The sequence below is a fragment of the Oryza sativa genome, chromosome 12 (genome assembly GCF_034140825.1).
Source record: "Oryza sativa Japonica Group chromosome 12, ASM3414082v1".
In the NCBI taxonomy this organism is placed as follows: domain Eukaryota; kingdom Viridiplantae; phylum Streptophyta; class Magnoliopsida; order Poales; family Poaceae; genus Oryza; species Oryza sativa.
The window spans coordinates 7,428,339-7,490,782 of NC_089046.1; the positions used below are offsets into that span (position 1 = coordinate 7,428,339).

Here is a 62,444-nt window from a genome sequence, read left to right on the forward strand (position 1 = left end):
CCTTTTGTTGTCCACAGGCCAGAGCATGTATGCTATGGCTGTCCCTAGGATTTATCTGGTCTCCTCTTTCTTACGCCTTGCCTACACTTCACACACGCTCCTTCTGTAGTTCATTGGCTTGCTTTGTCTATTTTTTGAGTAGTCTCTCTGTGATTCGCAGTGCCAGGCGGGATGGTCGCGGTTGGGGTTTCCTTCGTTTCGTTGTTGAACGCGGCCGCTTGCCATTGCCGTCTTCCCTTGGTGTCGTACCTTTGGGAGCTGGATGGCGATGGTGTCTTGCTAGCTGGCGTAGAGCTTGCTCTGCCAGTCGAGGCGCCCAGTTGCGATACAGTGAGCAAGTTTTTTTAGGTGCCTGCAGCAGAGCCTCTTACTGTTTCTCATGAAATGGCTGCTCAGCAAGCTGTTCGTTTCCTACAAGCTAAGTACGATTTTGCAGTGCACGACTACAACTTTAAAATATTGCTCTCCTATAGGAGGATAGCGTCGTCTGCTGTAAACGCGGCTATCACGGCTGCTGCGTGTCTTGCTAGTCTAATCTAAAGTCTTCAAACCAGCCCTGAAATGAAGCTCCCACGGCATTTTGCGCTGGCGTGGACGCTCCCGCGTCGCGACACGTCAGCCCGAGCTGGAAAACGGTGGGATTTCGCGAGCTCTCATGCGTCTGCGTCGGCCCTTGTATTTTTGCAAAAAGGCCCTTTATTTTATTGATAATTTGTTTTAGGTACATGCTCTTTAGTTTGTACTGTGTTCTGCGTTCTTATGTACAGGGCCTCTACAAACTGCAATATTCTATGCAAAGAAGAGAAAAATCGAAAAAGAGGGGCACGCTCTGAATAACATAAAGTGAGGGCCTTTTATGAAAAAAATACAACCCAAAACCCCCCACCCCACCCAAACCCTAGCCGCCACTTCCCACCACCTCCTCTCCTTCCCTCGCTCTGCTATCTCCATGCCCAGGCCCGCCTCGCCTCCTCACGCGAGCCACCGCTGTCGCCGCACCATCATACTGTCGTCGCCATCCTCCTCTCGCTCCGGTCGATGCATCCGCCAACGAGGAGGCCGGGACCGTCGGATCCGGTGACCCCGGCCTCATTGTCGGTGGATCCGGCCGCCCGGAGGCGAGGGGAGACCGGCTATCACCCTCTCTACTCTTCTCCTTCTACGTCCGGCACCGCTACAACGACGGCCGCGCGGATCGCGTGAGGCAACGGGTGGCTGCTCCCTTCTCTTCTCCCTTCTATCTCCACTATTCCTTTGCAGATCGGCGGAGGCCTGCAACAACAACGGCCGCGCGGGCGAGCAATCGAGGAGGCCGGGAATCACCAGATCCGGAAGGACGGCGGCCCGATTCGGAGAGGGAGCAACCCGATCTGTGTCATTGAGGCTCATTGTAAGTGTCGACGGCGGCCGTTCCTTCACAGTGGTGAGTTCCAGGGGGGAAGGCCCTGCTCCCCTGCCCTTTCTTTCTTCACTCTCCCCCTCTCTCTGATCCAAATCTAAAGATGATGGGGAGGTTCCATGTTACAGATCCAGGGTCGTTGGGTCTGTTGAGCTCGGTATCGACGGCAGCAGTAGCTCGGGCAAGATGGAAGAAACGTGTTAGACACGGCCTCCTCCGAGAGCATACACCAGCGACGTGCAGGAGGCCGAGGCCAAAGCCGATCTTCCCCAACCCCATCTGGCATTATAACTTGTAAGTTTTTGTTCTTTTTGGTGTTCTTGGTAGACCAATGAAAATGGTGATGGTCTATCGTGCAAATTGATGAAGGTAGGGATGATATGATGTGTATATTGAGTATGAATGCATATGCACTTTTGCGTGTGTAGATGTAATACATGTTCTTGAGCACTTTACAGGTTTTGTGGTGGTGTTTATTACTGACTGACAAAAATCTGAGATGCATGTTCAGTTATTTACAGTGATACACATGAATGCGGATAGATAGAATGCTATTGTTTTTCTCTTCTATGAGACCTCTTAAGTACTAATCTATTGAATTGTTTGATACTATATCATATTGCATATGTATTCATCTATTTTGATTCAAAGATATACGAGATCCCAACAACGCATCCACTATCGACCAGGTACAAAAGCTTGATTTGTTGAATGCTTGCTTCCAGCAATGTATCATGCTCTCTATTTCCATTGGTGATGTGTAGGGATTGGGAGCAGATTCATTCGCAGGTCAGCAAGCTAGCTGAAAATTAGGTGAGAGGCGACAGTTGGTAGCGAGAAGGTCAGCCTGATGGTGCAGAACTCTGGCTTGAGGAAGACATGCTTCAGTGTTTCTCCATGCACCGACAACACTATCATCCTGCCACCACAACACACAAATCTGGCGATGCTTCCACCTGCATCTGCATGCCCCTGGCTCCCTGCATACAAGTATAGTCCAGCCGCTCTACAAGATTATCTGAGAAAAAATAGAAGAGGTGCTTTTCTTGAGTATCTATTGATACTTGCTATCTGTTGTTGACATTGCAGGAAAAAAGAGTATTCTTTTCCTGTCTCGGTAATGCACTTGGCTAAGAAAGTTGGTGGGCAGTAAGCTGCTCATGCTTCTTGATCACCAAGTTGCTCATGCTCCTTGATCAGAACATAAATGGTTAGTAATATAATTGTATTGTCCCTCCATACATCTATTAGAATTGTTTCCCCCCATTTTCCCATGGCTGTATGGGTTTGGGTTTAGGGTCGCCTCTAAAGCATTGACTGGTGGTGATTGAAACTAATTCCACGTTGCACATTCCTTTAGTTATTTTTTGGATCAAATCACTTTTCTAGAACAAATCATTTTACCTTTGATTATACTCCACCCCACTTCTCACATCTCACCACATTGTATTTCTGTGAGCAAGCATATATAAACCATGTATACAACCATACCTTTGACATGTAGTTTCTTATCTGTAGGTTAATTAAAGATGCACATGAGAAAGGCTCGATTATGCCTGGTGTTATGGTGCTGAATTGCTGATCAAAAAAACCGGTGGTAATGTTGTACCATTTTGGTATTGGTTGATATTTCACAAAGGTTGCAGGCCTCTTGCTATTGACAGGTGAAAACTAGGATCTCGACTCTAAGAAATTGTTAGAAACTAGAAACTTAAATGCCTCATTCAGGTTTTTCTGTGATAAATACTTTTCTATTGGTGCAGATGAGTGAGCAAACATGGATGGTGATGGTATTCTGACATCTCAATGTGAACCAGTCAACCAGGTCGGTATTCTATTGCATCCTTTTTCCCCTTACATTGTCTACTCGATATATTGTCATGGTTGACGATTTTTGATACTTTAGATTGCTGATTTTCAGTACAGAGTTGATCGCTAATCCATGTCATGGACTCTAAAAGCAAATGGTAAGCTTGGTGTGATGCTTGCTTTGGTAGATGGAGCTGAGTTCTTCAGTAATAGATGTGTTCATGGCCTTCAGGTGAAGTATTTCTAGAACTAATTGCACTGCTGCATGTTAATATTACCCTAAATTTCTGAACTACAACTCTCTGTCATTTGAGGAACCGAAATTCAGGCATTGCTATATATTACATGTGATTAACTGAGTCATTTTTTCTGCCATATATGATATATTCATATCAAGAATTTTATAGCCTTAAATTTTCTCTTACCCACGCAATATAGATTCGGTTTAGCCCATGTATGACTATGATTTGAAGACTGCAAATCGAGAAGTGAAGCCTTTGGCCAAATAAGACAGAACTTGACTATTCACTAAACTTTCATTTTGTTTGATTTATTTTGCAGGATTTTATGGCAGGAAAGCTCCCATAAGCTTCTTGGGCGGTGCCTACTTGAATGACTGGGAGAACCATCTAACAACAATATTTCATTAGGTTCACCCTTTTAGTTTGGATAGCATGATCGTTGTGGCATTTTAGCTTAATGTAATAACTATTTGTTCTTCTGTATTCCACCTGCAGGTTAGACTGCAGCAGTAATGAAAGGTGCTGATGATGGATCATTTAGGATATTGTGTGCTTTGCCAGCGTTTCAGGTTTGTTTGTTTACTTTGCAATTTGTGCTGCTGGTTGTGGACTGCACTGTGCAATCTTTGATCAATAGTAAGTGTAGAAAGTATGAACATGGTACTGTAGTAATTATTAGTATCTTCCATGTTTTTTTGGTAGAATTTGAACCAGTCTTTTAGAATAGGGCATACCTACAGGTTGGGTTATTATATGATGGGGGATACATACCAAATATTTTGGATGACCTCATTTGGATGAATGAAGAAAGAGAAATGCTTAAGCGAAATTATCTCATGTTATTTGGGCTCTCTGTCCCTCCAAGTAATGTTATATGCTGTTGATGTTATTTATGTTTGTCCCTTCAACCATATAGGTTTAACAGAACTATATCATTGTTTTTTTGTCAGAATCTGGAAAGTAATTTAGGCTTGAAAGTTACGAAATTCTACTAGAGTCGCCTTGGTCTCAGTCTTTAGTTTGATCAAGTTTCAGTAACTGTTTTGAGCACATTCTTCTTAGATGGATATGCGAGCAATTTAGCTTAACATCTTCAGTAGCTAGCGAAAGTTAGAATTTGTTTCTCCCGACAGTCGGTATTTGTTTGATACATCTGCTATGCTAATTTCCTACTTTCTAAATGTTGCTTTGATTTTGACTTCTCCATCTTAATTGATTTCGAAATGCTTTCACAAGGTCCGGATGCGGCATCCACGTGGGCAGGCCGTTACCATGAAGATCATGCCATCGGATTAGTTGTCCATGTGCATAGATCAAAGAAAAAAAGAAGGTACAGATGGCAAGTATATACTGAAGATCTATATCTGTGGCCTACTACAGCTCAACTGTTGTAAACAATACCTGTGATGCATCGTTCTTCCAAAGTTTCATAGATGGCCTTTGCATTAAATAGTATATCCATATCTTTTTTTAGTGAATAGTACTTGCAATTTTGAGTGTGTGCTTTCCATCTCATAAGGTTTCCATGTTTCATAATGTCCTCTTGAGTTTAATTTGAGTTTTCAACTATTGGAGGAACTATAAATAGCACTAGCTAAATATGTTGCACACGTGATTCATGTATTCAGCTCCTTTACTACCATATATAAGTTTTTGGCACATTGGATCTATGATTTTGCCACAGCAGGGTTAAAATCAAATTGCTCTGAGAGAATTGGACCTTGGATTTGGATATCCATCCAGCCAGGTCAATAGTATGTGACTCTTAGGCTCCAAAAAATAATTGGCGGTGATAGAACTTAGATTATGTCAAAAAATGACGAACTTGTACATTTTTAATTTTTCACTGTAAGTAGTTGAAGGTGTTTTCTATTTTTTTTCTTCGCTTCATCATTCAAAAGGTGTAATTTCTTCAGTATTACCATGTTTTTTTTAGGGTTCGCTATTACCATGTTGACATGAGTACTTTGTAACATGGCAAGTTGAGAGTTGAATTTCACAATTGAGAGTTGCTTACATTTGTAATAGTTTTAGTAATTTTGGAATGAACGTGCAGCTTGGAATGTATAATGTTTTTTGGTTTGAAATGCCAAATATATATGTATATTGGTTTATTAAAAAAACTTCAATTCCATTTGCACACTCTAGATATTTGCGACGCTTCAGTTATGTATAATTTTAGCCTTGCGCGAATCTTTTTGATAGATTGCTGGAGCTAAAGCACAAGCTTTACCCTTTTTTTCGAATAAGCTAGAAATAGCGTAAAAAGGTTAGTGTTAGAGGTTTACATATGTTTTGACTTGTTATTCTTGTAGAATTGATAGTCTTCTACCATAATGCAAATTCTTGTAGTTGCGTGTCTTTTTTCATGATTTAACCTGCTACACGAACGTATCAATGAAAAACTCACATCTTCTGATGCCACTGGCGCGGCGCTCAAAGCACGCGTTCACCTCTAGTTATATATAATTTTGAGATACCGGTCACCACCGACGCCGTCTTCACCACAGGTACTGCTTCATTTCTTCTGCTCCCTCCTTCCTCTTCTCTTTTTTATTCTGAACTTTATACAATCTTTCATGTGGTAGCTAGGTCTTTTATCTATACTTTCCCTGCATCTTATTGTTCTTGTTCTGAACTAATATATCTGGATTGGTGAGAGGTGAATGGTGTCCAGTTGTTTTCAAGGATTTTTTTTTTGAGTCCCACTCCGGTGCTTCTACTTGTAGTAGAGAGTAATCTACACCGTTGATTGTATTTGATTGAATGGTTGAGATTTAGGGCCTGTTTGGTACAACTCCAACTCCTAAATTTAACTCCAGGAGTTGGGTCTGGAGTGGAGTTGTGGAGCTGCCTAAACCCAGCTCCACAACTCTAGTTCATTTTGTGAGAGAGCTCCACCTAGCTCCACTCCCAGTTTTGGTGGAGCTGAAATTGTTTGGCTGAGCTCCAACTCCAGGAGGGGTGGAGCTGGAGCTGTGCCAAACAGGCCCTTACTTCTACTTCAACACACCTAATGGGAGTAAAAATGTGGAGGGATAATTTTGTCCATGAAAAATGTTGTGCGGAGTGGTAAAATGGTAATTTTCCAATTGCTAACCCTAGCAGGGTCGAAATGGATTGGCCTCGCGCCCGTCATCCTCCCTCGTCGCCTCAGCCGCCGCCCCCCTTCTCGCTGCCTCCACCACCCTCCGCCGCCTCCAACGCCTGCCCCGCCCTCCCCGACTCTGCGCCCGTCCCCCTCTCTCGCCGCCTCCGTCGCCTACCTCGTCGCCTCCACGCCCGTCCCCTTCTCTCGCCGTCTCCATGGTCATGCGGGTGTTCCGACCAGAGCCCATCGATGAGACACCGGAGCATGCCCGCGTTCTCACCGCCGCAAACTCGCCCAACAGCATCAGGTACCATCTTCTCGCCCCCATTTTCACTTGTTCATCTGCTACTTCAGTTTAATCACAAAATAAGACTGTTGCAAGACTGTTGCTGTTGCCTGTTGTCGGTCTGGTGGTGCAGAGCTTGATTTTTGGGGGGATGGGGCTCCATGAGCCTGCTATGAGTGAAGCCATCGTCCAATGATCTCTAATGAATTTTCATTAGTATTCCCCACAAAAAATTGAGGTGTTTGTTCCGTCAGTGTCCTACCTAGATAGTGTTTGTTGTTTTCCATACACGCATGGGGATGTGGCTCCGCTATATCAGTTACGCCAGCATGACCTTTTGGTGTGTATGCCTGAACAGTTTGTGGGGCTTCGGATTTGGATCCTAGCTTGCACTTAATTTGCTTTTAAACATTTGACCCCCACCTAAATGTGAGCAGATAGATATCCATAATCGAATGGAAGAGTTAAAATTAGTAAAGAAATTTAGTATTGAAAGTATTCGTTTTTATTTAGCTCTGTGGATGCATCCAATCCATATATATTATGATTGCCGGCAACTGCTTTTTGGCTAGAATATTTCTGTGACTACTTCAATAGCTAACAAACTTCTCCAATTGTAATCAGTCATCACTTGTCCAATAATACTTGATTCATTGCTTGAGATATTACTTGACCCAACTGCAATCAGTCATCACTTGATAAGATATTACTTTATATTGGTTAAAAATGTGGAACCATTAAAGTCCAAATTTTATTATCATATGGCACTTTATATAGCTCACCTAGCATGACAAACTCTATTAATTTCATGGCTGCATATGAATATCTCAGTTGCATAAGTCTACATCTAGCAATACAACAATTTCAGCATTTCAAATAATACACACCTTATGAAATTCTTAGACGCTTTATGAGTATCTGCATATGTACATCATCTTCATTCATGTTCAGTTTTTGAAAATTATTTAGTCAAACAAGGTCAGTAAAAAAATTGCCAGAAAACATCCCAAGTGGCCAGTAACCCCTTGCTCAGAGGAAGTAAATAAATTATGACCAGATTAGCATGTCCAGTCAATGAAGAAAATCTGGTCTTTCTGCACGGACTTTGGGTGTTCAGCCAGCAGGGCGGTGCAGTCTTGCAGAGCTATACCAGGTCTACTTCAGCATGAGGAAGCAGTCAACTAACAACGTCGGCGGCAAGCACATGCTGGGAATGCATGAGACTGTGTTAATCTTATTAAATTAAAAATTTAGTTTAGGGACGGCCTATACATCATGTGACAGATTTTTTAGCCTCCTATTATGCAGATTTTTTACCCTTTAGATCAACATCTAACGGATGACATCAATATACACAAACAAAATACAGAAAACAAACAAACGGGCCACGTGGACAATCTAAAGCTCATGTGGGCTTAAGTAGATTTCGGACTTACATCGTAAATACACTAAAATTACATATGTAGTTTTCAGACTTACATCGTATATATACTAAAATTACATATGTAATTAATATGTAATTATAGTGTAAGTAACTATAAAAACAAGTTAGCTCACTGAAAGGGATGAGTTAAAAATCATGTATTCGAGTCCTGGTACGTGTAAGAGTTTTTTTTTTCCTCATGTCATGCACGGTTCTAGCGTAGCGTAAATCTCAAATACATCCTACGGTTAAAAAAAGTGCAAGATTAAGCCATACAAAATCTGTCAGCAGATGGATAGCTATTCCGTTTAGTTCATGTTATGTCATTTATTTAGTGTAATTATAGTTATATATGTCCTTTGTATGCTTATGCTGCCATCGGCCAATCTATGCCGTTAGGATATGAGTGTAAGAACTCGGAAGCGGTGTATCAATTGAAAATCGGTTGATTTTTTTCGCACAAAACAAGCATATGATAGATAAATAATCTCTGATCTTCTTTTCAGCCTGCCTAATTGTAATATTTGTAAAAATAATAAATGGATACTTGAAAGCTGATGTTTGACGTCGGTTCCGTTGCAAAGGAATTAGAGCAAGTTTAGAAAGAATTTTGTTCAAATTGAAGACTCCAACGTGTTTGGTCAATTGAAAGCAATTTTGACGAATTATCCAACTTTTTACAGCTATATGGATTAATCACATATTTATGAGTGCGTATATTTTTTTAGAGCTATATGGAGTAATGTTTATGAGTAAGTATATTTTTATTAGTATCAAGACTCAATACTCTCCTTCAAATTTGATTCTCACTAGTAGGAGAAAGAAACTGGAGTGAAAACGGAGAAAATGAATCTCGTACGTACGTGAAAATGGAAAATGTATATCGCGTACAAACGGAAAAGAAGAGAGAACATTTTCATCGTGCACGAACGTCTTTATATTGATGAAAAACGGAAAGTCCCAGTTGACATACGGAACAATATGGTTAGTCCGAAAATTGTTTTTAACCAAAACAATATAAGTGGGCTCATATGTGTCGACGTTTGATGTCGCGATTTCAGTATTTGTATAGTATGGGGATCGTTGGGACTAGGATATATGCGAGACTGAGGTAAAAGAGATGGGACGAGGATTTTTATACAGGTTCGGGCTCCTGAATTGTCAGGTAATAACCCTACATCCTGTTGGCCGAAGCCGATATTGCTCTTATTCACCATAATTACACCAGTACAATGTTTGGGGTAGCCTATCTAACTGTTGTCGATATGGCGGTCTGAAGTTCTGACTCGTAGTCGATAACAGGGTAGTCTTCCTCCTCGAGTTTGTTTCAGGCGAGATCAGAGATAGCGCTTTCGTCTCTCCTGACAGTATCCGGAGACACCGTAGGGGACTAGCCGTGCTTATTCCTGAAGTCGATATCCGGCGTCTTTGTCTTGGCGTATGTTGGCTTGTATGTTGTGGCTTCTGTTGTTCCGTATATGTTGATTGTGGGTGTGTCCCCTCTCCTCCTAGGGGGCCTTGTATTTATGCTTATAGGTGTTCCTTTGTCCAAGTAGAATTAGGGAAACCAATATGGATACAATCTGAGTAGTCCTTTTCGTTTTCATGTAGAACTCTGGTTGTCTTTCCTTATCCGGAACTCCCTCTATATCCGAAGTCAGTTCTCGTAAAAGACATGGTATGTGGTAAGTCCTGCCGAAATTTAGTCAACTAATATTAGGTATGTGGTATCCATAACCCTCACAATATGCCAGCTTGTAATTTGGATAAATTCAGTCTAGAAATTAAGTTGGATCGTGCAAGTATGTGGATTAAAAACGGAAGTCCCGGTTTACATCCGGATAAATTCCGACAGTTATTATGGTTGGTCTGAAAGAAATTTAAACCGAACAATAAGTGGGCTAACATGTTTTGTCCTAAAATAATATTTATCTATTTTTATGCGTGCGCAACACTGAAAAACCATTTGTTTTTTTAATCGATCCGGTCTGAATAGACCAGATAGATTCCGGGTGTTGTACCTTTTATCCTAAAATAGTATTTATGTACTGTTACACATGTTTTTTTAATCGACCCGGTCCGAACAGACCGAACGGATTTTTTGTGTCACCAATTTTGTCCTAAAACGGTATTATATGCGCAATTGACCGAAAAACCTTCAGATTTTCTAAAATCGTCCTGATCCAGTTTGTTCCGGACTTTTTTTTCCAAAATAAACCGTTCAGCTTCATTCTATGCGCGGTGGACTGAAAAACCATGATTTTTAAAATCGACCCGGTCGAGACGGTCCTCGACTTAATATTTTTCTGTCCAAAATAAACTGTTCTAGTTTATTCTATGCGCGGTCGACCGAAAAACTATGATACATTAAAATCGACCTGATCCGGATGGTCCCGGACTTAATACTTTTTTTTTCCAAAATAAACCGATTTGCTTCCCGATCCAAACAGTCCCGGACTTAATATTTCTGCTTCATTCTATCCGTGGTCGACCGAAAAACCATGATCTTTTTTAAAATCGACCTGGTGATCCCGAACTTAATTTTTTTTTGTCCAAAATAAGCTTAATTCTATGCGCGGTAGACCGGAAAACCATAATTTTTTAAAATCGACTCGGTCCGAACGGTCCCGGACTTAATATTTTTTTTTTGTCCGAAATAAATTGTTCTACTTTACGATCGATCGAAAAACCTTTTTTAAAATCAACGCGATCTACACGGTCCAGACCGTTCCGGACTTAATTTTTTTTCCAAAACAAACCGTTTTGCTTTATTCTATGCACAATCAACCCAAAAACCATGATTTTTAAAAATCGACCCGGTCTAAACGGTCCCGAACTTAATATTTTTTTATCCAAAATATATGGTTCTGCTTTATTCTATGCGTGGTCGACCGACCTGGTCCAGACGGTCCCGACTTAATATTTTTTTCCAAAATAAACTATTCTACTTTATTCTATGCGCGATCTACCGAAAAACCTTGATTTTTTAAAATTGACCCAATCTAGACGATCATGGACTTAGTTTTTTTTTCTAAAAATAAACTGTTATGCTTTATTCTATGCATGGTCAACCGAAAAACCATAATTTTTTTAAATCTATCCGGTCCGGATAAACCGAACGTGTACCTTTTTTTTATTCGACACGTTCTTTTTTAATCCACATGAAACTACCTTAGTAGATGTTCGACAGTTTTTATTTTTGACCAAAGCATTCGATTTTTTTTAGCCGCATGATCCAACGTCAACGGTGACTGTTAAGTGGCTAACGGGTCCACATCGAAATACGATCTGGGGGAAAAATAGGAAGTTACGGTGAGTTACAGTCCAGTTACAGTTACAGAGTTATAACTTCCATGTAACTGCATATAATTAGTACTCCCTCCGTTTCATTTCAGGTTATAACTGCTTTAAGTTTTACCAAATTTGTAGAAAAAATAAGTAATATTTTTAACCCGAGATAAATTTATTATGAAAATATATTCAATTATTGATTTGATGAAACTAATCTAGTATTATAAATAGGAAAAAGTACGAATTACCCCCTGAACTATTGGGTGAGTACGAATTACCCCACTAAACACGAAAACCGAGCGTTTTTCACCCTTAGTTATCAATACCAGATGAACCCCCCAGGCCCGAACAGCTTTGCAAGCGGTTTTGGTCTACGTGGCAGTTCAGTCAGCAATTATTTTTTTTAAATCAGCGGGCCCCACCTGTAAGTCTCCCACACTCTCTTTTTCCCTCACCTCTCTCTCCAAAATCAACTCTCTTCTCCCTCCCTCACCTCGAAGCTCAGGGCGACAAAGGGGGCCGCGGAGCTTGGGGCGGCGGAGGGACAAGGTCTAGACGACAACGGGTAGGGTGGGCAGCAGGCGGAGCTCATGGCGGTAGAGCTCGGGATGGTGGCGTGAGGAGGGGTAGTGGAGGGGACGGTAGAGCTTGGGGCAACGGAGGGGGTGCTCGCAGCCGCCGGCGCTCGAGACGATAACGGGTGGAGCTTGGGGCCGAGGGAGCAGCGGAGATCGGTGCGGCAGTAGGAGGGGGCGGCGGAGCTCGGGATGGCGGGAGGAGGGGGCGGTGGAGCTCAGGGCGGCGGGAGGAGGGCGCGGAGGAGCTCGCGGCGGTGAGAAGAGGGCGCGGCGGAGCTCGGGGCAGCGGGAGGAGGGCGTGGCTGAGCTCGGGGCGGCAGAGGGGCGCTCGCAGCCGCGCTGACGCGTGGCTCGTCGAGGCAGCGGAGGGAACGCCCACAACCAGCGGTGCTCGGGGAGGTGGAGGGGGCGGCAAAGCGAGCCGAGGATGGCGGCGGGTGGAGCTCGGGCGCCAGAGGAAGCACCTGCAGCCACCGCCGCGCGGCTCGTCGAGGCGACGGAGGGGTCGTCCGCTGCCGTTAGCATTTGAGAGAGATATGGTGTTTGAGAGAGAAAGAGATAGATCTGATAGGTGGGCCCCATTGTTTTTTAATAAAAGAATTGCTAACTGGGCTGCCACGTAGACCAAAACCACTTGCAAAGCTGCGGCGGAGGGGGGGGGGGGTAATTCGTACTCACCCAATAGTTAGGGGGTAATTCGTACTTTTTCCTTATAAATATTACTATATTTTTCTATAAACTTAGTCAAACTTAACGAAAGTCAAAACGTCTTACCTGAAACGGAGGGAGTATACAACTAGTGTAAATTTGCTTTTGATCCTCAAATTTTGTTATAGCTCGGTGGCAACGAAGTCATGCAGGTTACGCGGAGGTTTGAGGGATCGATTCCCCATGCTCGCATTCCGATCCACATAGGTCTCACGTACCCAAAATCCGATCGGCTTTCGCTTCTAAGGCCCTGTTTAATTCATCTTAGGATTATTATAATCTGGATTATTAAGAGTAAGCTGAAACAAATAAGTAGATTATTATAATCTATAAGCTAGATTACTATAATCTAACAATCTCCTCTAGAGGAGCTTTTTCCAGATTATTGAGTGGCTAAAGACCCACTACTCTTAGATGCCTCTAATAATCTAGAGAAACAAACAACATATAGCTTATTTTATGTCAGCTTATTAGATCGATTCCCCATGCTCGCATGTTTTTGCTGCTATTTCGCTTCTAATCCTAAGCACGAATGTTGATGTTAATCCAATGACCCAGAAATCGACAGTTTTTCTCTAAGAAATCTGTCGCAAGTTATTTAGCAATTCCGATCCACATAGGTCTCACGTACCCAAAATCCGATCGGCTTTCGCTTAATCCTAAGCACGATCGGCTTTCGCTTCTAATCCTAAGCACGAATCTTGATGTTAATCTAATGACCCAGAAATTGACAGTTTTTCTTGAAGAAATCTGTCGCAAGTTATTTAGCAATTCCGATCCACATAGGTCTCACGTACCCAAAATCCGATCGGCTTTCGCTTAATCCTAAGCACGATCGGCTTTCGCTTCTAATCCTAAGCACGAATCTTGATGTTAATCTAATGACCCAGAAATTGACAGTTTTTCTCGAAGAAATCTGTCGCAAGTTATTTAGTAATTCCGATCCATATAGGTCTCACGTAACCAAAATCCGATCGGCTTTCGCTTAATCCTAAGCACGATTGGCTTTCGCTTCTAATCCTAAGCACGAATCTTGATGTTAATCTAATGACCTAGAAATTGACAGTTTTTCTCGAAGAAATCTGTCGCAAGTTATTTAGCAATTCCGATCCACATAGGTCTCACGTACCCAAAATCCGATCGGCCTGAGATGCGGTGGCTGCGTCGTCATGATACTACAAAATTACCCTAATCAGCCCCTGCCAAATTTACCCCTAATATGTATTAGGAGATTACTAATCTACCCTTCAAAATAAATGGTCAAGATTAATTCTACTTGTAGTATAATACTCCAAGTAGAAAGCACCGGAGCATTGCCTTTTTTTTTTAATCAGTCCATTTACAATAAATCCATTGCCGCTGTAGCTAGATCTTTTATCTATACTTTCCCTGCTTCTTATTGTTCTTGTTCTGAACTAATATATCTGGATTGGTGAGATCAGGGTGAATGGTATCCAGTTGTTTTTAAGGAAAGTTTTTTTTTGAATCAGTCCATTTACAATAATTATTCATTCTAAGCCTGTTTTACAAAATATATATTTAGGTGCATGGATTAAAAATTCCTCAAAATTCGCAAACTCTATTATCGACTCTGTGGGTCTATACATTGACATCCTTTCAGATTTAACATCTTATTTCTTGGTCATATGTTGGCCTTGACCCTGGTAATGTCTAATATTTATATTTTCAAGTGCCACCTTAATAGTGCTCTGACCCTCTCTATTTTCCACCTGAAGAACTCTATAGTTTGCATAATCATGAAAACATCACCTAACCTTGCAAATACACCTACTGAATTTTTTTGGAGGTAGTGATAAACCTTAGACTGAATATTCAGTCATGTTATTTGGAAATGTCCTGTTGCGCTGTTGGTTACATCCTCGTACGGATGAAATCAGGCATCTCATTCAACGGCAAATTCCTTGAAACACAAGGCCCCATCGGTTGGCTTTTTCCCTAATAAGCCAAAAAATAAAAATGAATTTACAGGTAAAACTTTTATATATGTATTCTTGGTGACTTAAAAGTCAATGCTGAAAAAGGAACTACGTTGAAAATATCTCAAAATCAATCTCAAAATTAAGTTTAAAAATTTAAATTTTGGCTTTTTCTTTGACTGAATAGACCATCCGATGGGGGCCACACATAATGTAAACTTTGCGACGTTCTTTTGCAGTCTCAATCCTTCATTTGTGCCTTATGTTGTACTGGGAGAACATATTTTTTTCGTAAATTTTGCTTTATCCCTTCGCACTGTGAATCATCAGGTTTTTCATTTATAAAGTTAGGGTTACCGTTCTATCTTGTACTCTACAAGATGATAATTATTTGTCATCCTCATTATTTTTTCTATGCTATCTGCACGAAGTCTCAAGGACTTGACTAGGGCAGAATGTCCTAATGACCCTCAATCTGTGTATAATGACAGGGTGAAAGGACAGTTGAAGGTTACTAGAGCGTTTGGTGCAGGCTTTCTAAAGAGAGATTTGCTACCATCCAGCACTTGGTACCCTTAGCACTTGGTACCCTTAGGTACCAATACCACAAGGTAGTAAACCAAATCTGGCCATCCAATATTTAGGGGTAGGATTGGGAATGAGTAAGAAACCTCTTCCAATACTAAATCAATCTTGTTCCTGGGTTCTCGTCAAAAAAGAAAAAAAATCTCATTCTTGGACACCGCCGCATTCTTGTGCTCGTTGTTTCCTCCCTCATCTGCACGTCTTTGCGGTATGCCGCCGACGGTGTATATCTTAGCAGAAACCAGGTCATGCACAACCCAATATCTTTCGTTGATGCTACTGCATTATTCCTTGCCGCCGGCTGCTGGTGCTGGCCCTGGCCCGATGACTCACCACTGCTGCCGTGGTGCCTGATCCGACAACTCGACGGCCACCTCGACGTCATGACCAGCAACGCCCCTAACGCCACCGCCGCCGCATAGCTTGGTGTCCGATCCCTCCACGGCCATCTCGACTGGTGTCATGCCCCGCCACTTGCCATGGCTATGCCGAGACCAGACCTCGCAGAGTCGCGAGCTACACATGCCGTATGTCGCCACGGACTCCGCAGCCCGTGCCGTCGACGCACCTGTTGCCTGCCGTCACCGTCGACGCTGGGATCAAATCTTGCAGCACGTCGCCGTCAAACGTTGGCCTTGCGATGAACCCTGTCGCTCGCCGCCGCCGTCGAAGCCAGGGCCGGACAACGCAGGCCGCACGCCACTCCGAACCCTCGAACCCCGCAGCTCGTTGCTGCCGCTATCAACGCCGGCCCCGAACCTCGCCGTCCGCTGATGCCGCCGTCAACAATGGCCCCACCACACACCCCAGAGGCCAGCGTCTCGCCCTTACATGTGAAAAGTCTATATTACCCTTCCACCTCTCTTTAAAAGACGGTATCACCATATGGGCTAAAATGGTACCACACGGTACCAATAAATCTCAACCGTTTAATCTGTCCCAATTGACGGCTTGGATTTGGTACCGCCTCCCTCTGCTGGATGGGAGTAAATCCCTTCTAAAGAAGGTAACTTTACAGCTTTTTTTTTATGTCCATGGCTGTTGTTCAACTGCTTTTATGACCAATGTAATCAAAACCTCTGTTCATATCTTTTTGAAGTAATATCTTAATTTGTAGATAGCAAATAGTGGTAGGCAAAACAGTAACCACGCTAAGAAAATAACCACCTTTGTATTTTTTTAGGATGATGAAAGAAATTGTCTAAACATCTACAAATAGGAGCATCTAATTTGGTTGAGGATGTACAGCTAAGCTATCTGATTATGAAATCTTTGAGCAGGGTTAGATCTTAATTTTCAAACTATACCCTGACAGTAACAGTGAACCATGTTTCTTCGAATACTATGATTCCACGTCATGTTATCTACCCTATAGTTCAACGGTTTCACTCATCACTCATCTTTCATTCCTCACTCAACGGTTCAGATCATCCTGATAAAAATCCAACGATCCAGATCGATGAGCAGCCTCCCACCTCCACCGAACGCGTCATCTCCCCTAATCCCGCGCGGCCGCGCCGCATCCCCTCCCATCCTCTCTCTGTTTCGTTGTCTCGTATTGCCTACCCCAAACACCGCCACCGTCGCCTCTCCCACCCTCTCCCTTCTTCACTCTCGCGCCTCGCCACCCCACCGCCGTTGCCCCGTCGCCGGCCGCCGCACCCTAAACCCTAAACCGGAGCCGTCCCGCCGCATCCCTCTCCCTTCCTCTCTCTCTCTCACATCGCCTACCCCAGACGCCGCCGCCGTCGCTACCCCAAGACATCGTCGCCTCCCCGCCCTATCATGCCCACCCTCTCCCTTCCTCACTCTCGCGCCTTGCCGCTCCGCCGCCGCACCCTAGACCCTAAACCGGAGCCGCCCTGCCGCCGTCCCACTCCTTTCGTCACTCTCGCACACCGAACTCCGCCGTCGTCGCCTCGCCGGCGCACGCCCTCCCGGATCACGGGCGTCCTTCGACGCCAAAAACCGCACCGCCCTCTTCCCGCGACGCCGGAAACCGCACCCAGCGCCCTTCCCTACTTCGTCGGAAGATGCTTCAGCGACTTCCTCCTCAGCCTCCGCCTCAACTGCCACCACCGCCGCTGCCGCCTCCTCCGACAATATTTGGTAATGCAGTCTATTATTACTTTGTAAGCACATTGAAACATCGCAATTATATGATCTGTTCTTTTGCAAGGTAAAAAATTGCTTAAGCAGCTAATGAAAGTGATATTTAATTTTGTAACCAATCCTTTTTTACTGATACATACTGGTTGCACATACTCCCTTTTTTCTTCCAATGCAAAAAGAGTTTGAAGCTCAGCATATTAATTAGCCATTTTTGTCAGTAGTCAGCATGGTTTATTTTGTCAGTACTCTTTGCATATTTGGGAAAGCACTATATTGATATATATACACTATCACTTGGAGGCTCTTCTTTGCACCCTCATCCGCCTGTGAGTCAATCCATCATGCCGGTGGCCTCATCTTCCCCACATCTATCTGGGTGAATATTTAGGGGATTGAATTTTGGGTTGTTGTTGGATAGGATAGGATAAGCTTCATTTGGTTTATGTTTAGGGATATGACGTACCGGTTGGTCAGATTACACCTTTTTACATTTCAGTACGAAGCTTCATCTTACATTGGGTTTCATTGATTTATAATTTATCATTTAATTTTTCAGCATTTGATTGAATTTCTTACATTGGGTTTCCATCAAGTCGTCGTCTGGTCCCCTTCGCACCTCCTCGCCCCCACGCCGCTAGCCAGGTAAACATCTCTCACTCCCCTTCCCGTTCCTTCCTTAATTGCAAGGTTCCCCCTCCCCCCAGATCACCATATTCTTCTCTCGGGGTGCAGTGTGAGATCAATTAAGAAGAATCAGCGCTGGCTAGGCTAGCATATTATGCTCAGCATGTATGTTCTGTGCATATGTGGAGTTTCCAATACTTTTGACTTTTGAGTGCTGACAGTATCTCTACTACTTAAAAAATACGAAACGTTTCCTTCGTCCGTCACAATAAAAAATAGCGAAAAAAATAAAAAGAAGTCCGATTGCTGTGGTAAAAAAAATAGTGTACAACCGATTCCCCCTAGAAAGGAAAAAAAAGCCTGAGAAAAAATAGCGAAAAAATAACTTTGAAAAAAAGTCCGTAACCTTATATCAGATTCCCCCTGAAATGGTGAGAAAAAAAAGTCTGTTTCCAACAAAAGGCAAAAAACAAAAAAAAAGTGGCGCAGAAAAAAAAAACGCCAAATCTGATTTCCTCAAAAAGGGAAAAAAATCCGACTCATGTAGAAGGCGAAAAACAAATTTAAAAAGGTCCGTCCGATTCCTTAGAAAGTGGCGAAAAAAAAGTCGTAAAAAATAATGGTTTGTATAAAATAAGAAAAATGCAAGAGAAAAAAAATAAAAAGGCGAAAAAAAGGACAGCAAAAAGAGTCTGATCTCTATTCGCTTTAGTATTCTGTTTATATCTCTTCTCTGTCTCTAATCTAATCTAACTAGAGAAGTTTTCATCGTACAACTTAAAAAAATGCCAAGAAAATAAAAACGGTTTAAAAAACGCGTAAGAAAAAAGTGTCAGAAAAAAGCGCAAAAAGAACACGCTAAAAAATATTTTCCATCTTCCATAAAAAATAAAAAAATGCACGAGAAAAAAAATATTTCCATCATCTGTAAAAAATAAAAAAACATGTCTGGAAGAATTATCAGAAAAAACGTGCCATTTCTAAAAAAATGTTAGAAAAAACCGCACAAGAAAAAAACACCGTTTATAAAAAACAAGCTGCTATGAAAAACTGCCAGAAAAAACGCTAAATTAATGATCACTTGGGTCGGATAGGATCCACCTTTTTTTCATTTCTACACGGCTTTTGTTTCGTCATTTATTCTCTTGTATTAGAAAAAAGCAAAAAAAAACACTCGGAAAAGAAGAAAAAACATGCGAGAAAAAGATTGTCAGAAAAAACAGGAAAAAAACGCACAAGAAAAAAAGCAAAAAAAAACACGCGTGAAAAATACGGTTTTTGCCGTCATTAAAAGTAGCAAAAATACATGCTAGGAAAAAAATTTCAGAAAGAAATGTGCCATTTATGAAAAATGGTTTGAGAAAACTGCGCAAGAAAAAAACACCGTTTATAAAAAGAGCCGCTCTGAAAAAACTATCAAAAAAAAATGCACCGTTTATAAAAAACTGGGTCAAAAAAACAATCGGATTCAACACAAGAAAAACCGCTATTTCTAATAACAGTTCGAGAAAACCGTCTGATTTAACGCGAGAAAAAACCCATCATTTCTAAAATATGGTTAGAAAAAACTGTTCGACTCAGTACGAGAAAAAAAACTGCCGTTTATACTAATAACCGCTACGAGAAACCGTCCTACTCAACACGACATAAAATTGATGGACGCTTAGATTGGATAGGATCCATCAAATTTTTTTTCATTTCCTACGCAGTTTTTGTTTCCTCATCTATTGACATGTATTGGAGATCCTGCACATCTTTGTATGCATTTATCAGACTATTTTTTTTTGTTAAGTATAGCTACTATTCTTGATAACACGTGGCATAAAAATTCCAGTAAAAACATATAATATGGAAATAATATTAAAAATAAACATATTTTTAATTGTTATTTATATAAGAGTGCATGGTGAATCTATTTTGTGTAGACTTAATCATGCGAGGCAGTGTAGGATTTGATTGATTCTATTATTGGTTGCAAGAATGAGATTAAAAGAGTATTTTAGATTATATGCATGTTGTCACGTGAATAATCCAATTATTTTAGATAAAGCAAACATCGGTAAGGTTGCCATCGTCAAGGTTGGGCCATTAGATGTTACAATTTTCTGATTGTCTTAGCTATAAAAGATCCATACAAATTAACATGTAATTCACATGGTTATGCATAAAAAAACTTATATTATGATATGAATTTTTTCACCCGTTGCAACGCACGAGCATTTTTCTAGTCAAATTAAATATCTAAGCAGCTTTCTAATCACATGATTTTTGAGCACTTAAATATATAATGGATGCATGCATTCAGATTCACCAAAGCACCTAGCGAGCGGTTATCTCTACTACTTAAAAAAATGTCGTAGTGGGGATGGTGAAGCAACGTACACGTGCGATCCAACGTAAAATAACGTAGACACGTGACCGTGGAAAAAAAAGGAACGCTTGGGAGCGATGCGCCACAGAAGCGATCCGGAAACAACGCAACAGAAGCGGCCCCAATCCATCCTCACGCATCCCCACATCGCCGCGCCCGCTCCACTCTTCCACCCCCGGCGACCCCATCGCCGCCAGCGATCCCGCGTTGATCTCCTCCGCATCCCCCTTCTGTGGCCAGATCCAGATCGATGGCGAGCCCCAGCGACCAACGCCGGCGCCCTCTGCTCCGGCAACCTCCTCCTCGGCCATCTCCTCCCCGACTCCCGGTCTCCATTGCAGCGCTCGCTTCCTCCGCATCCAACCTCGCGCCGCCCCCCATCGCCGCACGACGCCTCGATCGACGGCGCCCCCCATCGTCCCCGTCGACCGTCGCTGCCCACGGCGCCTCCAAACCGTCGCCGCATGCCCAGCTGATCCCCGTCGCCCACGACCACGCAGCCCACCTATCCTCCGTCGCCACCTCCACGAGTCACCTCACGTCGATATCCTCCGCGCCACCAGCGATCCCGCGTCGATCTCCTCCACGTCCCCCTTCCGTTGGCCGCCGTCGTCTCCACGCATGCTCACACTACTCCGCGGTGCTCGTCGGCGCAGCTCAGGACTACACCTCGTTGCCGATCGATCCCGCCCTCTTCCACTGGAGCCCCCTCGCTAACCTGATGCAACGACAAAAATGCAAGCTGCAGGCCTGTAGGTAATACGCTAATGCTCCCCATGCTCAAACGCTGTTCGACAAAATCCTTGCTTAGACGTTACAGTTGTGATGATGATCAGGGAAACCACTTAGGTGTTAATCCTTGCTAATATAGCCTGGTGATATGCCATGTTTTGTCTAGGAAGAGTTTACCAGGATGTTTACTACGCATACATGATTCAGGTAGTAGTGCTCTATGGACGAACTTGTATATGTAGTGCACTATGGATGTTTGCCAGCTTAACATGATTGTCTGGGATGATTTGTAGAAGCGGGCTATATTTTACTCAACTTGTTTCTGCGTAGCATGCTGACAAACTAAGTGTCTGGTGGGTTAGGGCACTACACAACATTGTGATGAGTGAGCCATTGCCACTATGCTGGTCATGGAGCAGCAAAGCAGAGACTATATGTTAAGGTGATGTCCTCTGTTCATAAATCCTCAAATAGTTAAAGATTTGAGTGCGAAATTTGAGTCATGTCTTTTAGGATGAATCTATTTATGTAGTTGCAATGTGTGCTTATGGTTTTGTGATTGGTTAGTGCAATATTTGACTACTGATTTGCTCCATCCATAAAGAGCTTCGAAATAAGATTAGTTAAATCTTATTTGAGTTTTAAATTTTAGTTTGTTAAATTTGCTCTTTTTCATGCCAGTGTGAGAAGGAATATGATTTTTGCATTCCTTAATATACTTATCAGTGGTATTTTTGAGGTTCTGTTCGGATGTATTATATCTTTGTGTCCTTGGATAAAATGATCTCCTACTCTTACTTATACTGAAGATTTTTTTCTTCTCACAAATTCATCCATCTCCATTCATTATGTTTCTTCATCACATTTGATAGTAACACAAACAGCAAGACCCAATTATCTTCCTTAACTGATCAACTAACTTTGGATCAACACATTGTCACTTTCAGGACATTGGCCCTTGTAGTCCTGGAAATTATTCTGGAGGTGGCTGTGACCTGAGCATACAGTACAGACTGGATCCTCCCTCTAAACCATGTTATTTCAGTTTCTGACTTGCATGCTCTATGCTATTTCAGTTGGTGACTTAAACCTTGGTAGAACCCAGCACAAATAGGAGGCGGCATCTTAATACAATGAAAAATGATGGGAACTCCATGCCAGATTTGTCAACACAATCAAGTCTATTCTTTCGTAAGTTATATCTTCACTGCCTATCTATAATTAATAGGAAGAGGCACACCAAGTTATTGATCACATAGTGGTTTGATTTGAGTTTTCCCGGCCACATGTTATAGGAAGAGGCACACTGGCCAATGTAACAAACTTAACTGCTGCCGAGGTTAGAAGAAAGCATGACAGGGAGAGGTATGCTTCACTTTCTAAAAAGCTTGGTTTCTCAATAGTAAGGGTTCATATTGATCTGTCCTATGGAAATCCAGGGTCTTGAGGTCAAGGTCATTGACGAGAGCATCCAATTAAGGTTGTGGGAATTTGACATGACAGTATTTAAGTTTGTCAAACCAAAATTTCTTTTCAAAAGAAGCAAATAATGTCAAGATTGTGTGATAAGACACTATTTGACTATGAATGATTGATGAATTAAGCTATATTAAAAGGATCAACAAGAAATCTTAATAAATATACTGCAATATGATGAATAGTGTGAAACTCACTCATGTTATAGCTTATGTGTTATTATCTGGAATCGACTAGCGAAAAAATGGAATCTTTATGATGTAAGCCTGATTTGCGATTTTTCACTACGTAGGTACTTTCATGAAGGTAAGTAGCAGAAATTCGGTGCCCATATCCTGTTGTTTCCAGTTGACGTCTTCAGATCCTTCTCAACATAATCGAAGGTAAACAAACTATTTTCCCTGTTTTCCTTGTGTGAATGATATGAAAAAATATTTTGCACTTGTTCAGTAATTTGTGCAAACTGGAAATACTGAAAATACTAAGGACGAAGAATAATATTCGAAGCCAATCCAAAAGCATTGCAAATGTCGAAGGACAAAAACTCCCAGTAATGCTTGCATGAAAATAGATTAAAACAGGCTCTCTGCGAACAAAATACATTTCTTAATATTGCTCATTTGATAACGAGGCTGGAAACCTAAGCATGTGAACACTATAAAGATGTGAAAATTATAAATATGTGACATACTTATTATTAGTTCTATATTAATGTTTTTGTTACATCCGATTTACACTCAATGATTATTTAACATAATTTCACTTGGTGTGATTTTTCTCCGTTGCAACGCATGGGCACCCTACTAGTATAAGGGATTTTGAGTTTTTGTTTGAATTGTTTGACCACTCGTCTTATTCAAAAAATTTGTGTAAATATAAAAAATGAAAAGTTGTGCTTAAAGTACTTTGAATAATAAAGTAAATCACAAAAAAATAAATAATAATTCCAAAATTTTTTGAATAAGATGAGTGGTCAAACAGTGCAAGCAAAAACTCAAAATCCCTTATATTATGGGACGAATGGAGTAAAATGGTTCTTTTAGAGTACCTCCTGGATTGTGCACAACCATGTGGAGTCGTAGGTGATGGTTGCAGCTCAGTCAATACCCGACAGCATAGGTACTAGCCTTTTATTACTCGGTAAATGTCCTCCTAAATTTTTCAAGTCATGCAATTTGTTCTACATAAAAATAGAGTGTGATCCTAATGTTTTGTTTCCCATATATAAATATCGCTTTCAAATTTGGTCAAAGCAACCCATATATAACAGATATCTGAGGCCTATTGTTTAAAAAATTGTGCAGTGAAGTTTAGTCCTTCTTAGGTCAATATTTGTTTTAAAAAAGATTGTGATACTCATATATGGGTTTGTGGCTTTTTGCAGTGCAGATGAAAATTCTTCTTAAATATACAGTTGCAGAGGACCTCAAACTTGTTTTAATGATGTTCAATGGTGTCTAGGCAAAATTGCTACCAGGTAAAGCTTCTTTATGTATTGTTGCTCTGACCATCATTTTTCTGCCAACATGATCAGTTATGTATGATATACAGTAAATCTGATTAGCTTTGTAGACTTGTGCAGATCTTTCCTAATTCATATAATTGATTTTTCCTGATTGCATATCACCCTTAATGCTATATTTCGTTACTTATGATTTCATTTAATGTTTGGGAGACTTATGGCTTATCTGTACTTGCTCTACTCAAAATCAAAACCTACGTCAAAGTTACCATGATATAGCAAATTAACTTTTCGTCTAAAGTCTGAACCTGAGCTATTAGATTGGCGTACAGTGTTTTGTTATGTTGTTGTGTGACCAATGCCAATAAACTTGACGTGGACACTCTTCTATGAACTTCATGAAGTCAGCATCCCATGTTGTAGCCTTCGGTGGATCGGTGGTCCAGATTGTCAGGTCTGTAGAGGCACAAATTTATTTGTAACTGGTTGATTTCTACTCGGGTTTGTTTCTCGCTTTTGATATTTGACAAGTATACTTGCAACGATACTAAGAGGAATGTTTAGTCTGCGTCCCTATTGTTGGTTGTGGACTTCTGCAATTATCTTGTTTTTTGAGTTATGTTAAATGCATATGTCCGGTAGGGATTTGAGGATGATATTGGAGTCCATGTAAACTGCAGATGGTAGTTTCCCAGTAAAATTAACTTCTTGCTTTGGTACATCTGATGTGGATTCCTTTTTTTTCTTTGCATAAGCATGCTAACAATCTTTTGCTACAACACTGCAAATCAATTTAACATGTACAATTCTTTCCATCATTGATGAAGCCACACAGAGATGAGCCTTGCCATCCCTTTCTCATGCGCATAGCCTTAATGAACTCCAAGATACAACACATCCATATTGATGGAAATTGGTCAGGGATCTAAACAAAATATTTCTTTGTGGGAACTTGGAAACATTTGATTACATGATCTCTCAATTTCTCATTGCCTTTAGTTATGAAAATATATCAATGTCAGTATTTTTGCATATGTTAGTGGTTTAAGATTTCGTGAATTGATTGCAATCATTATAATATATATCTATTTGTAGACAGAAAGAGAACTTAGCTGGTCAATCCCTCCATTTGACTTTTTTTTAGGGGTAAGGTTCTTGTTTCTATCCGGTAGTGCTTAAATGGACATAACTTCTACTTTTCTTTTTAATCCTATGAGAATTATTATGTAGCATCTTTGGTTATCAATGTTGTTCCTGCAAAGCGTTTGGTTGCCTTTTCTTTTCAGTTGGTTTGATTTGTTCAGAAGGGCTCGAGAGATGGTATCAGGCTATCAGCATCAGATGCTACCATGTTTGTGCAGAAGGCTTGCCAAACACACTCACGACGACATAGTGAATGATAGTATAAGAGGAATTGCATTTGGCGGCATATATGTGACAAGATGGAATGTATTTTTCAACATTCCAACCTCTATGTAAGATCGAATATATGCAATTAACATCTAAATCTAATAAATACGACATCATTTGCAATGTGCACCTATTTGTTATCTATATCCAACTGTAGCCCAAATATTGCAGTAAAATCTTTATTAAAATTTAGCATTAATCTTTGCATTAATATGTTTATCAAACTTTAGCATTTTATCATCAATTTTACATATCACATATTGATGTAAAGAAGTGGGTGGTTGTAGATGGTTATGGTGCACTGCTTTCAAGCTTGTCGAGATTCAAATGGGATATTCAACATTTTCACAAATTTGTTTGCTAATGTGGATTCCACGTACATGCTGTCTAGTTTTTTTTTCTAAAAGGGTGAATGCGAAGCTTCCCACCGGAATACTTCCATTGATGTGAAGCGTTTAGGTTACATAGCACTGAGCTTAATTAGTACTCCCACCATTTCGAAATGTTTGATACCGTTGACTTTTTAGCATATGTTTGGCCGTTCGTCTTATTCAAAAACTTTTGTGAAATATGTAAAATTATATGCCTACATAAAAATATATTTAACAATGAATCAAATGATAGGAAAAGAATTAATAATTACTTAAAAAATTTTTGAATAAGACGAACGGTCAAACATGTATTTAAAAAATCAACGGCGTTAAACATTTCGAAACGGAGGGAGTATTACATATATGAAAGAGGGTTGGAAAAACAACTTTTCCAGCGGAAGACCACCGGACGTTCTCGCGGTCTCATCTTTTCTATCTAGAGTGTTGCGTCTTCAATGCACAAATGAGTAGGGTTCGTTGTATAGATGGAGCTTCTTCGATGAAGAAGCAGGGTTCAATTTATCATTTTCGGTACTGTATCGGATATTTCCGAAATTTCAATTAGTTGGAAATTAGTCATAACTCGGTATATTTTAATCCAAAAATATAGCTGTCGATGAAATGGGAATGGGGTCCCCATTTCCCCGTCAAAATAATTAACCAAACACCAAAGCATTTCTGAAGAGGGAGCTAAACCAAAAGGACGCGATCATAGGCCCTGGTCTTGGGAGCCTGGGACCGTCTACCGTTGCTCGGGGGCTGCCTAGGCCCCCAAGTTTGCATCCTGGGGAGTTGGGGGAATAGCTCTGAGATAGCCACAAACTCTGGGTCCCGGACTAACTTGGGCCCGGGCACCCCGGGAGCCCGGGCACGAGCTGAATCTGTCCAGGCAAGTTAGCGGTTCTCTCTCTCTCTCTCGGTTTACCTCTACTACCCCTTAACAAGGACGTCTTCTCAAGTTACGTGGTGAAGACAACCACGGCCTCGGCATGGCCAGGGCCCGGGCTGCCTTCGCCCCCGGTAGAAATCGCCCCTCCTTATCCTCGAAGGAAGAGCATGGAAGCTTACCAGGGAAGTAACACAGAGATATTCATCTGGTTGTACCTTCCTCAGTAAGATACGCCATAAATATCCTAACTACCGCCTTAAAAGATGTCAGGGGTATCACGAAGATGCCACGTAGAGAAACCATCATCCAAAACCATCAAGGGAGTCAAACTGCACTGGTTTTAATAGTTAGGGGATCGAGATATCTGGTATTGCGGTTGAATGATACGAATTATATTCAGTCACTAGTTAAGGGAGCGAAAGTGCACTTATTCCTAAATTTGTGGGGACGGAGCGCAGATCCTTCCCTGGCCTAAGCAACGTGAAGGCCCAGATAAGCTTTCTCTGGACTCTTTACTGGGCCGTATATGGGAATTTCAGGCTCCGGTACAAAACACAATTTTGAGCCCCACAAAAATAAAGAGACAAAAATAAATTAGTAGTGGAGCTCTATTTAAGTCGAAAGAAGATTTTTAAAATGAATGTTACAAAAATATTATGTCATGATGTAGTGATTTAATTTTATTAAATAGAAAAATGGAATATTTAATACCTAGAATGCACGTTTATATCATCGTCATGAGCTATAGCACTTTGATTTGGTTTTGATTGCCATCGAATACTTATCGGAGCTAAAGAATAAACAAACCCGTTCTAGCCAAATCAACAAATGAGTAAGAGTGAGACTTTGTAAAAAATGAAATACATTGGCATAGATTAAAATATAAAAAATTTAGGCCCCCTAATTTTTGGGATCCTGTTCGGTCGCTCATTTGGCACGTCCTCATCGACGGCCCTGGCTCTTTGTAGTATAAGCCCACATAACTTCTCAATCACAAAGTGGGAGTGTATATTCATCTTAAATTCTCGATCCCAAACTGAGTTTTTTTCTTACACTAGTTCATAAGGTTATGCTTGCTTATTACTAATCAAACGCAACAAAATATACTAATTATTCCTAATCAATCCTAATCTTAAAATGATAATCACTAATTAGTAGTTGCTAATGATCTCTGCTAGCACAGATGGATGGTCTCATCCGGCCAAATTGGCTGGATACACCCATCCAATATCTTAGAGGATTATTCTTCGGGTGGCTGCTCCATCCATCTCACCCGTGAACCAAACAGCATAAAATACTTGACGGCCATATTTCATCAACCCTGATCCACTCAACCAAACACATCCTTAACTTTAACATTGCAGGGAATAAATTTTGGATGCACACTATCACTTGTGAACTAGACATAGTAAAGAGAAATGGAATCTATCAGTAATCAGGGCACTAGGGATAGAGATACATGCAAGTGAGTACCGCTACTGGACTGTAATGGACAGAAATAAACCACATTAACTCGCTATGTACATACAATGTATGTTTACTGATAATCACGGAAGCATTTGTAACCTTCCAAGAATCTTCTGTATTGAACAATAATCATTTTTATAGTGACTTCCTGAAAGTGAAACTACTTGTCTGTAGCAGCTATACCTGCATTAATCTTTCAGTTACTGATGATATCTGAAGATTGTCTTTGTCATGGCTGTGCACTCCATCTCCACTGGTGGATTGTTCAGAAACCAGAAACTATGGACAAAGAAGTAATAATAAGCATCAAGAAGTCAAGAACGACAATGACCAGTCTGCAGCAGGCGATGGAACTATTCCCTTAAAAAGTGGAAACACTTTGTACATTGCTGCCATTCTATACGACAAAATAAAATATTCTGGATTTTTTCTCACCCAAATACTGCAAGAAAACAGCAGAAAAACTCTGCAGATTCTACCAGAGTTGCAGTTCTGAACGCATGAGGACCAAAGATGCGAAAAATTCAGTATGCATGACTTAGGCTGTGTTTAGATCCAAAGTTTGGATCCAAACTTCAGTCCTTTTCCATCACATCAACCTGTCATACACACACAACTTTTCAGTCACATCATTTTCAATTTCAACCAAAATCAAAACTTTGCACTGAACTAAACACAGTCTTAGCTACTTATTTTGTAATCACTATGGCTATGTTTAGATCCAAAGTTTGGATCCAAACTTCAGTCCTTTTTCATCACATCAACCTGTCATACACACAACTTTTCAGTCACATCATCTCAAATTTCAACCAAAATCTAAACTTTGCGCTGAACTAAACACAGCCTATGTCAAGCCTGTCACTGCAAACTGTAGAAAGCACAATTGTCTACTATTACATATTTCCATTTGATGGACAAGGGACAAGAGTTGTTGCTTGTTGGTAGCACATTATAACTATAGTGTAGGCAGCTAAACAACAGTATTAAAAGTCCATAGGATCATCTGAATAACAGCCTGCACTTACCAATTACCATCTCCCATGAAACTAGCACATGATGAAAATAAACTGACCTGTGATATCTCACTGCACACCTAGCTTAGCTACTTACCAATTGCAATTAATCAATCACTCAACTTTCACTTAGGACAACCCTGCCAAATAGCAATGCAACTAGCAGCCAAGTTTACCAAACAAATTGAGACACAGGTTAATCAAAAGACCAGAAAGTAAGCAAAGACTCCACATGTACACCAATCATGCCCCATGTACTGTAAAGACATAATCTGCATCACTAAGATCGATCAAATCACACCCCAAGTCCAGGCACAGACATGATCTAGCAACAATGCCTGTTGCTAACCCAACCCAACCCAAGCATGCCATTGACAGCATAATTAACACCCAACCACAATCACTACCTGCATCCATGCACACTAATCTTTTCCTTGTGCTCTGAAATGATCAGTGGCACAGCTTAGCTCTGAATCTCTGATCAATGTGCGTGTTTACTCAGGCGCCGGCAAAGTGCACGGCCAAAGTGAAGCTAGCAAACGCATGCTTCACCAACCAAAGCCATGATGATGAGAAAACGGCCATCTATCCATCCAGCCTTTGGAACTCCGCAACGTCCTTCCATCATTCCCCCCAATCTATCTGTCAACATATCCTCTACTATTCAATGCAGTAGTGGTACTTGTATGCAATGCACAACACTTGAACTCAACACATTCCTTTGCTTCCCTTCTACTCCCCTCATAGGCACACACAATATCTTTGGTTTTCTCTCTCTAGGTAGCCTCTCCCTCTACTAACAATTGAGTTGCATTGACACAATTGGGGGGCCCCTATTTAATGAAGACCCCCACTATTATGCAACTCCACACATAACCACTTCCTCACTAGCATGGCAAAGGGGAGAGGATCATCATCCATCACTACTATACTAGCATGCACGCACGCCTCACTACATTTTCAATATCCAAGGTGGCCACTTTCAAGGGCTCAAACTCGCTTTCAAGGTGATGTTTGTCACTCGCGCGCCATCAGTGTTAAAAATAAAGTAAAGGTGGATTTTTGTTCGAGGAATATTTTTTTTATGGGTGGCGAATGTTTCCCAAAAACAATCTTGAATTTAAAAGAAAAAATCTTTAGAATCGAAGGGAAAAAATTAGGGGACATCCAAATTTAAGGAAGAATTTTCTTAGTTATCTTTTTTTCTCATTTAAATTGCTCACCCTGACCAAAAGAATTGATGATAAAGGTTTGAAAAAAAAGTAAAGGAAAAAAATGAAGATTTCCTCTGATATTCCCCATTTGAGAGGACTGAACAACAATTATAATTAATCTCCCGAAATCAAAATAGTAAACCATGAGTAAAAAAAGGATACATATGACTAGTCGTCCGATGAAAAACAGACGGCCCTGATAACACATAGAATAAGTAATTGTATTTCTCACCTAATGTTTTGACAATTTCCCTAAGCCAGATAAAACACTTAAAAATTGTTGACAAATATATTGTCATTGATCTAGAGTCCACCCTGAATTCCATAAAACCATCAGATGCCTCACATGGCAACCTAAGCTAGCTGCCAACATCAGCAGATCTGCTTCTTATAACCTTCCCCAACCTCTCCTCCCCTTCCTCTACTCTTCCATTTAAGTACTCCATGTTTCAGTTAGTGCTAGTCTGTTACTAGTGTTAGTGTTAGCCTCTCTCCCTCCCTCTCACACACTGTTCACTAACCCAATCACTAGGCAGCTCAGCTCAGCTCATTTCATTCTGAGTCTCAGCTCAGCTCAAGCAAAGTAAGCAAGAAGATTAGAAGAAGAGGAGGAAAAATTAATTGGGGTGAGTTTGATGACGACGCTACCCACCGCGATTCTACTCCTCCTCCTCCTCCTCGCGCTGCCGCCGCCGTCCGCCGTCGTCGCGCTCACCGCCGACGGCCTCGCGCTGCTGGCGCTCAAGGCGGCGGTCACCGACGACCCGCTGTCGGTGCTGTCGTCGTGGTCGGAGTCCGACCCCGACCCCTGCCGGTGGCCCGGGGTGACGTGCTCCAACGTGACGGCGGCGGGCGGCGAGCCGCGGCGGCGGGTGGTCGGGGTGGCGCTCGCCGGGAAGAACCTGTCCGGGTACATCCCGTCGGAGCTCGGCTCGCTGCTGTTCCTCCGGCGGCTGAACCTGCACGACAACCGGCTCGCCGGCGGCGTCCCGGCGGCGCTGTCGAACGCGTCGTCGCTGCACTCGCTGTTCCTCTACGGGAACCGGCTCACCGGCGCCCTCCCCGCCGCGCTCTGCGACATCCCGCGGCTGCAGAACCTCGACGTGTCGAGGAACGCGCTGTCCGGGGGGCTCCCCGGCGACCTCCGGAACTGCCGGAGCCTGCAGCGGCTCATCCTCGCCGGGAACTCGTTCTCCGGCGAGGTGCCGGCGGGGATCTGGGCCGAGATGGCCAGCCTCCAGCAGCTGGACATTTCGTCGAACGGGTTCAATGGCTCCATCCCGGCCGACCTCGGCGAGCTCCCGAGGCTCGCCGGCACGCTCAACCTGTCGCACAACCGGTTCTCCGGCGTCGTCCCGCCGGAGCTGGGGCGGCTGCCGGCGACCGTCACGCTCGACCTCCGCTTCAACAACCTCTCCGGCGCCATCCCGCAGACGGGCTCGCTCGCCAGCCAGGGCCCAACCTCCTTCCTCAACAACCCCGGCCTCTGCGGCTTCCCTCTCCAGGTCCCCTGCCGCGCCGTCCCGCCGCCGACGCAGTCGCCACCGGCACCGACGACCACGACGACCACGACCACCCCATCGTCGGCTTCCGCCGCCGCCGCGGCGGCATCGGAACACCACCAACCGATCAGGACCAGCCTGATCGCCCTCATCTCCATCGCCGACGCCGCCGGCGTCGCCCTCGTCGGCGTCATCCTAGTCTACGTCTACTGGAAGGTCAAGGATCGCAAGAAACAAGGCCGCTCCTCCACCGTCGCCGCCGGTGACGAGAACGAAAGCCGCCACGGGCTCTGCCGCTGCATATGGGGTCACCGGGGCGTCGACTCCGACACCGACACCGACGACTCGTCGGCGTCGGAGAACGGCGGCGGCGGAGGGAAGTACGGCGAGGGGGAGCTGGTGGCGATCGACAGGGGGTTCAGGGTGGAGCTGGACGAGCTGCTCCGGTCGTCGGCGTACGTGCTGGGGAAGGGAGGGAAGGGGATCGTGTACAAGGTGGTGGTCGGCAACGGCGCGACGCCGGTGGCGGTGCGGCGGCTGGGCGGCGGCGGTGGAGGCGGGGAGCGGTGCAAGGAGTTCGCGGCGGAGGCGCGGGCTGTGGGGCGGGCGCGCCACCCCAACGTGGTGCGGCTGCGCGCGTACTACTGGTCCGCCGACGAGAAGCTCGTCGTCACCGACTTCGTCGGCAACGGCAACCTCGCCGCCGCGATGCGTGGTAAACACTCTCTCTGATGACACTTACTGCTAAACTAATTTACTCCGTACTACTACCCCTCCTTTGTTTTTCTTTTTTTTTTCAAAGTCCTTTAATTTTGAAAGTTTGAAAAAAAAACTTAAAAACATCTAAAACACAAAATTGGTTTCATTAAATACAATTTTGAATATATTTTTAATATATGTTTTGTATGGAAATATTATTGTATTTTTTTTCTATAAGTTTGATTAAACTTAAAAAAAAGTCAAAACAACTTATAATATAAAACGGATAGAGTATTAAACAGAGCATATCGATGGCTAACACTCTTGATGGCTAACACTCTTGGATATTCATAAGCCACTCCGAAAACTTAAATTTTAAAATTTTTATGTAGTTTATTTTTGAGTATTTGTTTTTACGCCGATAATAAAAAAATATGTAAAGATTTTATTTATATATTATTTTTTAAGTTGTTTATATAGTGGTAAGCGAAACTGGGGGCGTCTTTAATTTTAGTAAGAATCGAGAATTGTTGGTTTTTCTCTTTTTTGACAAAATTTTGTCGAGATTTTGACGTTGGTTTTATTAGATTGGATGGAACATTGTCTTGCGTTAGTTGTTGCATACAGTGTACTTATTTTGGAACGTTGCTATCGGAGTGGCATGGTAGTTGCAGTACCATGATTGATTTGCATTCGACGAGATCACCCGAGAGCCAAAACATTTTGATTAGGAAAATGTGGGTTTATCTGCCTGATTAGACAGTCAAATAGTTTGTGACACTATCAATAAAATCTAGGAACATTGGCTTAGGAAAATGTCGCCATCACATACCCTTTTTATTTTTTTTTCTTTTGTCGATTACACACCTCACAGTTCTTGATAATACTACTACGTGTATAGTAGAAGTACATTAGTAACTATCAATAGTCGGTTTTGTTTTATGTAGCGTTCTGGTTGTCTACTGCGTGCTTTATTTTTGTTTTGTTTTGGAGTTCTTTAATTGAGATGTCGTATACTCGTATGTAGCCACATGTACTTAATGCGTTCTGTTTGGCAGCACGTCCGCAGGCACAGTTTGATTTGTAAATTCTGCGAAAACTAGGAGAACTAAGGGCTTATTTGGTTAGTAGTATTTTCAAATCAAAGTAATAGGAAAAGTAAAAGATTAGGATGTCTTATGCACTCTATTTCTTAGAAATTTCTTCAAGAGGTCTCACCTTATACTAAGAATCCTATGAAATTAGCTTGCAAGACTATAATCCTTAGGAATTTGGTATGATATATTCCTGTAAAACGAACGATGAATATAGAAAAAAAATCCTAAGGATTCAATTCTTACAATAATGCATTGAAAATCATCAAAGTCGAATGAGTCCTAACTTGGTAAATCCATTAAGACTTGCTAAAATCCTAGAAGTAAAATTGGATAAAAAATTCCCCAATCCAAGTAGGGCTAAGTGTGCTGTACAATAACAGACAGCAAGCAACTTGTAAGTCAGAAAGGAGTCCGTGCAACGGAAGCGTGTCAAGGAGTACAACTCCAGCACAGAATAATTTAGTCTTACATACATGAAATGAAATGGATGGATCGATCTCATCTCCAATCATGGGGAGGAATTACCAAAAGGCAAATGCTTTCAGACAAAATCTGGAGCGAGACTGGTCCTTGGTCCTCCTACAAGGTTCCAAACAATGGCAGAAGAAAGGCACACCGGCTTGTCTCCCTGGCTGGACCACACCCTGCGTCCATGGGCATATCACTCGGAAGAATTGTCCTTAGTCCTATCCAGGCTTCGCAAAACCGAGGGTTCGTAAAACCGATGTCAGCCTCTCGGCTAGGTAAACCAGTCAAATTCAAATAATCAAACTGAATTTCAAATTTTCAATGAAATTCGCCTGGATTTTATTGGTTCAATTAATGGTTTTGCGTAAACAGCTATTTTCGATCAGCGGACGGTTTTTCGACCTTCTCATTTTTGGCCTTCCTACTATTCTTGCTATGTTCTTGGGAAAATTAATGGCTTTTTTTTCGTTGAGTTAAGTGGAGATTCATTGAGTCAAACAGTTTGATTAGTGAAAGTAAGTTAACACCTTAGACAGCCAAAGTATCGATCTCTTCTGACCTTTTGAATTGCATACACCGTCTAGTTTAAAGCTAAAAGATTAATACGATAGAGAAGGATGTACAATTTACTTATAAGCTTACCATATTCTCAAGAAAATTAATGGCAAAATTATTTTGTCAAGTTAGTTGGAGATTCACTGAGTCAAACAGTTTGACCAATGAAGTAAGTTAACACCTTAGATAAATATGAAGTACCAACCTCTTCTCATCTTCTAGGTACGTTGCACTTGCACACCCCGTTCAGTTTAAAACTGAAAGAGTAAATTGATAGAGAAGGACGGGCAGTTTATTTACCGGGTTGTTTGGTTGGAGGATTGCTGCTATCCATTGTAGACTGGACGGCGTGGTCCAATTATTTTGGAGGAATGAATCCATCCTCCTTATTAAGCTTGAGAATGTGATATGCTTTAATGTGTACGATAGCATCTCGTCGTCTACCTATTGCCTTATCATTTTTCAACCAAAATTTATTTTGAATTTTAGAACTTAAAATTTTGAGTTGGTTTTGAGGTGTTTTCTTTGTATTTTATTTTCTGGCATTGATTTTTAAACAGCTAAAAACACTAACATAAACGTTTTTATCATAAACTATTTTTACTGCTTAGTTCATTTTTCCCCGGCTTGTCAACCATAGATAAAACAATTAGAGATTAGACAGTTAGAACAATGAATTGATTTTAACTCCAAAAAATCCAATGTGATGGAAGTAGCATGAGGAGCAGCTGTAACCTGCATAAAGTTGGTGCGCATAGACCAGGAATATACTTTACTTCTTCTCTTTGAATAAAAAATAATTATCACTAAGCATCATTCGACAAGCTAGGTGCATTAAAATATATGGAACCAAGTCACACATTTATGCTCTGTAGTACTGTTTCATAGCATGAGAGGGGAAAAAGAGGGTGAAAGAGTACCCTTCTTTGTGAAAGTTTAATGTTTAGAAGAATCTTTACATCAAATCATATCAAGCTCCAAAGTTGTCTGTCTTACTGTCTTTACATAAGCACAATGCTGACAAACCAAAGTGAATTAAAAGGCTGAGAAATAGAAGGAGCCTTTCCAGCCCCTCCAGAATAAACAGGGGAAGACAGACAGAAAGACCTTTTCAGGCCTGAAACCTTTGTCACTGTCATGCCCTAACAGCATGCATCTCCTGGTCACTAATCTATCATTAGAGACTACCATTAAAGCTGTCCCTGGGAGCCAAAGGCAAAAAGACTAAAAAGTGAAAAATGAGGTGATAATTGCATAATCAGAGTGCCTTTTCTGTTGTGCTCAATGACAATGTAGAACTGGCTGGTGAGGCTGGTGTTTTGGCAGGTGTTGTGGTTTTAGGCTTGAAAGGACAAAGGTTGACAGCCTTTAATGATGGAAGAGAAAATTAAGAAATTCTCTAGGAGCTGCTAACAACAAACTGTTTGGTGTCTACTAATTTAGTTAGCATAGAAAGCCAGAAAATTTTCAGTATATTACACAAGTATCACCATAAAAAAATATTTTTATCACTATGTGTGTATACATGTCACTTCATTCTATTTATCTATGTAGGAGTAACATAGAAACAAATGCATTGATCTAAGTGAGTTGCTATCTAGTTTTATCTGGTTCAACCTAATTGGCAGGAGGATTTCTGCTCTATAAATATATAAGGCAAAACCTCTTGCCTTTCCTTAAAAAAAAAAAAACCTGAATGGGAGGGATCACGGTTGTAGTCATATTTTTTACAGTTAGCGACCAGTTCCTCTATAATATTATCTGAACCGTGAGAACCACTTATATGTGGGCCTCATTTTCCTCCAGATTCATACACCAGAGACTTTTAATACTCTTGTAGAGTCGCACAACTGCAGAGGATCCACCTCCTACGGTTAATGGTTAGTACTCTTATGTCTCCTCTGTCTGGGGCCTGGGACATGTTGAATCCAATCAAACACAGTGACAATGGGTTGCTTCTGTCTGGGGGGAACAAGAACAGTCACCAGGCAGGAGTGCAGTGCTGCCCTGCCATTGCACTTGCCACTCCATCATGTGTCTGCTGAAAGCCTGAAACTTCAAGGCATTTCTTGATCTGGTCCTGCAGACACATTGCTCTGCTAGTTAATCGGTCATTAAAATTCTGGGCACTTAGCTGGAGAGCTAATAAACGTGGGGGCGATCCATAATTCCATTTCCATATGCTGCTTGAGGATTTGAGTGCACGTGAGTATTGGGATCTTATTGTGAGCTAAGGCTAAGCTGCCGTCCGGCTTTGCACATGCGTCGTTGCAAATTGTATTTGGGTAATCATGTGGCTGGTAGAAAATAATGATGATTCTTGTTTAGATTGTTATCCTGTTTATTGTCCTAGTTAAAATTTGGTGCATGTTATATTACTCTTAGCTGTTCATAGTATTTTGTACTTGCTATGTTTTTTTATAACGTTGGTTAGTTACTTATATATATATATATATATATATATATATATATATATATATATATATATATATATATATATATATATATATATATATATATATATATATATATATATATATATATATATATATATATATATATATATATATATATATATATATATATATATATATATTAGATGGAGGTAGTAGTATTTTTTTTATGGGGACATAAGTAACAAATTTGCTGACCTGAGAGGCCATGTGCAGTTTTGTCGGCTTAAAATCGAGTGAAATTTCTATGGAACTCCTTCCGTTTCATGCAACTTATTTCTAGTCAAATATTTTTATGTTTAATTAAATTTATAGAAAAATTAAACATCTATAATACAAAATTAGTTTCTTTTGTGAACGCAAAAAATACAAAATTAGTTTCATTATATCTGTATTGGATATATTATAATAATGTGTTTGTTTTATGTTAAAATTCTACTATATTTTTTCAATATCAAATTTAAAAAAAATTGATTAGAAAAAAGACTAATACGACTTATAATATAAAACAGATGGAGTATGTTGTATGCCACTTTAATCTTCTAACACAGTAGTAAAAAAAAAGTGTAAAAACCAGTATAAAAAAATCCCCATATGCAAATTGATCGTTGACTCATGTACTCGTTGACTTTTCCCCAGGTCGTCCGGGTCAAACACCCCTGTCGTGGTCAACGCGGCTGAAGATCGCGAGGGGCGCGGCGCGCGGCCTCGCGTACCTCCACGAGTGCAGCCCGCGGCGGTTCGTCCACGGCGAGGTCAAGCCGTCCAACATCCTCCTCGACGCCGACTTCACCCCGCGCGTCGCCGACTTCGGCCTCGCCCGCCTCCTCGCCGTCGCCGGATGCGCCGACGACGTCGTCGACGCGCCCCCGGCGGCGCCGTCGTCGGGCGGCCTGCTCGGCGGCGCCATACCGTACGCGGCGAAGCCGGCGTCGTCCGTGGCGGCGGATCACCGCGGCGGCGGGTACCGCGCGCCCGAGGCGCGGACGGCGGGGGCGCGGCCGGCGCAGAAGTGGGACGTGTTCTCGTTCGGCGTGGTGCTGATGGAGCTCCTGACGGGGCGCGGCCCCGGCGACCACGCGTCGCCGTCGACATCGGCGTCGTTCTCGGCGCCGTCGTCGTCGTCGGCGGCGACGACGGACCGGTCAGGGAGCGGCGAGCACGGGCACGGCGCCGGCGTCGGCGGCGCAGTGGTGCCGGAGGTGGTGCGGTGGGTGCGGCGCGGGTTCGAGGAGGAGGCGCGGCCGGTGTCGGAGATGGTGGACCCGGCGCTGCTCCGGGACGCGCCGCCGCTGCCGAAGAAGGAGGTGGTGGCGGCGTTCCACCTCGCGCTCGCCTGCACCGAGCTCGACGCCGACCTCCGCCCCAGGATGAAGGCCGTCGCCGACACCCTCGACAAGATCGCCTCCTCATGATCGATCGATCGAGCGAGCTACCAACCGATGCAGATCAGAGCTCCATTGCGAAATCTTCTTCTTCTTCTTCTTCTTCTTCTTCTTCTTCTTCTTCTTCTTCTTCTTCTTCTTCTTCTTCTTCTTCTTCTTTCTTGCGCAAAATGTGAATTGATCATCACAAGATCATGCTTGTCCGAGAAATCATTTTCTTTCTCCTTTTTTTGGGTTCTTGGAAATATTTTTCCGAGCTTTTTTTTTCTTGAAACTTGTAAGTGGTGGTTTTTTTGGGTGGCTGCTATTCTTTTGGATGGAATTGATCAAATCATTTTGAGATGATATATATATATAGGGTATATAGGAGGGAAGTAGATAATCAAGTTGTTTGTTGTAAGTTCTATACTGTTGTGCTGTTTGTTCATTGAAAAGTTACATGTGAAATATCGAGGGGGAATATATACGCCGGTTTAATTTGGAGTCCGGGTTTGCGAGGAACAAGCTCCTAATACCCTTTTAATAACCATCACAATTTGTTAAAAAAACATGCTTTAAGACACATTTTGATTTAGATTATTTGATGGATTATCACCATGGATTATAGAAATAAATTAATTGTTTAAAAAACTAAACTTAACTAACATTTTAAGATAAGTGTTCTAAGCAATACATCATAATAAAATATTTTTTTAAAGAAAATATATTTTTTCGAAGCGTGTACCAAATAATTCGGTGAAGAATAAGCGCATTTAAGTTAACTAAGGGTGTGTTCGGCACCCATTTTCCCAACCCCTCTCCTCGTTTTCCGCACGCACGCTTTTCAAACTGCTTAACGGTGCGTTTTTTTGCAAAAAAGTTTCTATACGAAAGTTGCTTAAAAAAATCAAATTAATCTATTTTTTTTAAAAAAGCTAATACTTAATTAATCACGCGCTAATAGATCGCTCTATTTTCCGTGCGGGAGGGATTAGTTCCCATTCCCTGAAACCGAACACAGCCTAACCTAGCATCACTTTCCGATCCATCTAATCACCCATTGACCTATGTCGGAGCACGAGCTCCTCTAGTGGGAAGGTTAGGTACCCTCCCTTGGAGATTCGGCCAAGGTACGGGCACAATCTGTGGATTGCGATTCGGCCAAGGTTGGGTACCCTCCCTTGGAGATTCGACCGAGATCGCGATCGCATGTCCATAGATTGCGCTTGCGATTCACAACTCCTGTCTCCTGGTAGCTATGTACCCTCTTAGGCTGAGTTCGTTAGTGGGGGATGGGAACTAATCCCTTTGGCACCTAAAACGGAGCGACTCGTTAGCGCATGATTAATTAAGTATTAATCATTTTTAAAGAAAAAAGATTAATAGTATTTTAAAAACGACTTTCACATAGGAAATTTTTGCAAAAAAACATGTCGTTTTGCAGTTTGAGAAATGTGAGCGTGGAAAACGAGAGAGCTGAGTTGGGAAAGGTGGGGGAAGAACACATCCTGATAGTTTATGTTTTTATGGATACAATTGCATTTTGTATATAACTCATGGTTTCTATTTTCATATAATCATATTTCATATACAACTCTTGGTTTTTATCTTCATACTAGAAAAAATACCCGTGTGTAGCAACGCTATTTTAATTTTATTATTATACGGTTTAGTTAAGGTGAAATTCACTATGAGAATTCGCTTGGATATATATTTTTTTCTAGAAAATCATGAGCTGCGGTTAGGAGTCTGATCATTTCAAGTTAGCATGTAAGTTAATTTTTTAAAGATATTTCTTATACGGCTGCTCCTATATTTCCAAAAGCGAACGGACTTAAATCCCGACTCAAATACATATTTTTATTTCTAAAAGCGAACGAACTTAAAAACCGACTCATACACGAATGATGTACCAAAGTACTAGCAAAAACATCTTCAATCTTTATAATAGTTTCACTGTGAGAATTCGCTTGGATATATATTTTTTTTCTAGAAAACTATGAGCTACAATTAGAAGTCTGATCATCTCAAGATAGCATGCAAGTTTTTTTTAAAGAGATTTCTTATATGACTCAGATTTAAAACCCGACTCAAATAAAGATCTGTATTTTCAAAAGTGAACGAACATAAAAAAAACCGACTCATACACGGATGACGTACCAAAATACCGACAATTTTTTTTTTCAATTTTTATAATAGTAGAAATAGAGATAGGTAGGTGTAATCTTACGTTTTGTCAATAAATTGTAAAGGTGAAATTTGATTCGTTATATACATTTTTTTCACTTCTATTTCCATCACAGACACAAACTGTATTTTGTATATAACTAATCTTAATAAATCTACGCCGATCATAATACGTAAACACCATGATCAAATACCATGCCGAATACACTTGCAAAACAGAAATTCTGATGCCAGTATACAAAAACTTTTACCTTGTAGAATTAGATTCGATATAGGAGTATATATTTTTGTCTTCTATTTCCACCACAGACATAAACTCTATTTTGTATACAACTAATTTCAATCAATCGACATGGTTTAAACCACGGGCACCGTGATGTAATAGTAATACCACGCCGAATACACTTGCAAAACCGAAATTCTCATGCCAGTATAAAAAAACCGAATACAGTACTAGGCTACTAGCTAGTGCAGTAGTCATAGTCAGTCAGGGTTCACAAAATCCAAAAATTGATCGGTTTTCATGAAACCGCTGGTTAGGGCATTTGTAGTGTTGGTTCGGTAAGTCCGGTTCACAGAAGTCGAATAAACATTTGATTCGACCCCTACAGCGTTAAAATCGATTTTGGGTGGGACCCATGAAAAAAAAAAATAATCCCACCTTTCCCTTCCCCCTCACAACCTGTAGCAACAAGTAATTTTTTATCATCAATGTCGACTTCTGTTTTGAAGTCGCTTTTTCATCTGACACATACGGTTCGCTTCCCACAGTGTGCATAGTTCGGTTTTTTCATGTTAAAATCGATTTTAGGTGCACACTGGAGCTGCTCTTATCAATTTGGGAAAACTGACTGGTATTACTCGGTTTTTATATCGTCTTAATCGAAAGTCACCAATTTTTATCTATTCTTTTGCTGGTTTTTGATAAACCGAAAATGAAAAGGTAAACCTGATAGTAGATCCTAGTTCTACTTCGAAAAAGAAAAGAAAAGAAAAAAGAAGTCCGACTCGTAGTCGTAGCCCACCACCTTTTCAACGGCCCACCCACAGATCACCAAGCCACAATCGCCCACACACAAATACTCCCCCACCAACCTCCTCCTCCGCCGCCGCCGCCGCCGCCTCCCCTCTCGCCTCGCCGCGCTTAAACCCTCGCCGCCTTCCCGCTCCGAACGCCCCTCCCTTCGCCGCCGCCCCCGACCATGGCGCACGCCCTCGGCTGCGGCGCCGCCACCGCCCCCGCCGGTGAGCTAGATCTTCTTCTTCTTCTTCTTCTTTTACTGTAACGATGTGTTGGGTTTTTTGTTTTTACTCGTTCTGATTGGTTTTTGCGGCGGTGGATCGATGGATGGCTTTGGCTGTGCAGGGGTGGGTCTCCTCCACCACCACGAGAAGGCTGGGGCGTTGTTCAGTGCCGCAGGCTCCATCGTTCGGGTTCAGCAGCTCAGCGGGAAGGGGAGCAAAAGCCAAGGTATATGACTGTTCATGCCCTTGTGGATGATGATGTATCGTCTCTTGTTATGTACCTGTATGTGCAATGTAGGACATGTTATTGGTTACATCTGTTCGCGCTAGATTAATTACTTGTGTTACTAATGTGGACCTGTTTAGTACAAGCATGTGATCTGTGAAGCTATGCTTTCTGGTTCGATCAGTTCTTGTGATGTGCTAATGAGAAAATCAATTGATTTAGAGAACCTCCTCTTTCTTCCTTGGACTTAACCACATTGGTTCAAACGCTCTTAATTGCACACACACAAAAAGCTGTTAGGACATGACTATGAAATCACTTATACAGCCAATTTGATGTCCTCTTGTTTGGCTTAATCTAGTTTTACACATCTTTCTGTGAGCAGTTAAAAAGAGATTGGTTCATCTTGTTTGGTTTAATCTAGTTTCAGGATTGTACATGAACTTTTATGATAGCATACTGCTTGCAATAGGGAATTTTATGGCTTATGCCTATGTTAATTCTGTTCATCTTTGTCTATAGTTGTTAGCATGTTGCGTTCAATGAATGATAATCCTTTGTCAAAATGTGCAGCTATAAGATGTGCAATGCCAAGTGCAAGTGAGCATGGTGGAATTTCAACCGCAACAGCTAGTAGTAGTGATCAAAAGAAAGGTGGACTGCGTGGCAAACTGAATAAAGTTGTTCTAGCTTACAGTGGTGGTTTGGATACATCAGTTATTGTTCCATGGCTCCGGTATATATATTCTTCTTGTTTTAATACCAATTTGTACAATCCTATGTTCTATATTAATTTGACTCATGCAAACTATGCCATTTGCTTGTTTGATTGAAGGGAGAACTATGGTTGTGAAGTTGTCTGTTTCACTGCTGATGTTGGCCAGGTATGTTGTTCATTACTCGTGTAATTATCAAGCCTGCATTATTTTCTTTTAGTTTGTAATGTCATGTGAACCACAACTTCCTGCTGCATTACCGAAGACGTTCATAATGTTTTTCTCTGCTTGCTCTCACCAGTATCTCTGTTACCTAGTAGAGTAGTACTTTAGTTATTCTTTTGGCTGTTACATTATTTTTTACCATATGACCTTTTGCTTTATAAATTTCATGATTTGGGGGGTTCCTAGGTCTTCTACTGGTATATTTCTTTTGTTGACAATAATCAAACAAAGTTGCATTATAGTTTGAAACTTTCTTACTTCTTTTCAGTTAACCATAACTTCGATTCATATACCTTTGCAGGGTGACATTGAATTGGAAGGGCTAGAGAAGAAGGCAAAAGCTAGTGGTGCAAGCCAGCTTGTTGTGAAGGACTTGAAAGAAGAGTTCGTTAGTGAATACATTTACCCCTGCTTGCGTGCTGGTGCAGTTTATGAAAGAAAGTATCTGCTGGGGACTTCAATGGCTAGGCCTGTTATTGCCAAGGTGAATAGTTGCTCTATCTGTAATCCCCTAGAACTTTAGTAATATATATTTTCCTTAAAGGTAATATTTTAAATACATCTTTTGCCCAGCTTTATCAGGAGCATGCTCATAAGTAACATGAGAAACAGTGGGATAAATCTATGGCAAAAGATAAATTTCCTGATAACTTTAGTAATAGCGTTAATAAATAACACTATGCTGATAACTTTTCCTGGGCTTCTATGGGAATTGAATGGTCTCCTGTCAAATTTCTTTGTTATATGTGAGATAGGATCTATAAGGATTGTAGGACCCTACCTTTAATATACAATTGAGTAATTATCACAAATGGTTAATAATAAAAACATGGAAATGATGTGCTTGAAGTAACATCAGAAATATTGCAAATCATTTATATTTGTTTATTCTGTTTGAAAACACCATATACCTCCATTGCAGGCAATGGTTGATGTTGCAAAGGAAGTTGGTGCAGATGCAGTTGCTCATGGATGCACTGGAAAAGGCAATGATCAGGTAAATACTGATGTTAATTAGAATATTAATATGGCAGTCATCTGATGCTAACCTTTTTCTGTAGGTTCGTTTTGAGCTTACATTCTATGCTTTAAACCCTGAGCTTAAAGTGGTGGCACCTTGGAGGGAGTGGGATATCACAGGACGTGAAGATGCTATTGAGTATGCAAAGAAACACAATGTGCCAATTCCTGTTACAAAGAAATCAATATACAGCCGTGATCGAAATTTGTGGCACCTTAGCCATGAGGTATTTCTGCTGTCTTTTTGACTCTTCATTCCTTCCTAGTCTTTCTGAAGATCTTTTCTATTTGATATTTTCTTCTACCCGTTTCTTACAATTGTTTATGTTTTGCTTATGCTCCAAACCTTCAAATCAATGAATTACACCATCGTATTGATATCATGATCAATCTTCTGCATCTTTTTGTAGTTAAGTACTTACATTATGTAAACATTTCAGGGTGACATTTTGGAAGATCCAGCAAATGAGCCAAAGGAAGATATGTATATGATGTCAGTTGCACCAGAAAATGCACCTTCAAAACCTGAGTAAGCGATAATCATGTCTTATATGTTTGGTACTTTACAAGTATTCTCTATGCTCTTTATGCGAAGTTCTTAAATTGCTGTCATGATTCAATATAGTATGCTTTCACGCTTAATGGTACATGGTACGGGCTATCTCAATTCTCAAGGGCCATACAGTCTTGAAGTTCGTAGTTAAGTTAGGTGGGCATTGATTGAACTTCTGTGTGAGACTGTAGAGTACTGACTAGCTAATTTTCAAGGACTATCTGAAGAGAATCACAAATTCTTGCTCAGATACCATAGTCATTTTGTTTTGCAAATTCTTGTTAGCTTGCTACAATTTTGCGTGTGCTGTTTTTCATCTTCTTGCTTGCTAAGATATATTTTTCATTCGCCCACACTAGTACACTTTTTTTTACTTGGCCCACATCTGTAGTATCTAACCTAAGCTTCATACATCCAGGTATTTGGAGATTGGTATTATTGCAGGTGTTCCTGTTTCCATCAATGGAAAAGATCTCTCACCAGCATCTCTCCTTGCCAAGCTCAATGAAATCGGTGGAAAGCATGGTATTGGGCGCATTGATATGGTGGAAAACCGCCTCGTAGGCATGAAGTCCCGTGGTGTATACGAGACCCCCGGTGGCACCATCATGGCAGCTGCTGTCCGTGAGCTCGAGTCCTTGACTTTGGACAGGGAGACAATGCAGTGGAAGGACATGCTTGCCCTCAAGTACGCCGAGCTGGTCTACGCTGGCCGTTGGTTCGACCCGCTCCGACAATCCATTGATGCGTTCATGGAGAACATTACCGCGACAACAACCGGCTCCGTGACTCTCAAGCTGTACAAGGGCTCCGTAAACGTCGCGTCCCGGAAGAGCCCATACAGCCTGTACAGGGAAGACATCTCCTCATTTGAGAATGGGGAGATCTACAACCAGGCTGATGCTGAAGGGTTCATCAGGCTATATGGTCTCCCTACCAGAGTCCGGGCAATGCTGGAGAAGGGCATCTAAGCCCCTGTTTTCTGCTTAAAATGTACTTCTGTGCTTTGGAGAAAATGTAGCACCACCTCATGCAGTGTTGCCTGCAGGTAGGCACTGAATACTTTCCGAGTTGTATTAGCGTTCGAAAGCTTAACTGCCATCTCAATTCGATTACAACTTTCGTGAAGTGTTGCATGATCATGTAATGAATAATGGGGTTGTACCTGATTTTGACTTGGTTGTCTAAATTGCAATAAGATTGTCTCATGTGGTGCCGTCGTTGTGTTATTATAAGCTCAGGAAATGCATGCGGGCATCCTATCGTATATAACCTACCGTATTATGTTCGTAAGTGTAGGTAATAGTAATTTCCTGCATTAAGGTGAACCATGTCACCTCCCAACGGCCTGATGCCGTCCCTCTGTATTCTATTTATACAATCAAATCAATTGGAAAGTGATTTATGTAAATACAATATTATTTTCATCCCATAATATAAAGTGCGCATGCATTTAACTTTAAAACATTTGATTCAAAATAGATTGAATTATATTTGCTGAAAATAATATCATTAAACTGACATTTGAATTTATTTTTATATGATTATAATTTTGTTCATATACAAGAAATTGTAAGAAAAAAAATTAGTTTTAGAGACCGTGTTAGGCTTACCCGTGGGCTTTGGCTTATATAATGGGATACAGGGAATAAATATGTTTTCAGGGTAGGGCATTAGAAGTTAACATTAATTTAGGTAAGTTCAGGAAGCTACGTGCTGCAGTTAATTAATAATTAATTAAGTTTTGTTTTGTTTCTCTGATACGTAGTAGAGTATCATCTTAGCTAAAGATATTAGACGTAGACAGGAGCCGTATTATTTCATTATTATTTTGTTGGAAATGGTTAGTGGGCTACTATTTTCTTTTGTTGGGCCGCGCCTCAGTGTGAGTTAGGCAAACAGATCCATGTCAAAAATTTTTACCCTGTCACATCGAATGTTTGAACACATACATAGAGTATTAAATATAAATAAAAAAAGTAACCAATTACACAGATTACGTATAAATTGCGAGACGAATCTTTTAAGCCTAATTACTCCATGATCTGATAATGTGGTGCTTGAAAGTGCATTAACCCCCTAGTGGGTTTTGGTGATTAATGACAAATGTGGTTAAGGGACTAATGAGTTCATTGAGTAACTTTCAGGTGCATTAGTCTAAGGTGTGGAAGATGGATGCTTGGAGACCCCCAAAAAGTACAAATTCAAAGCGGACCGGAACTCGAGAAGTGCATAGGATAGTTTATCTTTTGAAATCGAGTTTTTAGGAAAAACCGTACTATTAAGAGGGGTTCCAGGTGATGCTCTGAGATATATCAAGTGCTCTTAGTGTGAACCAAGTGTCAAGTTTCCCTAGGAGTCATTTTTGCAAATACTCCATCTGTCCAAAAGTGCAAGTCCGGAACTTCCTGTCTTCCAGGTCCGGAAGTTCCGGTCTTGTGAAAAAGTTTTTCCTAAGTGTAGTCCAGAAGTTCCTGTCTTCCAGGTCCGGAACTTCCTGTCTAGTTTCCAGTTCAAAATTGTGAGTAACGGCTAGATGACGTCACCTAGCAGTTATATATATACAGCTCGTTTCTAGCTCGTTCCTTAGCTATTCCACTTTCACTTTTCAAACCTAGAGCTGTTGCTAGCCTCTCCCAAGTGTTTCTTACCTTCTTCACTCAATCTAGAGCCTAATTCTTATGAGATAGAGAGATTGAGAGGGAGAGAAGAAGATTTGGAGAGGTGTGAAGACTAGGATCTTGGGTGAGCACTTGGAATATCTTGTGGGCTGTCATCTCGGTGCTTATTACTCTTGGAGATGATCTCCAAGACGGTTAGGTGTCGCCTGCGAGAATCCGTTGCATATTGTGGATGTCCCGGGTAAGTTTGAAGGATTTTCTCTCCTCCGAAAGGGAACGAGGTAAGTTAGTGAAGTTCTTGTGTTGAGATTCTAGAGGCTTTCCAAGTAGAGCAACCCACACTTGTGGTGGATTTCTAGAAGTAGGTTGAGTTGGATCTTGGTGGTCACTCAATTCTAGAAATTTGCGTAGAGGTGTTTGGGGTTGAAGGCTGTGGATTTCTTCTAGGGTTTTTGCACAAGTGAGGCAAGGGGTTAATCGAAACCCAGCTCTTTGGAGCCCCTCAACAGAGAGTAGGATTGCAAGATCCGAACTTCGGGAAAAAATCGCTCTCGTCTCTTTCTATGATGTTTCTGTGGATGATTCTGTGATATATCCTCTGCTTAGAATACCTGTGCACCATCTTGTGAAGATTGGCTTAGTCTCCTGTTTCCAAATTTGAATTTCATCTCTGTTCTGTTACCCGGAAGTTCCTGTCTTAGAACACCGGAAGTTCTGGGCCTGGGAGACCGGAAGTTCCGGAGTTCCTTACCAGGAAGTTCCGGGTCTATTTGAATTTTACCGCTGCGATTTGTTTTTAAGTTTTTAGGGACAGCCTATTCACCCCCCCTCTAGGCTTCATCAGCGCGTTCAATTGGTATCAGAGCAAGGTGCTTTTGATTCAAGCTTCACCGCTTTGAGTGATCCACGATGTCGGACTTAGGGGGAAAGAACGGGGAAAATGGAAATGAAGATGGAGCAAGCAGCAAGGGAACTCCATCACCCAAGGGAGCTACTATACCTTTTGATTACAGCAAACTTACCATTCCCCCTCACAACTTTGTCTCCGTGCCTTCCGGGCGTGCTCCTCAATTTGATGGGACACATTACGCCGCTTGGAAGCACAAGATGAAGTTGCATCTAATCTCTTTGCATCCAAGTATTTGGAAAGTTGTTTGTACAGGTGTTGATGTACCCCATGATGACATGAAGCTCACTTTGGAGCAAGAGCAACTCATCCACCGCAATGCTCAAGCTTCCAATGCAAATTCTCTCCGCCTTGAGTCCGGAGGAGTTCAACAAGGTTGATGGGCTTGAGGAGGCCAAGGAGATATGGGATACTTTGCAATTGGTTCATGAGGGATCACCCGCCGTTCGTGAGGCCAAGATTGAATTATTGGAAGGAAGGCTTGGAAGATTTGTGATGGATGACAAAGAGACACCACAAGAGATGTATGATAGGATGATGATCCTTGTCAACAAGATTAAATGACTTGTGAGTGAGGACATGACAAATCACTTTGTGGTCAAGAGACTTCTCCGTGCATTTGGTCCAAGAAAACCCACTCTTGTATCAATGATACGAGAAAGGAAAGACTTCAAGAGACTCACCCCAAGTGACATTCTTGGAAGAATTGTGTCTCATGAGATGTAAGAAGAGGAAGCTCATGAAGTGAGGCAAATGGTGAAGAATGCCGCCATGATCAAAAATCAAGAAGTTGCTTTGAAGGCAAAACAAGAAGAAGAGTCAAGTTGTGAAGAAAGTGAAGATGAAGAGATGGCTTTTATTGTCAAGAGATTCAAGCACTTTATTCGCAAGAGTGGCTATGGCAAAGGGAGAAATGATGATGACAAGGGAAAGAGGCAATCAAAGAGAGCTTGGTTTAATTGTGGCGAATATGGCCACTTCATTGCCGATTGTCCCAAGTCAAATAAAGCTAAGGCTAAGGGAGGCAAGAAGAAGCCGGAGCGTGCTCATGTGGCGGAGGCACACATGGCGGAGGTGTGGTACTCCGGAGATGAAGAAGATCTCGAGGTCAAGCCCAAGCCCAAGCCAAAAGACAAGGTTGAAGGAGAATGTGGTGTTGCTACCGTCGCCTTCAAGTCATCCTCTTCAAGTAAGGAGTGTCTCTTCAACAACTTGAGTGATGACGACGACGACTCCTACCACTACTCTTGTTTCATGGCTCAAGGCCGTAAGGTGATGACTCAAAAGCCCTCTCACACCTCTCTTGATGTTGATTCTAATGATGAGGAAAGTGATAATGAATTAGATGATGTGCTTAAGAGCTTTAGCAAACCCGCTATGCAACATTTGGCTAAGTTAATGAGAGCTTTGGATAGTAAAGAACAATCTCTCGAAAGGCAAGAAGAATTACTTATTCTTGAGAAGAAAAGAAACCTTGCCTTAGAGGAGAGCCTAGCTAAAGAATGTGCTAAAAATGAACAACTAGCTAATGAGCTTAATTTGGCTAATGGTTCTCTAGCTAGCCTTAGGGATGCCAATGAAACTCTTCAAGAGAAATTTGCTAGTTTAGACAAAAGTCATAAAGATCTTGAAGTTCAATTTGACACTCTTTGGAATAACACTTCTCAACCAAATGTGGTTTCTAATTCTTCCAATCCATCTACTAGCAATGGTTGTGCTAGGTGTTACAATATTGATTTGAACTCTCATGCTACTAATGTTGATGCTATGCAAGCTCTTAAGAAAGAGAATAAAAGGTTGGGCACATTGGTGAAATATGGATGCATGAAGACATACCATTCAAAAGATGCCCTTTACAAGACCATCACCGCTCATCCTAACAAGGATGGACACGGGCTCGGGTTTTCTGGTGGAAGTCCTGTGTCTAAGCATGTGATGGTAAATGTGAAAGAATGCTTAATGTTTGTGAGAGAAGGAAAAGCTCCACAAGCAAGTGAGGTGACTTGTCCCCTCACTGGTCAGACACCTGGAAGTTCCGGGCAAAATGACCGGAAGTTCCTGCCCTGTAAGACAGGAAGTTCCAGGAAGTTCCGGGCTTCTGATAGGCCGAAGGGGCTGACTGGAAGTTCCGGGTATAATGCCAGGAAGTTCCGGCCAGAGGGTCTTTACTATGATTTATATGTAATTTCCAAAAATTCAGAGGGCAAAGTGGTTGCTTATTTTAATGGGAATTACAATGATGAGTACCGCACTTGTGTGTGGGTGCCAAAGGGTTTGGTGACTAACATCAAGGGACCCAAACTTAGACAAGTTTGGGTTCCTAAATCCCAAGCTTGATTTCTTTTATAGGCATACTCCTCCGATGGCTCAAGTTGGGTTGTGGACAGTGGCTGCACCAATCATATGACGGGAGAGAGGAGTATGTTTACAAGTCTTGATGAGGGAGGAGTATGTTCTGGGTCTGTTTGAATTTTACCGCTGCGATTTGTTTTTAAGTTTTCAGGGATAGCCTATTCACCCCCCCTCTAGGCTTCATCAGCGCGTTCAGTGCTACAGTAAACATTTGCTAATGATGGATTAATTAGGCTTAATAAATTCGTCTCACAGTTTACAGACAGATTCTGTATTTTGTTTTGTTATTAGTCTATGTTTTAATACTTCAAATGTGTGTCCGTATATCCGATGTGATACGCCAAAACTTTATACCCGTGGATCTAAATACAACCTTAAGGATGCAAGCGGAGCTGCTAAGCGGTATTCTTTTTGCCCGCTTATTTTAATCATGTGAGAAATGTGGGTAGTGGCCTAGTGGGCTAACCCACTTATATTCCCACTTCTTATTGGAATTAAGCATTTGCATTTCAATCAATGAACTATAAAAGAAAAGAAAAGAACTTCTAGTCTTTTTTTTCTTCTAAAATTTGTACTATTATGTGATGAATGAAATAGCAAGTGGGTAATTAAGCATTTATAGTTCAATCAATGAACGGAAAAATAAACGTGGATAGTGGCCTAGTGGGCTAACCCACTTATATTCCCACTTCTTATTGGAATTAAGCATTTGCATTTCAATCAATGAACTATAAAAGAAAAAAAAAGAACTTCTAGTCTTTTTTTTCTTCTAAAATTTGTACTATTATGTGATGAATGAAATAGCAAGTGGGTAATTAAGCATTTGTAGTTCAATCAATGAACGGAAAAATAAACGTGGATAGTGGCCTAGTGGGCTAACCCACTTATATTCCCACTTCTTATTGGAATTAAGCATTTGCATTTCAATCAATGAACTATAAAAGAAAAAAAAAAGAACTTCTAGTCTTTTTTTCTTCTAAAATTTGTACTATTATGTGATGAATGAAATAGCAAGTGGGTAATTAAGCATTTGTAGTTCAATCAATGAACGGAAAAATAAATGTGGATAGTGGGTTTACCCACTTATATCCCTACTTATTGGGATTATTCATTTGTAGTTCAATCAATGAACGACAAAAAAAAAGACCATCTTATTGGGATTAAGCATTGGTAGTTCAATCAATGAATGGCAAAAAAAAAAGGAACAAAAATAAAAAAAAGGAGGGCTACTAAATAGGGGGATATATAGGGCCCTGACTACTCAGGACGCCACCAACCCTATTCTCCTGGGAGGGGCACCCACGCAAAGCATCGGTGCTTATATTATGAAGGCCAAAGCACCGGCAGAACACGCCTTTAGAAATCGATCAAGCAGCAAAGTGCGGATCGCCCCTGCGACTCAAACCCCACGGAGGAGGGAGAGGCAGTATGGTTTAGGGTTACAGCCGCACGTGAAGTGCGCTTGTTACGTGGGTGCCCCTCCCACAGGGCCACACTTCACCCTCTGGCGTCGCGGGCCTACGCCTCGCTCCAGCTTATAAACCAGATGCGTCCGAGGTAGGAAAGCGGTGTGGTACTAAAAGAGTTTTCACTGCCCCTGTGCAATGCAGTGCACGGAGTCACTGGTGATGGGCCGACTCTTGTGGACCGTTGGATTCGACCCACCCCATTTCAAGAACTCGGTCAATTCTTTTGGTTGGAGCCTTGGAGGATGATTGGACTAAGTAGCTGACTACATCATTTCGACCAATGGATTACAAGATGAACGGCTGAGATTTTGCTGAATTTACACTTCTGCCTGGTAATAGTGTGACTGAAATTCATGGGAAATCTAGGGAGCTGGTAACACATTGGAGCAAGATGCAAGTTATACAGCATTCTTACATACATGGAAGCACCAAAAATATTACTTTTAACCCAACCCTTGAAATTTCTTCTTCTGTTCTTGCTTCCGAAGAGAGCTGGAAATTACCTGGAGACTATCAGAAAGAGATTGCTTGTGTATGTACAGTAGAGAAGCAAAGCATCACTGATGCTTAGGACACACCCTCACTGGTCACTACTGGTCATCCAGCTTCCAAACCTCATGGAGGAGCCTGTACCTGGCACTGTTTGGGTTCCCAATCTGCTTCAGCTTCGCGAGCGGGTTCGACGAAGCCTTGGAGATGAAGGTCAATGGCGAGCTCAGCTCATCCAGCTCGTCGTCGCTCGTGTTGGACTTGCGGAGGATGGCCGACCCGCTCTTCCTGGGGTCGCCGATCATGCTTAGGATTGCTCCGGATGCCGGGTATGGGTATAGGATGGGTGACGCGCTGCACGGGACCGCTCGGATGCCCTTGGTGTTACCCTCCAAATGATCCTAACAGCATGAATGTTTGATGAGTAATAGTCCAGTACTGTTTGTGGTTGAACTGAAAATTCCTCATTTTCCTCAAATTGTGGTTTGATGCATGATGGTACATTCAATGAAGGTAATGCTTAGGTTTACTTCTCATGAAACTAGCAAACTACAACTTTATGCCAGGAAAACAACTCGGTTGTACAAATAGAGTAAGTTTATCGCAAGCTAATATTGTCAGAAATAGCAACCAAGTTCCATATTTAGTTTCACAAAGAAGTGGCATAAATCATCAATTCTCCTTTTTTTGTTACCCGTAGTTCGTAATAAAAAAAGCGATGTGCGTATGCCCAATATAACTAGTAAAAGGTATTTTGCAGTCCTAAAGTATAACCATGTGCAATGAAACATAAGATGCAATCACATAAGTGCCTTTTTTTTCCCCATTCCACCATGAAACGTAAGATTCAATCACACTGTCATGACTTGATATCTGATACTTACGAGACTAGGTAATCAGGCAATCATCTACTTTTGTTTGCAACATAAACCAACATACAATTTCAATGCAGCCCAATGCTAAATAAACTAACCTCTGACTCCAGTGCTTCAAGCAAGGAATGTTGAACTGGATCTGGGCAAAAATCATCTGGCACAAAGCCATCAAGGATTCTCTTGATGATTGATGAGCTGAAGGTAGGACAAAGCTGTGAAAAGCAGGATGATCGTATTAGAATTAGAAAACAATATTATGACCAGAAAAGAAAACTTCACAAGTTCAGATGGAAATAATGTGCATTTGTTGAACAAGATGAGAGTGCATGCCTCTTTCCTAGTACTGGTTTCCATGAGCACATCCTTAGGGATCATTAGGAGATCACTCAATGCATTTAGGAGATAAAATGGTTTGCGGAGTTCGGCAGCACCATTGTCACCATCCCCACTCTCAACTTCTGGATAGTCATCCATATCCATACCAAACGAGTCACTAAGACATCTGGACCAGCTGCCAATCTATAACCAGCAGGAAAGACAAATGGTCAGAGCTTTTGATCGAAAGCCAGATAAAATAAATAGGCTCCATTGGACGAGTAACATGACCTCGTAATGAGCATGCTTTTAATTTCACTTACAGCATTTTTCAGTTGGACCCCAGCACCAAAACTAAATTTCCCAGATGGTACAGGAAGGACCTTAGGATCAGTTATTGGGTCAGACATGGGATCGGTTGGAATCTCATCATCTGATTCCCTCAAAATAGCATTGAACATTGCTACATCCAATCTAGCTATGCATTGCTCCATCACCTATCAAAGAGAAATGATGTTAGGAATTAGTACAGATCTTGAATATTTATATGAAGTCTATATTTTCTCATTCTCATTGTTTGAGTGTTAAATCAAGATATGGCTGATCATATAAAACATTCTTAAATAAAAGAAATTAAGGTGAGATGGACAAAAAAAAAACAATGGGAACAATACAATTTGAATAGTTTTAGGGAAAACACATTTTGAGGAATAGAATATTTCAAGGTGACAAGTTATGGTACAATTTTCAAGGAGGAAATTCAAACTATTGATTAATCATATGTAGCTCACCAATTTGGCCAACAAAGGGAGACATCCACACTCATGTCCAGCTGCTCTTACTGGGCAAAGCTTTTCAGATGCTTCCTTGAAAGCCTTCTTCCATATGTCAATTGATAAGGTTGCTTGTTGCTGATTGCCCACAACAGTAATCCTTCCATAACATTTCTTTGCATTTGAACTAGGCATCGGTTCACTGCTTATATTAGCAGATTGCATATGTGGTGTGAATGCCTGCAAAGTAAGATTTGTTATGCAATGTATTTAACAAATCTTACAGACAAGGGCACAAACAGCAAATAAATTGAACTAATAACGAGGCAGACCTGCCACCAAATGGATTCGACAATTCTTGAGAATATCCATGATTCAATCTTCTTAAGTGCGGCTATAAATGTGTCAACATCTTCCCAGTTATCAAACTCAGGGGAAAGCAATTTTCCTTTCTTCCGGTTAAGCGATTCCCACATTGACGCAGAATTCCTCCTTGGTCCTGTTTTGGAACCATTATTGATAGCATTGCTGTTCGATTGTTTAGAAGTTTCAGAAACAATTGCTCGCAACACCACACAGTTTGATAGCCAGAAACTCAACCTGGTTGGAGAAGTTATATTAGGCAATAAATAAAATAACACAACAGGAATTCCGAAGTTACATAAACTACTTTTACAGGGTACTGCAATCTATATAATGATGACATATAGAAGTTAAGCAATTGTCAATTCATTGCAAATTATTCCATTGAAAAGAAAACACTATTAAAATGCGAATGTTTGAGCATTCTTAGTATGGTTCTATCACACTTGATGTAATCGTCTGAGATTAATAAAAGCTTCATTTATCTAAAGAAAATGCGAATGTTGAGCATGAGAGGAAGTCTCATGTAGTACCTTGCAACATCATATCCACAAGCTTTTGCAACCAGAACCAAACCAGAGGAAGCACTTCTTGCTGCACTCCCCATCTTGTCTCTAGACCAGTTTTTAAGCGCATGAATGAAATGCCTAGAGAGTCTTCGTGCTGGTGTGTGTACCTTGTTTGATGAGCTACCATGTTCAGCGATCACCGAATAAAGGCCTATCTCGGCAGCAGCAGTTTCTCGCAACTCTGCTTCAAGCAACTCAACCCTAAGTTCTAGTTCTCGAACTTTGGTGTCGTTACGATTATTTGATATGCGTATTGGCACCTGAGCTTGTGCTCCATCATAGGTATCAGTCCTAGTATCATTAGAGACCGCAATATCTTGGGAGTCAACTTCTTTCACTTCTTCCTTCTGGGAATCAACTTTCTTATTAATGACACTACCACTAAAATCCGGAACTCTCATACTGTACCTCATATTCTTTGCTCTATCACTAGTTAAAGTGCTATATGTTCTCTCCCCAAAGTTTCTTTGGTTGGAATCACTCATACCATAAGCAAATGACATTTTACGACCAGCTCTGAGAGCATTTTGTGCTGGAAAAGATGGAGTTTGTTCACCAGGCAAATCTGATAAAAGAGACAGATTCCCTGGATGGCCATTTGCCTTTTGGACTTGAATTGGATACTTTTCAACTTCTTCGCTCCTCACTTTTGTACTGGAAGATGGCATTTCACGCTGGGAATCAAATGGTGATCTAGAGCCTTCATTACCAACTGTTCTTACATCCTTCCCCTAGAGAATTTCAAATTGGTTTCAGAATCATGCATAAAAGATAAAAGAAGACTATTTAGTTCAACTAGACGCCAAAACATGCAGTGGAAGGAAAAAAAAACTGAACTGAACTACACAATTTCGACAATACTATTCTTACTGAAAGTACTAATCATACATGTGAAAATCCTGTTTACAGATAGCATTTTTTTTTAAGTTTTTACATGACATAATTAAGTAAAGGAAAATAACCACCAATGCCCATTCAGAAATTCCAACAGCAATGAATTGTATTGAGAGCAAAAGTATGTAAAACTTTATTAAATTGAAAACTTGTTTTCTAATTCAGACACATTTTTAGTAAATGTGGCTAGAGATAGTCCCCAATGGCCTGCCCAAATTACTGTTTTTTTTTGGAAAAAAAATCTTCATTTACTGTCTTAAAAAACATCTTTTGGGAAGATGATCAGACACAACATAGGTCCTAGTACACATGTAGGAATAGAGTTCAGTTTTTTACCTTGAGAGACTCCTGAGATCTATTACTACCTGCACGCAAGTTCCCATCTGAGCGGTAAGGGTATGGAGCTTCCTCCTCCTCATCATCAGTAAATGAAGCAAACTCAGTATCCTCAGTGTACTCCGACATCAATTCTTTTGAATCCCTGTCCACTGATGCCTCCTTTGACAATGCATCTCTAGAGGAAACGCTCGAGTTATCACCATCCAAAGGCTGAATTCGAAGATAAACCATCGGCTGCACATTGTTTCTCAAGCTCCTCTTGGAGTTGAGCGGCACGGGAACACTCGTGTCCTCGTGAAACATCGCATGCTCCGCCAAGTCCAGTGTCGCAGTCCCTAAATGCTGCCCTTTCAGCTTATCCCTCCTTGGTTCATACAGATTCAGCTCAAGCAGGTTCTTCTGCCATTTCCCACTCTTGGATGACCCCTCCTTCTGAAAAACAGCCTGTAGGTTGATGAACTCATTAAATTCAACCTTCCCTACTGTGGTACCTGATCCAATTGAAGGCGCAACAGCATTGGTCTTCCCCGAATTGCGCTCGCCATTTTCCCAAAAGAGGACCACAGATTTCAAAGACTTGAGGGACTCAGAAGGGGGCCATGGGCTGATTTCTTGAATGAAGATATTGAAGTCTACATGGAAGGATGCATCCTTCCTCGTCTTGGTTCGGAGGCCTAGCACCATTGCTTCAACAGTTGATACACTCTGAGCTTAAATATAGTAATCCTAGTTGACAATTTGCACAATCTGGTAGTCCTCTCTCAATTATCCAACGAAAAGTCGACTGCCATTAAGTTCATTGACAAAGAAAAGCTCCTGCAATTAGTAAAAGCGGTTAGTAAGTTAGTACTAACTAACAAAGGGAGAAAAGGCAGCTACTGTACATGAAAAATTAAGGATAAAGCACACCAAAACACCAAGTCCTACAACCAATCTAATTGCAAAAAAGCTGCAAATGGGGTAGAAATCCAACTGAAATGAGAAGCATCTGTCCACATCAAAATCATAGGAAAATTTATTACAATGATTTGAGGAGGTGAGAACTAAGTCAACCACTCACATAAATACAACTCAAGGCATCACATGGGTGGCATAAACAAGATGCAGCTAGAACTGACAAGAAGAGATACTATTTATTTTTTTTTGTGAATCTATGTTACATAATAACTTACTGTATATCATAGATAAATCACAACATGGCCATGAAAAAGCAACAAAGAATGTATGGAGAAGCACCCCCTCAAATCGAATAAACAAAAGAGAGGGGAAATGCCAGAGGTGCATAGAGATCTGAGCAAACGGCACGGTCAATGCAGCATCCCTGAAAACCAATTTCATCAGAGAAAAGGAGGGAGATTAAAAAAAACAAGTTCACCTGGTCTGCAAGAACTGCCCCCAAATGAAATGCATTGAGAAACCATACATTAGGAGAGAAAAAAAAAGAGGGGTTTTGGGGAATAAAGCTCAGGAACTTTATCCACAATAACACCCAAATACAGTACTAGAGAGAAGGAAATGCTACGAAAATTAGCAGGCAGCATTGCAAGATGGCTCAGTACGGGTGCATTGAATGTGGTCTAAATGCTAAGGTAATATTAAGCTAGCCATTTACGACACCCAAATCCAGTACCAGAAAGCCCTAAAGAAAGGGGAAGCTGAGAGGATGAATTCAGTACACATATAAACAGATTTTAATGCAACCAAATTCAGTACAAAAAAAAAGAACAATCAAAGCATTCCAAATGCAAAGCAGCCAGGCATAAAATCAGATCAAGAACCCAAATGCAGAGAAGGGATGTCAGAAACCAAGAAAAAAAAAGATAGTAGCAGCTTTCGCTAAAACCCAAGTAAACGCGTCAAGAACAGCGACTTCCAACCAACCAACCAACCCAACCGAAAGAGAATTCCCTGAAAGAAACAGCAAGCAGGAAGAAGAGGCCTGTGCAACATGAGCTACCTGGCCTGAATCGAGAACGCGATGCAAGATTGAGAATTGAGAGGAAGAGATGGAGGGATAGAGTAGAGGGGGGTTTGGTCACGTCGCGTGGAATGATTGGGCGACTGGGATGAGGAGGGAGGAGGAGTTCGTGGGCACGCAGTAGTGGTGGTGGTTGTCGGTGTGGGTTGTGGGGGAAGAAGTGAGAAGACGACACGGGATGCGAGAAGAAGAGGGAGAAGAGGACGGACGGACGGCCCGGCGTTCTCGAGGTGACAGGCAGGGGAGGATGAGCAGAGAAAGAGGTCAGATGGAAGCAAAGTGGAGTAAAACTATTCTCAAGGAACGAATCTGGACGATGACCGCCAGGTTAAAATTTTTAAGGGTAAAATTCATATTTTACCCTGAAAATTGCCTGATACTCCAGCTTCCATTCTCTCGATAACCTACTACCTCCTTCCCAATTTTTTTTTTGACATCAGTTAGTTTAATATGAAGTTAACCAAAGTTTCAAACAAAAAAAAAGATAATATAAGAGTTAATTTCACATTTCACCATATATTTTGACCAAAGTTTCACAATGGGCAAAAGCCAAACCAACCTTCTCACTTAGCACCACATATCTTTGCACGAGTACATCAATGGAAGTTATTAGAGAAAAGCTAGTTCAAATCAATCATTTTTAGTTCTATAGTATTAAGATAAATATCTTTAGAAAGAAATAGCAAATCACAAAACAACTTTTTTCAGCAAATCACACTAAAATAATGATGCAAATATGTTTAAAAGTGATACAAAATGATCTATACATAGGGACAAATGAAGAAAAATAAAATAGAAAATAGTTAATTACCACTTACACTGAAAAGAAGGAAGAAAACATAAAATGTTTTGCTTTTTATAACTATCCCTGTGTAAATTTTCTCACATTCCTTGCTTCGCTCACCCCTAGTCCAAACTAAAAACTTATGTAAAGATATATGGTGCTAGGTGAAAACATTAATGTAACCCTAGTCCATTATGAAATCTTGGTCAAAATATGTGGCACAATGTAAAATTTACTCATAATATAATGGGTAGGTATTTGGCTTACTTGTTAGTGACTCATTATGGATAAATAAGAAGAGGTTGTGTGTATTTTACAGGGACTTGTAAGAAGTTTTCTTTTTTCTTGTAATTAGTTTTTCGAAAACCTCAAAGTTAGGGAACTGCTATATCACATACCTTGAACGGGATTATATCTGTGAGTATACTGATAGGTATCAGGTAATACTTGCAAGGTATCATGAGATATTTGCGAGGTATCAACGGTGAGGAAGAAAGCCAGATGGATATGAATCCCTTTGCTAGTGAGAAGAAAGGTAAACAAAGTTTGTTCATCCTGTCATAGGCGGCAAGGACGAAGAGTGAGAAGGGGAGAGTGAAATGTGTACTTCCAGCCAAAATGGAGGCCACTAGATCTCACCCAACGTGGATAAACAATACCAAAATCCGGATGGTCTCTACCACAATGAGCGCGCCAAACCCGATGGCCTGCACCCTCTGCTTGTCACCATCATTGGGGCGCCACTCAGTGGCCTCCGCCGTCTCCACCCTCTCATTATAATAGAAGGGTGAGAGAAGAGAGAATCCCTTGCCTACGTGTGCTCTCTCTTTGGGAGCCCCCCTCTCCCAAACCGCGTTGATCCGAGGTGACGAAGGCTCCTCTCAACTAGCTGAGCAATGGCATTACGTGTGCTCTTGTGGATAAGAGAGAGGAAGAGCAATATAATAGATAAGTAGAAGGAGAGAAAATAGGTGATTCAATGTTGGTTGCCTGATGGCCTATCTCGTCCGTCATGAACAGGATGGCAATTTGTTACATAGCATTCTCACAAGCAAAGTTAAAAAGAACAACATGGATTATGACTTGTGACACATAACCACTAAGAAGTTATTAGAATCCTAACTCTTTAGCATATGTAAAAAATATTATTCAAAATAGGAATAAATTACCCTAACCACATGCATTAAGAAATGAGTAACTAAAAATTTTATAGACACTTTATAAGACGAATACTTTAAGAAAATATATGCTCCATATGTTTAACATGGAGTTTTATAAAACCCTGAACCATAATATGTAGGTCATATGCTAAGTATAAATGTGGTTTTCTGACATTTGCTTTTATATTCTTTGAACCTTTGTTAATCTAAATTTTAAAACATACTTTTTTAAAACAAAACTTCTAAGCAAGCAAACCAAAATGACGACATTGTCAAAAGTCACAGCTGTAATTTCCTATGCCACCTCGAGTGGTGTGGGTGTGTGGCTGTCACAGTTTTATGACGAATACAAATATTTAAAATAAAAAATGGTAGGTCTGGATGATGCATAACTTGAGAACTAATATAGGTACAATAGGATGGGAAAACACGAATCTAAATAAAAACAAAAACACGTGAAACAAAAATGAAAACCCGAAGGAATAAAAATAAAATTCTGAATAAAATTGGCAATAAAGCTAGGGAAAATACAGAACTATGAAAAACTTCCAAAGTAAAAAAAAAAAGAAGAAAACTCTCCAAACTGCAGACTTTTTCTCTAGATTGTACTAGAACTTACTACTTTTTTAGTATTTGTAGCTTCCCAAACATGGCCATACTAACTAAACTTTGATTATGAAAGAAAATGAACTTCTGTTTAGAGGGAGGAATCTCAAACGCAGTCGCATGTAAGCTAGGTTGGTCTCCATCAAGTACGAGCATCAGATTCTACTTCCAGGCTCAAGCAACAACCCTTTTTATCTAGTTTTACAGGACAAGATATTAACCAGTTGCTGCATTGTGCCATAAAGTTCTATTTTGTATTCAGGAATGGCACCACATGCACATCGACAGAAGTCATGTTTTAACACGGGGGATATATTTTTTTTCTCCAACATTTGCGTGAATTGAACTGATCTGCATGTAAATCCTACAAAATTATGAAAAAAGAAATCCGGCAATCCACATCTACTTGCACATTTGTAGCAAGCGGTGAGCCGGTGAGATGCTAATTGGGGTGCCCCCTCATAACTAGTTTTTACCAATATTTTTAGATAATGGAAATAAATGTCAGTCTTTAGCTCAAGAGTTTCTGTCCAAAATTCGTTATACTAATCCAGTTATTATCAAGCTAAGACATCACACATCGTCATGATGAGAAGACCGACATAGAAAACATAGATGAACCAAACATCAAAGCGAACTTTATTATTAAATTTCCATCCATAATTGATAAAAATTTGTAGGACTATAATCTCAAGAGAACAGCATTCCTTACACATTACTTATTTGTATACATCATACTTTTGCAGCTATGCTCAGAAGCCTAGCGAATATATTCCCTTAGAATCTGTATGAAATTTTGACTTATAGAAAACAATATTCCCTCCTGTTTTTAATGTTTGACATTGTTGAATTTTGGGCCATTTGTTTTATTAAAAATTATATGTAAACATAAAAAAGTATAAAGAAACCGCAATGAACTAAATAATAATTATATAATTTTTAATAAAACAAATAGTTAAATATATGGTCAAAAGTAAATGATGTCAAACATTCTAAAAGTAGAGGGAGTATCATCTTTGTAAGCCATCAAACCCAACGAAGAACGGATGTGCCAATAACATTTGCCTTTTAACCATTGTATTATTTTTCCCCATCTAATTGGTACAAACAATGGTTTAAATGATCACTAACAACTAATACAATTTTGATA

General features: G+C 41.1%; 3 protein-coding genes and 4 long non-coding RNA genes across 10 annotated transcripts in view; 6 read left to right on the plus strand and 1 right to left on the minus strand.

The window, feature by feature from the left end:
* The first annotated feature begins 904 nt into the window (after positions 1-904).
* Positions 905-1,913, plus strand: LOC136354505 (uncharacterized). The gene is made up of 2 exons (XR_010738156.1): positions 905-1,423; positions 1,528-1,913. It is a non-coding gene; the product is annotated as an uncharacterized lncRNA (long non-coding RNA).
* Positions 1,914-2,571: 658 nt separating this feature from the next.
* Positions 2,572-5,118, plus strand: LOC9266066 (uncharacterized). Its single transcript, XR_003239884.2, has 7 exons — positions 2,572-2,609; positions 2,918-3,063; positions 3,163-3,224; positions 3,321-3,440; positions 3,770-3,858; positions 3,946-4,019; positions 4,687-5,118. It is a non-coding gene; the product is annotated as an uncharacterized lncRNA (long non-coding RNA).
* A 667-nt stretch (positions 5,119-5,785) lies between these two features.
* On the plus strand, positions 5,786-7,325 carry LOC136354506 (uncharacterized). The gene is made up of 2 exons (XR_010738157.1): positions 5,786-6,848; positions 6,924-7,325. It is a non-coding gene; the product is annotated as an uncharacterized lncRNA (long non-coding RNA).
* A 13,217-nt stretch (positions 7,326-20,542) lies between these two features.
* Positions 20,543-25,665, plus strand: LOC107277618 (uncharacterized). 2 transcript variants are annotated; one of them, XR_010738159.1, is made up of 10 exons: positions 21,075-21,212; positions 21,293-21,395; positions 21,482-21,630; positions 22,136-22,194; positions 22,265-22,379; positions 22,484-22,553; positions 22,628-22,668; positions 22,957-23,783; positions 24,049-24,141; positions 25,413-25,665. It is a non-coding gene; the product is annotated as an uncharacterized lncRNA (long non-coding RNA). The 2 variants fall into 2 exon arrangements; XR_010738158.1 differs by lacking the exon at positions 21,293-21,395 and having other exon boundaries at positions 20,543-21,212; positions 21,551-21,630.
* Positions 25,666-30,928: 5,263 nt separating this feature from the next.
* Positions 30,929-39,126, plus strand: LOC4351846 (receptor protein kinase-like protein ZAR1). Its single transcript, XM_015763274.3, has 2 exons — positions 30,929-32,707; positions 37,904-39,126. Exons 1-2 carry the CDS (start codon positions 31,126-31,128, stop codon positions 38,677-38,679), a joined length of 2,358 nt encoding a protein of 785 aa, XP_015618760.1. The 5' UTR covers positions 30,929-31,125; the 3' UTR covers positions 38,680-39,126.
* Positions 39,127-41,857: 2,731 nt separating this feature from the next.
* On the plus strand, positions 41,858-46,029 carry LOC4351847 (argininosuccinate synthase, chloroplastic). The gene is made up of 9 exons (XM_015765138.3): positions 41,858-42,060; positions 42,182-42,286; positions 42,860-43,022; positions 43,122-43,170; positions 43,529-43,711; positions 44,150-44,224; positions 44,289-44,474; positions 44,688-44,776; positions 45,219-46,029. Exons 1-9 carry the CDS (start codon positions 42,018-42,020, stop codon positions 45,769-45,771), a joined length of 1,446 nt encoding a protein of 481 aa, XP_015620624.1. The 5' UTR covers positions 41,858-42,017; the 3' UTR covers positions 45,772-46,029.
* Positions 46,030-52,401: 6,372 nt separating this feature from the next.
* The window catches only part of LOC9266774 (uncharacterized), a 12,628-nt gene continuing 2,585 nt past the window's right edge, over positions 52,402-62,444 (minus strand). Inside the window, exons 1-9 of one of the 3 annotated variants that reach the window (XM_015764271.3) lie at positions 58,724-58,962; positions 56,764-57,582; positions 55,498-56,264; positions 54,934-55,201; positions 54,620-54,841; positions 54,152-54,325; positions 53,844-54,032; positions 53,612-53,725; positions 52,402-53,039 (exon numbers count right to left, since the gene is read on the minus strand). In XM_015764271.3, coding sequence (XP_015619757.1) covers positions 52,740-53,039; positions 53,612-53,725; positions 53,844-54,032; positions 54,152-54,325; positions 54,620-54,841; positions 54,934-55,201; positions 55,498-56,264; positions 56,764-57,450 — 2,721 coding nt within the window. In that variant the 5' untranslated portion in view covers positions 57,451-57,582; positions 58,724-58,962 and the 3' untranslated portion in view covers positions 52,402-52,739. Of the gene's footprint in view, positions 53,040-53,611; positions 53,726-53,843; positions 54,033-54,151; positions 54,326-54,619; positions 54,842-54,933; positions 55,202-55,497; positions 56,265-56,763; positions 57,583-58,141; positions 58,247-58,723; positions 58,963-62,444 lie in introns of those variants that run through there. The other 2 variants (XM_066306015.1, XM_015764269.3) reach the window with 2 other exon arrangements.

What these genes read in the sequence shown, in the direction of transcription:
- LOC4351847 (XM_015765138.3), top strand. Translation starts at nt 42,018, where the DNA reads ATGGCGCACGCCCTCGGCTGCGGCGCCGCCACCGCCCCCGCCG. An exon ending in CGCCGCCACCGCCCCCGCCG is followed by an intron (nt 42,061 to 42,181) that starts GTGAGCTAGATC and finishes TTGGCTGTGCAG; the next exon opens with GGGTGGGTCTCCTCCACCAC. An exon ending in TCACTGCTGATGTTGGCCAG is followed by an intron (nt 43,171 to 43,528) that starts GTATGTTGTTCA and finishes ATACCTTTGCAG; the next exon opens with GGTGACATTGAATTGGAAGG.
- LOC4351846 (XM_015763274.3), top strand. Translation starts at nt 31,126, where the DNA reads ATGACGACGCTACCCACCGCGATTCTACTCCTCCTCCTCCTCCTCGCG. An exon ending in CCTCGCCGCCGCGATGCGTG is followed by an intron (nt 32,708 to 37,903) that starts GTAAACACTCTC and finishes ACTTTTCCCCAG; the next exon opens with GTCGTCCGGGTCAAACACCC.